The sequence below is a fragment of the Capsicum annuum genome, chromosome 9 (assembly GCF_002878395.1).
Source record: "Capsicum annuum cultivar UCD-10X-F1 chromosome 9, UCD10Xv1.1, whole genome shotgun sequence".
NCBI classification, from domain to species: Eukaryota; Viridiplantae; Streptophyta; class Magnoliopsida; order Solanales; family Solanaceae; genus Capsicum; species Capsicum annuum.
Window position 1 is genome coordinate 124,553,509 of NC_061119.1, and position 72,089 is coordinate 124,625,597.

The 72,089-nt window shown below is 35.9% G+C and overlaps 1 protein-coding gene across 3 annotated transcripts; it reads right to left on the reverse strand.

Moving 5' to 3' along the window:
• Positions 1-12,976: 12,976 nt before the first annotated feature.
• LOC107842466 lies at positions 12,977-30,813 on the reverse strand. 3 transcript variants are annotated; one of them, XM_016686322.2, is made up of 7 exons: positions 30,604-30,813; positions 30,427-30,514; positions 30,119-30,177; positions 29,892-30,031; positions 28,839-29,049; positions 17,399-17,570; positions 12,977-13,212 (listed from the first exon to the last, which is right to left on the reverse strand). In XM_016686322.2, the coding sequence occupies exons 1-6, from the start codon at positions 30,619-30,621 to the stop codon at positions 17,400-17,402; spliced, it is 687 nt and encodes a 228-aa protein (XP_016541808.1). In that variant the 5' UTR covers positions 30,622-30,813; the 3' UTR covers positions 12,977-13,212; position 17,399. The 3 variants fall into 3 exon arrangements, with proteins under 3 accessions (XP_016541808.1, XP_016541811.1, XP_016541809.1); XM_016686325.2 differs by having other exon boundaries at positions 12,977-13,028; positions 30,604-30,769; XM_016686323.2 differs by having other exon boundaries at positions 12,977-17,195; positions 30,604-30,769.
• Positions 30,814-72,089: the final 41,276 nt, after the last annotated feature.

Below are 72,089 nucleotides of genomic sequence, written 5' to 3' on the forward strand. Positions count from 1 at the left end.
ATCAAAAATTATAAACAGGGATCATTGATCGATCTAGGAAAGAATGTTTTGTATTTCTATATTTTAATAATCACCCAAAGAAGGGACAACCAAACAAGTTATGCATTTTGTATCATCCACACCATTCGTGGTATGATCACCTTGAGAACTTATTAACAAATATTATAATTATGCCAAGAACTCCTGACGGTTGATTATAAATTTTAATGATTCAAATCAATACTTAGTAGAATTTGATTAGAAAAAAAAAAAAGAACCTATATATCCTACACAAATGGATAATCAACTAAAATCTATCTATATTTATTATAAAGCAGAGGACGAAGCACAAGAAGAAGCCACGTGGTAAGTTATGGTTAAGCCACGTGGCAATTCTTAGGAAAAAACTATTAAGTTTGTAATCTATATATATTATAAAACAGAGGACGAAGCACAAGAAACCGCGTGGCAAGTTATGGTTAAGCCACGTGGAAATTCTTAGGATAAAACTATTAAGTTTGTAATAAAAATTTTGCATTAAATAATATTAAAAAAATTGAATTTGAAAATAAAAGAGGGAAAAACAAGACTCCTAACTAAGCTCTAAAAATTAATTGATGAATCTTTTGGACGTAAAAAGAGGCGTAACTTTCAGCAAGTTATAAAAAAAATTAATTCAAATAACCCTAACTTTAAGCAACTACAAAGATATTGTAACAAGATAATACTTTTAAATTTTACTGATTATAAATAATTCCGTAACTTTAGAGTTTTAACTTTATTTAAACTTTTAGTGTTTATCATGAATTAATTTGAATTTGAATTTTGAATAATATTATATCAACTAATTTGAAACTAATTTTCTACCTGGGGAACTTTCTCTCTTTTCTCTCTCTCTACACCCTCCTTCCTCTTTTCCCTTTAACATCTATTTAAACGATCTTGACAAACAATTCAACGCAGGTAATGGCAATAGGTAAGGCCACTCTCTCTCCCTCGACCTCTCTCTCTCTCACCAAGTCCTTCTCTCTTCCCAGATTCATTTGCCCTTTCGTTATTGTGGTCGCCGATGGATTTGAAGCGTCCTTCAGCTCGACTCCGGCGATGGTGGTAGAAGGAAGAACAGGTCAGAACTGGTTTAAAATAGTTAAATCAGTTGGTCAGACGCCCATCGGTGTTCAGATTCCGGCAACACCAAGAAGAAGCTTCGGCGACTTTTCGGCGACGCAAAGCTAACTTTTTTTCGGTGACTGTACTTCTGGCAACCAATTTCTACTTCAAAATTGTCGTGACCATCACGCGTAGAACACTGGTGACATCTGAACTTTACTTTGTACATACTCTTTACAGTCTAGTTCTTAGTAATTGTTATTTCAGCTACTTGTGTTTTTAGTTGCGCCCGATTTACTTAGAGGTAGACATTACTGTATTTTTTGTGCGTGCCCGCGATGGAATTTCTATATATCCCAGTGAATTCTAACCTTGAATTTTATTTCTTAAATTTTATTTTATTTTTTTATTTTTTTATATTTTTAGTATCTGTTATGCTTGAATTTTGGTTGCATTTTGTGCTTTGTGTGTGCCTTTTATTGTTACTGTTATTTTAGCATTTGCTGTATTTTGTGTTGAGTGGTGGCTTAGGTGGCTCATGGTAGAACAGGGTCATGTCCTGGGGGTCTTGGTGGGCTGGGGGTGGGTTCGGGGCCTGGTGTTGGGTTAGGTTCAAGATGTGGAGTGTGAGGTATTAAGGGAAGTGATAAGAGAGTTGATATTTTGAGGGTAGGATCGTGGAACATTGGGACCCTGCAGGGTAAGTCGATAGAATTAGTTAAGATTCTTAGGAAGAGAAAGATTAATATTCCGTGTGTCCAGGAGACCAAGTAGGTAGGCTCTAAGGCTAGGGATGTAGATGGATATAAGTTGTGGTATTCAGGTAGTGATAGGCGTAGAAATGTCGTAGGCATCTTAGTGGATGAGGAGCTTAGGGGGCAGGTAGTGGAGGTGAAAAGGGTTAGTAATAGGGTTATGACTATCAAGTTGGTTTTGGGGGGGTTTACTTTGAACATTTGTAGTGCGTATACGCCACAGGTGGGCTAGGACGAGGAAGAGAAGAAGATTTTTTGGGAGGTTTTAGAGGAGGTGGTTAGAGTTGTGCCTAGTTCGGAGAAGATTTTCATAGGAGGGGATTTCAATGGGCATATCGGGTCTTTGCAGTTAGGGTATGATGATGTGCATGGGGGCTTTGGGTTCGGGGTTAGGAATGACGAGGGAGCTGCTCTCTTAGAGTTTGCGAGGGCCTTTGGATTGGTGATAGTGAATTCCAGCTTTCCGAAGAAGGAAGAGCATTTGGTACTTTCCGTAGTAGGGTATCCAAGATTAGATTGACTTTCTGCTGCTTTGGAAGAAAGATAGAGCTTTGTGCAAGGATTGTAAGGTAATCCCGAGTGAGAATCTTGCGACCCTGCATAGACTCCTAGAGATGGACTTGGCTATCAAGAAGGGCAAGTTGAGGCAAGGTGGGAAAGGCCGACCTAGAGTTAGATGGGGCAGTCTGACTCCGAGTAGTGCTTTAGAGATAGAGAAAAGTTGGAGGGGAAGGGGGTGTGGGAGTACAGGGGGGATATGGATCGTATGTGGGATAGGGTTGCTGGTTGCATCAGGGAGTCTGCTAGGGAGGTGTTGGGTGTTTCAAGGGATTGGTCTGGCCGGTTTCAGGGGGATTGGTGGTGGAATGAAGATGTTAAGAAGAAGGTGGAGTCGAAGAAGGTGGCTTACAATAAGTTGGTTGAGAACAAGGAAGAAGAAGAGAAGCATGTGGGCAGGGAAGAGTATAAGTTATCTAAAAAGGAGGCTAAGCTAGCAATTACGGCTGCTAAGACAGAAGCTTTTGAGAGTTTATATAAGGGGTTAGAGGAGAAAGGCCGGGAGAAGAGGTTGTTTATGCTGGCCAAGGTTAGGGAGAGGAAAGGTCGTGATCTGGACCAGGTGAAGTGTATTAAGGGGGGGGATAGTAGAGTTTTGGTGGAAGATGCCCTCATTAAGAAAAGATGGCAGTCGTATTTCCATAGGCTCTTGAATGATGAAGGGGACAGAGGTGTTGTGTTAGGGGAGATGGAGATTTTCGAAGAGTGTCGCGACTTTGTCTTTTGTCGGCGTTTTAAGGAAGAGGAGGTCAGTGAGGCTATTTGCAAGATGCGAAGGGGCAGGGCGACCAGGCCCGATGAGATTCCGATGGATTTTTAAAATTTCTCTAGCGGGGCAAGGTTAAGGTGGCTGACCAACTTATTTAACAATATTTTCAAGTCAGCAAAGATGCTTGAGGCATGGAGATAGAGCGCGATGATTCCCTTATCTAAGAACAAGGGTGACATTCAGAGTTGCAATAACTATCGGGGTATTAAGTTGTTATGTCACACGATGAAGATTTGGGAGAGGGTAGTGGAGCGGAGGTTAAGAAAGATTGTGCCTGTTTCGGAGAATCAATTTGGTTTTATGCATGGTCGCTCCGCGACTGAGGCAATTCACCTTGTACGGAGACTGGTAGAGCAGTATAGAGAGAGGAAAAGGGATCTTCACATGGTGTTTATTAACTTAGAAAAAGCGTATGGCAAGGTCCCTAGGGAGGTTCTTTGGAGATGCTTGGAGGCCAGAGGGTTCCCGGTGGAATACATCAGAGCGATTAAGGACATGTATGAGGGGGCGAAGACTCGAGTAAGGACTGTGGGAGAAGATTCTGAACATTTCTCGGTCTTAACAAGGTTGCACCAGGGATCAACTCTTAGTCCGTTTTTATTCGCTTTGGTGATGGATGTGTTGACGCGGAATATACAAGGTGTGGTACCTTGGTGTATGCTTTTCGCAGATGATATAGTTTTGATTGATGAGTCGCAATAAAGGGTTAATGATAAGCTGGAGGTTAGGAGACAAACCTTAGAGTCTAAAGGTTTCCGGTTGAACAGGAGCAAGAAGGAGTACTTCGAATGCAAGTTTAGTGACTCGAGGCACGAGGAGGAGGTAGTAGTGAAGTTGGATTCTCAGGTGGTTTGCAAGAGGGATAGTTTTAAGTAACTCGGGTTTATGATTCAAGGAAATGGAGAGATAGATAAGGATGTCTCCCATCGTATTGGGGCTGGTTGGATGAAATAGAGGCTCTCTTTAGGTATTTTATGCGATAAGAAGATACCCCACAAGCTAAAAGGCAAATTTTATAGAATCGCAATCCGACCTTCTATGTTGTATGGAGCGAAGTGTTGGCCGGTTAAGAATTCTCATATTCAGAAGTTGAAAGTGGAGGAAATGAGGATGTTGCGTTGGATGTGTGGTTTCACAAGGGCTGACAGGGTTAGGAATGATATTATTCGGGAGAAGGTGGGAGTGGTATCTGTGGAGGAAAAAATATGGGAAGTGAGGTTGAGATGGTTTGGTCATGTGATGAGGAGAGGTACAGATGCCCCAGTTCGTAGGTGTGAGAGGTTGGCCTTGAAAGGTTTCAAGTGGGGTAGGGGCAGACCGAAGAAATGCTGGAGAGAAGTGATTAAGCGTGACATGGAGCAGTTACAGTTGACTAAGGACATGCCCCTGGATAAGAAGGTATGGAGGAAAAACATTAGGATAGAGGGCTAAGGGTGTGGATGAGTCGTAACCAGTAATTAGGTGGACTTTGGTGTTCTTTGTTTGGCAATGTATAATCTTCTGTGGATGTCGTACCTATGTTGTTTTATCATGTTCCTTGGATTTGATGCTTTTGTATACTGTCTTTAATCTTGAGTCGGGGGTCTATCGGAAACAGCCTCTCTACCTCTTTAGAGGTAGTGGTATGGACTGTGTACACTCTACCCTCCCCAGACCCCACTTTGTGGGAATATACTGGGTTTGTTGTTGTTGTTGTGTATTATCTCAACTAATTTAGATTTAGGATAAAGTCAATAATATTGTGATAAAAATTTTGAATTGAAAGACTAAAAGTATTTAAATTTGAAAATGTATTATCCTTTAAAAAAAATTATTAGCTAATAAATAGAAACATAAAAATTCTAAATCAATTGTTACTATTTTATAAACTTATTTCTTTCATAGTATAAAATATATTTAAATTCATTTGATTTATATATTAATGGAACATAAAAATATAATAAGAATAAATAAAAAATAATATAGGGGTTGTAGCAGGAGTAATAATATGCAGTATTATTTGATAACAATTGATGTCAAAAAATTCTCTTAAAGTATATAATAATAAAATATCTAATAGGATAAATTTAAAACTGTTAGATGAGACTTAAGGGTAGTTATTAGTTTCAATTTTTTTAAAAAAAAATGTACGTTGTTGTATGTTAGGAGTCTTTGAGTTATTAATTTTAAAATTCAAAAAAAATAAAATGTATTTAGTTAAGATTGTGGAAAATTTTTAGGAGTGGTTTAATTCCCTTTTTTCGGATAACTGTGATGTCTCTGACTTATAAATTTACAGTTTTCATTTTTATTTGATTGTCTTCTCCACTTGTTGATCTTCAGGTTATTTATCTTAAAAATATAAACTAATAATTGAAGAGTTCTAAAAGATATTTGTTATTTCAAACTTATCTTTTTAAAATTTAAATTCTATAAAACATATTTAAATCTACATATATTATAAAGCAGAGGACGAAGCACTACAATTAATCATGTGGCAAGCCATTGGAAAGCCACGTGACAGTTTTTAGGACAAAATTAATAATAATGTAATAAAGAAATTTAATTATTTGAATATTAAAATGCATTATTCTTTATTTTAAAAAAACTAATTAGTTAAATATAAAAATTAGTTCTAAATAGACTTCTACTATTTCATAAACTTATCTTTTTTAAAATTTAAGTTATTTAATATATCTAAATATAATTTATTTAATATTAAATTAAATATGAAACTATAATAATAATAATAATAATAATAATAATAATAAATTTATAGTTTTAAGGAAACGTGCAAAAAAATTGGGCCATTATAGTTTTGTATTAATGATAACTTTACCATTGAATCTTAAAGAAAAAATGTGCAAAAAAGATTAGCCTATCAAAAGAAAATTAAACCAATAAATTATTAATTAAAAATAATTATAAAATAAAATTACATATTAGAAATAGCTAGTTGTCACATTAGAGAGTTCTAATCGGACTCTTATCAAGTTTTGAATTAAAAGATTAAGTATTTGAATTTGAAATACATTATCCTTTTAATAAAAAGATTTTCATTATCTTAAAAATAGAAACCTATAATTGAAGAGTTCTAATAGAAACTTATTCCTTTAAAATTTAAATGCTAAAATATATATTTAAATACAATCTTATATTTTATAAACTTATCTATAAAAGATTCTAAGTTGTCAATTTATTTTTATAAAAATAAATTAATAAACAAACAAACAAAAGAAAGAAAGAAAAGTAAATTTTAAAAATGTGCAAAAAAAAAAAAAGATAAACTATCAAAAGATAATTAAGACTAACAAATTATTAATTTTAAATTAAAAATAATTATAAAATTAAATCACTTATTAAAAATGGTTAGTTGTCACATTAGAGAGTTCTACTTGGACTCTTATCAAGTTTTGAATTGAAAAAATATATATTTTAATTTGAAGTCATTATCCTTTAAATAAAAGTCGTGTATACTATATAACAAGTGGCAGGTTTTCATTCATTTTTGAGTAGTTCCATGTAGTATTGAATACTTTTTTAATCCTAGAGATAAAAGTAATAATTTTTTTAAAAAATCTAAACTAAAATAAATTAAAAGTGAACATAAAGATAAACTTATCTCCAAGAGACGTGAATTGTTTAGCTTAAATAAGGATTTAGTGTAAATTTTAAACAATAAATACTCCTTAAATTAGATTAGATTATATTAGAATCTTCTTCTATTATATATTTCTTTTTGGTAAAATATACTCTATATTTTATTTTATTATTTATGTTACGCATAAAATAAAAACCATACAATTCTAATTTCACTTAATACAAAACTTATTAATCATAGAAATTTAAATAGATAAACAGTCAATCAATATTTTTATTTATATATAATAATAACATAAAATTATAATTTAGAAGAAATACTCAAATTATATCTCTATTTATATTTTGTAGTAACATAAAGTTATAATTTAAAATAAAGTATGATAGATAAATTCAAACCGTGGAAAAATTGTGAACCATACAAGTTAAGAAATAAATTAAATTTCCAGAATTATAAAAATACATATTTATTTATACCTTAAAAATAAATAATAAGTAAAGATATTAAGCAAATTGGTAATTTATTTACAAGTATAAATAACACATAACTATAAGTATGGACAAAATTAGAAAACAAGTTACAATTATAGTATAAAAAATTTGTGACTTTATGTTTAGATAAAAAAGTATTTTTAATTATAATAAGTCGAGTCTTAAATAATACATACAATGTAACTAAAATTTTGATAAACAATAACTAAAATTTTGATAAATAATGAATTAAAGGAATATTAAAATATAAAAAATTAACTTAAATTTTAAACTAGCATTGTTTGTTCTGAAATAAGCAAGAGCATAAATGTCAAAATACAAGAGAAAAAGAGTATTTTCAGTAGAAAAAATGTAAAGATGGGAGAGTGGGGGTGGGGGGTATATTTTGAACTAATTTTGAGAATATAATATAGTAATTAGATAATACATATTTTACTGTCGATAAATTTTAAATTGAAAATATGTGAATAATAGAAAAAAAAATTAAAAATAAAAAAATCTCAAGTAAACAAAATTAATATATCTATTTCATATTAATCAAAAATCTACTAAATAACTACATTAAATCAAGTGATAAGCTATTTAAAAATTAATATTAACAAGTTAATAAATTTAAATAGAAAACAACATAATAAATAAATTATGAAATATAATAATTTACAATATTTTATGATCATTATCACTATTGTGCAGTTTTGGCTATGAAATGATGGGGAAAGACGGAAGGGGTGATTTGAAGGGGGGGGGTATGAGAAACAATATTATAATTAAATTTTGTTTGTTTATTTTATTAAGAAACAATATGATTGAACATCGCAATTCAAAAAGATTAAAAATAATATTTTTATCCACGCATCGCGCGAATTCGTATACTAGTTAGTATATAAATTCAAAATAAAACATAAATGGGATCAGCTCACAACCACATCTAATATTTACAACAACAATAAATAACATACATGTACACAGAACTTGATTATTTCTACCCTATAATTACAATTATTTCTACCCTATAATTACTATTATGTGGGATAAGAGGTTATTTTTGATAGATGTCATCTATTTAAAATAGACATGAGATACCTATCTTTTTAATGTTGGTGAGATGGACGTCCAAGCAAAAACTTAGCCACTATAGTAAGCACATCTAATGTATGCAACAACAACAAATAATATACGTGTTTATAGAATTTAATTATTCTTACCCTATAATTATTATTTATGTGCAATAAAAGGTTGTTTATGATAGATCCTCAACTCAAGAATTAATAATAATTCTAATAATGAAATCAAATATAATCTAACAAAAATTTACCCGAAGTCATACTTATTTGAGATGGCAAAAAATAATCAGATATTAAACGAACTAAAAAAGTAAGAATTAAAACCGATAAATAATAAAGTTTATAAAATATATCAACTAATTGCATGAGAGGTTGAGAGAGTGAGATTCTTTTACTTAAAACTAATATTTTCGTGCCGGGGGAATGACTAAAGAGTCATAAGCTAGAAACTTGAGAAAATTAGGTAGGAGGTGACAAAAAAAGTCTTTAAATTAAAAAGAGTTAATACATAAAAATAATCCTAAACTTGACACCAAATTATAACTTTGATCTTAAACTTTGATAGTGCACACATATGATATTTAACTATTCAAAACCTGAACAAATATGACCTCCGATTTTGCAATCCCATGCGTGAGTCTCACTCGCGCCTACCTGGAAAGGTAATCCAATCACACGATGCCACGTCGTTAAAAGGACTGACTTGGAGAGAGGTCATATTTGTGTAGTTTTGAATAGTTAAAGATCATATTTGTGCACTGTCAAAATTTTTCTTTTTGTGTTAAAACGGCGTCGTTTTTATTATTATTATTATTATTATTATTATTATTATTATTATTATTATTGTTATTATTATTATTATTTTATTTATTTCTATAGTAGCAGTACCTAACTTTTTTTTTATTTTAAAAAATTATTATTATTATTATTATTTATTTCTATAGTAGCAGAACCTAGCTTTATTTTAATTAAAAAAAAAACAGTCACTAGCAGGGACCGAACCTACACAGTAAGCTGAAGGAAGCGCCAAGAAGAGCAAATAGCACCACTGAGCTATCTAAGTGTCTTGTTTCATGTGGTTCAACATTAATATACGTACATAAATATACATTTTCTATCTTATATATATACAACATAATTTTTTTATCGAGGGGGTTTTGGTGAACCTCATGGCAACCACGTAGGTTCGCTCCTCGTTAATTTAATAACGTTAATTTAATAACATTTTAATTACGTTGATTTGATAATGTTAATTTAATATACTACTACTACTATCCTTAATAACATTAATTTAATAACGTTTTATTAAAACTATAATTTTTTTATTAGTATAGTTTCATCTTTAATTTAATATTTAGATATATTATATAACTTAAATTCATCCTCTGTTTTATAATATATATATATATACCCCGCTTAATTTTTTCATATGAGGTTGACCCGCCTAATTAATAAATCTTCAATACTGCTCTTTTTCCGCAATGACAAAAGAAATTAGATGTCATTTTCATCTTTGAGCCGAAAATAATGAAAAATAATAGTGAAAAGTCATTTAAATGTCATATTTGTGCAGTATTGAATAGTTAAAGGTCATATCTGTGCACTGTCAAAGTTTAAGGTCATATTTATGTATTATGCCCTTAGATTTTAAGCTGGACGCGCCCAGTTTTGCGTGTTGAACACGCATTTTGCCACGTAGGATTGAAGGTCATATTTGTACAGTTTTGAATAGTTAAATGTCATATTTGTGCACTGTCAAAGTTTAAGATCAAATTTATAATTTGGTGTCAAGTTTAGGGTCATTTTTATGTATTAACTCAATTAAAACTGGTGACAACTTTGACCAGGTAAGGTCAAAATTTTATTTAAATTGTGATTAAGTTAATTGGGGTGTAAAGTGTAATTTTTAAAAAATTTTAAATTTTTTAAAAGTCCTCAAACTCCAAATTTCAATCTTTCTTTTTTTTTTCTTTCTCTCTCCAAATTGGTTTTTCCCATCTTTTTCTTCTTTTTCTTCTTCTTCTTCTTCTTCTTCTTATCCTTCTTCTTCTTCTTTTTATTTTTTTCTCTCTCGAGATTTTCCTCTTCTTCCATCTTTCCTTCTTCTTTTTTTTTTTCTCTTTTCATTTCGTTCTTTTTTTTTTTAATTTTCATGGACTATTTTTTAAAAAAAAAGATTGAAAAGAAAATTTTTGATTTCTTTTAAAAATGAATGAAGAAATAATTCAGCAAATTCAGCAACTAAGGGAGTTGCTTCAGCAACTACAGTAATTGCTACAACAACTACTATTAGTTGTTGTGTTACAACAGTTATCGAAGTTGCTGCAACAACTATCGAAGTTGCTGCAACAACTATTGAAATTGCTGCAGCAACTTCGATTATTGCTAAAGCAACTTCGATAGTTACTTAATCTCTGAAAAAAGTTTGATTGGAGGAGGAGCCCACAAAAAATTGATATTTATGGTAAAAATGGAGGTGGTGGTGTTGGTGGTGACATCGAATGAGAAGATGACATTTGTTGTAGTGTTGATAACGACGGTGGAGGAGAAAAAAGAAGAAAAATAGGCGATAGTTATGTAGAGGGAGGGAATAATGGTGAATCTAGAATAGTGATAGTGATAATAGAGGAAGAGGAGGTGGCGGCGGCGGCAACAAAAGGGGTGTGGGGGAGGAGTGGTGGTGATGGTGTAGGAATCTTTGTGTAAATAATAAAACTTGAGGGTTTTAAAATTAGTGTCATTAACACTAATCTTAAAATTGTCACCTCTACTCAATATTTAAAACTTGTGTCAGTCTTTTTTAGTTTTGAAACATTTTTATTATCCTTAATTAATTTGCCCACGAAACTTATTTATAATTGAACTTACTTTTTTTTTTTCACCATATCTTTATTTTATTAATGCAAAGTCGAACTTAAAGAGTTAAAAGATGCAGAAGCATCTTTGACAATCCAAGAAGGAAAAGAAGAGGTCCATACTAATTTATCTCACAATGTAAGAGAAAATTTTGCCATGTTGTGCGCTACCATATTTCAAGATCTAGGAATATATATAATTGAAACTTCTTTAAACATCTTTATTAGCTTCCATATATCTTCGCACGTGGTATCTCTCTCCCATAAAGCTACACTTTTTTTCATAACCATATCCACTACATTCTTTGCGTCTGAGACATAAATAAAGGCATTGAGAAAGCAATCAACTCAGAGTGCATGTTGGAGGGTATTTTATTACTTTCCTCTTCTCTAAAGCAGGGGTCTATTGGAAACAGTCTCTCTATCTCATATTTGTGGTAAAGCAGGAGTCTATTGGAAACAGTCTCTCTATCTCATATTTGTGGTAGTAGTATGGACTGTGTACATTTACCCTTCCCAAACTCCACTTGGTGGAAACATACTCAGTATGTTATTGTTGTTGTTGCCTCTTCTTAAAAAAAAAAAAAAAAAAAAAAAGATTTTTTCACCTATTTTATTTGACAAATAATGTTTTTGCTATTTTTTTTTTTTAACCAAGCCTATTTTAATTGAAAAAGGTTGTTTTGCCAACAAGATGTTTTGGATTCTTTATTTTTTTGCCTATATTTTTTTGAATCAAGCTAATTTTAGTTGGAAAAGATTTTTAGAAAGATTTTTTGAACGTAATTTAGAAATTTAACCATTATAAGAAAACTTTCTTCATTTAATTTTTAATATGTTTATTGTAGTCAATATTTTTTTAAAAAATATTAAAGAGATAATTTTATCTAAAATAAAATTTTTTAAAGAAAGGCAAAAAATTCAAACATCTCTAACACCCTTCACAATTTTAATATAGTATAGATACAGATATAAATATTTTACGTAGCAGTTACATGACAGTGATGTGACATGTAGGGGTGGACACGGTATGGTATATACCAAATACCATACCGAAATCAAAAATTTTTATGCTGCGATATGAATGTTATGGTATTTGGTATGGAGTTTTAAATTATTAAGGTATTTGATACGATATTTGATATTTGTGCAATAAATACCGATATACTGTATACCATACCGAATTTTTTTAATAATAGCAATAAATATCGATATACCGTATACTACACCGAAGTTTTTTAATAATATATAAAATCCAAATATATTGTATTTAAGATTGTAAAATATATTTATGTCATCCATTAGACAATTGAACATAAAAGTAACCTTCATTCAAAAATAAATTTTTTGGGAAACTTATTATTTCGAAGTACTATGCTTAAATTTAGATAATGTTGTTCAGAGTTTGCATCTTAAATTACTCAATCGTAATTGAAATGTTTTTTTTGTGTAGATGATTAACAAAGATAGTCGCTAGTTTGATATGATTGAAACATTTTTAAAGTTTTAAAGTTATAGTTTTTGTTATATGAATATATGTAAATCGAAATCAAATAAAGTATGGCTACCAAATCAACATACCATAAAATACCGAAATCAAATTTACAAATACCGAACCATACTGAACTAATTTGGTATGGTAATGGAATTGTTCTTTTAGATACCAAAAATCGAAGTTACCGTACCGAAGTTTAAAATACCGTACCATATCATACCCTGCCCACTCCTAGTGACGTGTGCAATGCACCTCTCTTTATGAGGATGGTATTATATTCTTGGGGTGGTATATAATACACCAAATAATTGCCCATAGAGTTAAAAGGTCTAAAGTAAGGACCCGTTTGACCATAGATTTCTCAAGTAGTATCTGAAAAAAAAAAAAATTGTCAAATAATGTTTGATCATATAATTAGAAGAGCTACTATACAGTTGCAGCCAGCAGGACAAAAGTCTGATCAAGTGGACCAAAAGCATAGCAAAACAGAAAAAAAAAGTCTGCAACGTCAACTTCACCGATTGAGAAGCACCTTCAGCTGGAGGATGAATCCAACCTGAAACAGATCAGCAAAAACTAAGAAGGCTAACGAAATCTAAGGTGAAGATGTGGTAAAATTAGAAAAATATCTTCCAGCCACAGAACAAATAAAGAAAGGGATATACAGCAGCTTAGAGTGCAAAAGAAAGAGTTTTAGAGCAGAGTACAGATAAAGGGCATATTGACATTGCCCTGAGAAAGCATGGAATTGGAATTATAAAATTCAAAGGATAACCTACTGGAAAATCTAGCAGATTGAGGCTGCTGTTTGAGCAGCTGGCGCACCTTTCACAGCATAGATCTATTAAATAGATAAGAAAAACAAAGTCCAGACTTGGTGTTATTGTTAAACTTTCGTCATAAGAAGCTTCTGTTTTCTTCATTTCATTTCTTTAGGGTTAAAAAACTATTCAGCAACCCAGAGGTTGTTATTATTTTTTCATTGTTTATAATTTTAGTTAAAATATTATATTATCTCCCAACATGTTTGTCACTTTCTGCTTACCAAGCTTCGAACTACGTGAACTTTGAATATCTTTTTTTATGTTTATTATTTGATAACAGAAATCTGCGAGGGTTATTGGTGTGCAATAAGAGATAACTGACGAAAGACGTGAAGGAAGTATATCAAAACTCAAAAGTACAAACTCTAGCATCCCCATATATTTCATGTTGTTGCAGACACCTGGTGAAGTGACAGAAAGGTTAAAATGACCAGGTAAATTTTCTATGCAATACATCAGATGAAATTAGAAAGTTTCACTTAGTGAATTGGAGAATTGTCACCATCTTCGAAGGAATGGGGACGATTCGGTGTGAAAGCTCTGCTCTTCAATAAGCATAGTTCAGGAAGTGGTTATGGAGGATTGGGGTGGAGGTGAAAATATGTTGTGGAGGGGTGCGATGGCGAAAAATTATGACATTATGGAAGGTAGGTGGAGGCTAGAAACATCACAACACCATCTGGGTGCAGCATATGAAGTATTATGAAGGGTTGGGGAACCTTTACCAGGGTTGAAAGGTGTGTTTCTTACCATGGTTGAAAACAAGGGGTGTGATATTGACAGTGAAAACCTCAGAAAGAAAATCACCTATGTTAGTTGGTGCTTCATTTGCAAGAGCTCGAGTGAAGATGTGGATCATCTCTTATTGCATTGACAAGTGGCTAACCGACTGTGGAAAATGGTTCTTCATTAGTTTGGGAGTGCAATGAGTGATGTCAAGCACAGTAAAGGAGGCATTGCATAGCTGGGCTTACAGGAGGGGGAAGAGAAGTCCTAGGGCATTGAATGTTTGCCCCGATAGCAATTGTGTGGGTTATCTGGAAAGAGAAATACGAGAGCGACTGAAGGTGCTGAACAAAATATTGTAAAGTTGCAAATAGTCTTCTGTTCTAATTTCCTTTTGGTGTCTCCATGAGACCCCAATTTGTATAAAAGTTTAGGTCTCTTTTTCTTTAGAATCATATTTTGATGTAGGTTCTCTCTTTTGATACGACCTTGTATACAGGGTTTTTCCACAATTTTTAATTAAATTATTTACCTTATCAAGAAAAATGGTTCGCAATTCAAAACATAGGAGAATAGCGGGCCCACCCCTCTACCCTTTTCCACTTAAATACCAGGCATATATCAAATCCACACATCAAAAGTTGCACTCTTAGCCCGGGGACTGGTTGTCTTTTGCAGCTCTTGATAAGCAAAAGTGCTGACCAAATGCATAAACATATTTTATTTCTAGGAAATGATATCCTTGGGTTTCATGCCCAATCCAGTAAAGTAAAACGCCTCACATTAGGTTTTGCCTCATACAAGCACACACTATATTAAGCACTATCTTGTCAACTTATCTTGAATTGATATCATCACTTTTTCACCATTCTCATGCCTAGTGTGATCCTACAAGTCATAAAGAAAATGTTTAAAAAATGGGAATTGTGACACTGCCCTTGCACACTATGGCTGGATTGAGAATAATTTGAGCTTGGCAACCTTCAGACCCTATTCAATACTATGTGCCTTCAGAACACAGGACGGGTAAATTAATCTAAGTTTAAGCCTCAAAATTCCTGACTCATAGGCTTGACGCCTTACCTATCTTCAGGCCCTAGTCAATAGGTACACCCATTTAGAGGACAGGACGAGTAACTTTATCTTCAAACCTGGCTAGCAAGCTTCTTGAGCTTCCAAGGTGTTTCATACACGTATTCTAAATTTACTCACGACTCTCTACTTGTGAGTAAATAGATTGTCTCAAGGATATAAAGGATTCAAACTGTATTTGAGAAGCCTTCCCCACTCTGGTATTAGTCTAACCATGTGAACTTGATAACCCATTCTTAATTGACCTTGGTAAAGCTATAACTTCAAATACTTGGCCAAGCTCTAGTTCGGGATTATCCAGTTGAGCCAAAGAAAGCAGCCCCAGGGTTGACTCAGATGGAATAAATACTTGTTTCAGACGGATGTTAAACCTCCCTTATTCAAAAATCTTCGTCTTTTTTCCCATATCTGTCATCTGTCTTCAGAATGGTAAATTCTCCCTTTTATTGAAAAAATTAACCAATAACACTAAAAATTATGTTATTCATCAAATAGGGAGTTGCTTATAAAGAGGACGCATCTCCCTTCCGTCCTTCCTTGTTCTTTTTTAACCATCTCTAGAACCCTTTAATCCTGAGTAAAGTTCAATCCAACAATGAGAAACTTCCCAAGAAGAATGACATGCATTTATAATGGATGATATGAGCAATATGTGCATGAGTTAAATATCACATGGAAATAAAGAACACATGAAAGTCACAGAAAGCAATGATTATACGATGAATTCAATTATATGGTCATGGGTTCCTCAGAAATAAGTCTCATCAAAACCTGCATTGATTCTTATAATTTACATCAAGACAGTGGAGATGGAAAAAAGTATCAAGAAAAAGGGATCAAGAACTGATTAATCCTAGCAATCCGTCACCACATCCCAAGGGATGTTCAGAATTTTTGGCAGGAGTACAAGATTCATTTATTATGGAAGAGAGAAACAAGCGAAAAGGAAGAGGTGTATCTGGATAATGTCTGTTTGTACTTAATTCTAATCATTTAAAGGAGTCCATCAACTGAAGCAAGTAAAATGACAAAAATACAACTCAGATGTCATAGCTGTGTTCAGGAATGCGCTCGCATCATCACTTAATGCGGTGAAGTGACGCGATGCGAGGGTTTGTCACTGCGAGACATCGAGGCGATCCAACCCTGCTGAAGTGAGCTTCCAGTGGTGTTGCGGTGAGGCAGCATGCTGCAAGATGCGGCGTGAAGCGCTTGCTTCATGTTGCTGTCCTTTTAAGGGTCAATTTTAAATTAAAAAAGAATAGAGTCCACTTTTATTAAACTTCAAATTTTCTAGGGTTTTTTACTCCCACTGCTACGACTAAACCAAGGTAATTTTCTTCTTCTTCTTCTTCTTTCTTCTTTTATTCTTTCTCTTAAGAGTCGACTTCACCAGTGCTGTGGTTTTCTTTGCTTCTTTCTCTTAAGATTTTCTTTTCTTCTTTCTTCTTCTTTTATTTTTTTCAGCAGTACTCTGTTTTTCAGCAGCAGTGGTGCTCTGTTCTTCTTCTTTCTTATATTCTTTCACTATTTTTGAAACATTATTAATTCAGATTTGGTTTTTCTTTTTCTTTTTTTTCTGTTTTATTTTGCTATTTTGCTGCACTGTTTTGCTATAGTGGTCTGTGTTGTTTTGCTGGTCTGTTTCACAGCAGGTGTTTTCAGTGATTTAACCTCTGATTTTGGTGTTTAATTTGAACTTTTGCTTATATATCAATTTGACTTTATTGTTGATTATATAGTTGTTGTGTTCTGTTCAGTTCTGTCTTACCGTTTGGCTGCTCTGTTTAGTCTTTTTTTTCTTTTGAATTGCGATTCACTTCAATGATTCGAGCGCTTCGCTGAATGCGTGAAGCGGAGCCTTGTCGCTTTTTTCCGCTTCGCGCTTCCCTAAACACTGTCATAGAATAAAGAGGTAAGACTCTAAAATGTTATTCATTCATGGGAAAATGCAGCTCTCGATTCTTTTATAGATAGCTCTTCTAAGATGTAGAGAAAATAAAAAGAAGATCTATCCAACGAAGGAAGAGGTTCCTTGGGGGATTGCACAAGAGGGAGCAGAAGCAGAAGAAAATTCCAATAGTTTAAAGGTAACTTTACCTCAACAACTTGGTTTTACATGCACTTCAATGATGTCATCATCCTCCATCCCAAGACTACTGGGAGCTGCATTCGGATTAATTTTATCCCCGTCAAAGCAGAAAACCAAATTTTGCCGCTCAAGCTTGACTTTATCAGCATACAATTTGAACAGCCTCTCAAATTTATCATCCTACGTGAATATAGAATGGGAATGTGAGTCATAATAACATTACATTCCTGGCTATGAAGTATGACTTAAGCATATCCTTTCCATGAACTAGACAAACAACAGAGAGCAAAATAAGAGGCACACAACAACAACAATAACAATAACAAACTCAGTATATTCCAACATAGTGGGGTCTGGGGAGGGTGAAATGTACGCAGTCCATACCACTACCTCCAAAGAAGTAGAGAGGCTCTTTCCGATAGACCTCGGCTCAGGACAAAATGACAGTAAACTAAGTCATCATAAAACATGAAACAAGATAAAATATCAGAGATACAACACCCACAAAGAAATACTATACACTATCAAACCAAAGGCACACACCTCCCCCCAACCTTCCTAACTAGAAGCTCCAACCTATGTACAAAGCCCTAAGACTACTAGCCAAGCTACACCAAAGCACTCCTAACTACTGACTACGACTCATCCACACGCACTAGCCCTTTATCCTAGTATACGACCTTCATATCTTCCTATCTAGGGTCATATCCACAATAAGTTGTAACTGCTTCATGTCACGTCTAATCACTTCTCTCCCGTATTTCTTCGACCTACCCCTACCCCCGCTTGAAACCATTCAAAGCCAACCTCTCACACCTACAAACTGGGGCATCAGTGCCCCTCCTCATCACATGCCCAAACCATCTCAACCTCACTTCCCGCATTTTGTCCTCCACTGACGCCACTCCCACCTTCTCCCGAATAGTCTCATTCCTAACTCTGTCACTCCTAGTAAGTCAAAACATCCACCGCAACATCCTCATTTCCGCCACCTTCAACTTTTGGATGTTAGAGTTCTTGACTAGCCAACACTCCGCACCATATAGCATGGCCGGACGGACTGCAAATCTATTGAATTTGCCTTTAGGCTCGGGAGACACCTTCTTATCACACAAAACTCCCGAAGCGAGCCTCCATTTCATCCCTCCTGCCCCAATACGATGAGAGACATTCTCATCAATCTCTCTATTTCCCTAAATCAAAGATCCAAGATACTTAAAACTATCCCTCTTACTAACCACCCGGGAATCTAAGTTCATTACCACCTCGTCCTCCTGCCTCAAGTCATTTAACTTGATTTCCAAGTACTTCGTCTTGGTCCTACTCAACCTAAACCCTTTGGACTTTATGGTTTGTCTCCAAACCTCCAATTATTATTAACACCTCCCCGCATCTCATCAATCAAAACTACATCATCCGCAAATAGCACACACCAAGGCACTTCTCCTTCAATACGTCGCGTCAACATATCCATCACCAAGGCGAAAAAAAAAAGGGCTAAGAGTTGATCCCTGGTGCAGCCATGTCAAGACAAGGAAATGCTCTGAATCTCCTCCCACTGTCCTCCCCTGAGTCTTTGCTCCATCCTACATATCCTTAATGGATCTAATGTACGACACCGGGACCCTCTCGCCTCCAAGCATCTCCAAAGAACCTCCCTAGGGACTTTGTCGTACGTCTTTTCTAGATCGATGAACACCATGTGCAAGTACTTCCTCTCCCTAAATTGCTCCACCAGTCTCCGCACCAAGTGAATTGCCTCTGTCGTCAAGCGACCAGGCATCAATCCAAATTGATTCTAAGAAATACACACGATCCTCCTCAACCTCCGCATAACCATCCTCTCTCAAATCTTCAGCATGTGACTCAACAACTTAATACCTCGGTAGTTGTTGCAACTCTAAATGTCACCCTTATTCTTATACAAAGTAATCACCGTACTACATCTCTACGCCTTTGGCATCTTTGCCATCTTGAAAATGTCGTTAAACAATTTGGTCAGCCACCTTAAACCTGCCCCGTCAGTATACTTCCAAAAATCCACCGAAATCTCTTTGGGCCCCATCGCCCTACCACTTCGCACCTTGCAAATAGCCTCTCCGTCACGAGAGTAATCTACAAAAACGAGAAACGAACACAAACACTAAAGAAACAACGAAATTGACAAACGAAAAGTAAAACGGTAAAAGGATAAATAATAGAAAGATAGGAAGATTGACACAATGAAAGGAATTGAAAGCAAACAAAGGGTATATTAAACCTTTAATCCTCAATCAATTAACCGGTAAAGTTGTTGTCATGTGACCAGGAGGTCACGAGTTCAAGCCTTGGAAACAGCCTATGGCAAAAATGCAAGGTAAGGTTGCGTACAATACACCCTTGTGGTGGGACCCTTCCTCGGACACCGCACATAGCGGTAGCTTTAGTGCACCGGGCTGCCCTTTTTTTTTTAATCCTTAATTAATTAACCAAGCAAAGCACTTAAATCTTACGTTGACCTCAAGGGAATCGAAACGCCCTTACAACCACCGTTTCTAAACAATCGTCAACAAACGCTTTTTCAAGCACTCAACACTCCCAATGGAGTTTTCATAAATTCATCATAATAATAAAAAACAAGCTAAGGAAGAAAGACCTAAAGCTATCTAGTTATAGTCTAAGACTAAACTTATTACATTAAGGCCCAAGAGTGACCCAAAATGCAAGAAAAAGCCCACTAGGGACTATTTTGACCCGCTCTTGAAATGCTAGAGCGGATCAAAGCCGGATCCAAAGCGCCTTGGGAGCATATCCCTTCCAAGGTCTTTCGAGCCCCGTTGTTGCACTCCTTCGACCTCGTCAAAGTCCTTTTAACCCTCCTTAATGATAATCTTCATCCATGTGGCATCTTTTAATAGCACTAAGGAGTCATCAAGCACCTCAAACATCATACGTATCCCATCCAAAGGTCCTAAGGCAATTTGGCTTGTATCATCTTCCTCTTCTTGAAAAGAATTCAACCTCGAATCCAAACCTTACAAAACCAAAGGAAGGACAAACAAATACAACATCCCCATGACATGAGGGTTAAGGTTAGCACAAATAATCATAGCATCATGCCAAGGTTGCATATACTTAAGTTATAACCAAGGATCCTTCATGTTAAACAATAGAAACTCATTGAAAAATGCACAAAGGATTTGGTTGGGGAAATCATCAAGAGATAAGGAAACTACAAAGGTCCTAATGGTATCAAATAATCTAAAAGGTAGAACTACCTTCACCATATAAGTCATAAGACACAATTGCTTCATTATCTCTTTAAGAGACCACACCAATGGTGGTGCGTCAATTGGTTCTAAAGTCCACAAGATCCATAAAGCATTGTCACTCAAACAAATGGACAAACCAACAATTTTCCTACCTCTACATAAAACACATCCAAGACTAGCATGAATCTCATCATAGGCAAAGAGGAAGTATAGAAAGGAATCAAGTGTAAAAACATCATCCAAGGTGCTATTATCTATGAGAATGCCATTTGGCTCAAAATACTTAGCACGTGATGCATACAAGGATGGAGTCAAGACACTTAAGCCCATAAGACTTATTCCTTTCAAGCAAATAATCAACTTCGCATCCACAAGTTGGGAGTTACACAATTTAAGCACAAGTGTGTCAAGCAAGGATGCAAGTTTATAAGCAATACCCAAAGGAGACAATGACACATTTGCCCTTGGTTCTCAAGAATGATACCACCTTTGAGAAGGAGGTCATCAATTCCACATAAGTATTGAAGAAGGGTATCATATGAATGGAATTCATCCAAAGTAATTTGACCGGAAGACTCTCTTCTTGACTTACAAGTAGTCGAACCTTGGCCAAGAGTGGAAACACACAATGGCGAACTCTCTTGGAGCTTTTCACTACTCCCCTTCTTTAAAAATCTCACATCTTTGTTTGAGATCTTTCCCTTACACAATGTTGGTCCATCAAGTGAATCATAAATCCCCAAGAAAGACTTTCCATCATAGGGAAGGATACCAACATCCTCCCTCAAATTTTGCTTGTTACAGACACCAAGCAACAAGTTGGGTGTGCCAAAATCACCATATACAAATTTGGCACCAGGGTTAAATAGGTAGAGTGGTCATAGACACGAGTCTAGACAACACTCTTTTTCCAGAGGCTTCACCCAAACTAAAAGATATACTCTCCACATTAGCATAAGCATCATCAAAAACAAAGGGATAGTAGAAAAAGGTATCACTCAAGTCAACTTCAACTAAGATGTCCTCATGTATGTACTCACTATTAGATTCAGGATCATTGCCATGAGTATTCTCAACAATAGGAGCACACAAAGTAGAAGAAGAAGCGATTTCTAAACAATTGATACTTTCTCCTTCAATTGAAGAATCCTCAGGTAGACATATACCACCACTAACTTCAAAGGAATTATTGCTTAAGTCTCCACAAGAAGCAAGCAATTCATCCTCATAATTATCAAACAAAGGTGGGGAGTCGTACAAAGGATCACAACCACGAGCATTTTCATAGGAACAATCATTAATCGGGTTTCTCAAATATTCAAGCAAATCAAAGTTATCATCACCCAATTGATTATTCCTTTCCCTTAAGAGTACTCTCATCTTCCAAGAAGAGATTTCCATCTTTAGGAGGAATATTGTCACACCATAGTGGGTTGTCATATAAGATATAGCCCTCAAGATGAGCTACATCATCAATGTTATCCACGCCACTAGGTAATTCATTAGGAGTGATTTCGTCATCTTCAAACAAGATATTATTCTTAAAGAGAGAAGGGTTTATCCATGAAGCGGATGTAGAACATGCAAGTTCACTCTCTAAAAGACAATTATCAAGCATCATACATATTTTAAACACATGATTATCCCCAGGAGCCAAACTAACATTAAGATCTTAACTAGAGGAAATGCTCACTTGATCAATACTTTCAACATCATCACTCACTTGAGGTTTATTAATCACATCACATACATCCTTAAGTGGTGGGCAAGTTTCACACACAAGTTCATCAACATTATTTTCAAAAGATGATGTACTATCATTCAACACAATGTCTTCAACACTAGGTGGACACAAATTGATCTTAAGAAGAGTCAATTCGGTCATCAATAGGATCAACTAGGATCAACCAATGTATCCACACTCACAACATGTACATCATCATCAAAAGGAAAAAAATCATTAGACTCACATGTAGGTAAGCTACTATTCACACTCAATGTGCTACTAGCCACTCAATCATTATTCTTATACACAAAAGTGTAAGAGTTAGCTATTTTACCTTGAAGTTCTTGAGCATATTATTCTTCACCTTCGTGTGAAGGTCCTTCACAAGCTTTGGAAGCATCTAAGATCGCCAAAAACATATTTTTCTAGTGCCACGATCAAAATCATCCTCTTAATACACTAACACAACCAAAATCATCCTCTTGCTAACCCAAGAGATAGAGAGTCCCTTTATTTTTGAATAAATTCATGGGTGGTCATCCTACTTTATGTTCATTATCCAAAAGCCACTATTCTTCATTTTGTTAAACAAAAGTCATTTAACTTTTTCTTATTTTTACAAAAGTAACTTTAGATTACCCTCGTCAAATCTTCAAAGGGAATCTTTTCATTTGACACTTGTTCTCCTCCACTTGCCATGTTGGTACCTACACAGATGTCCTTATTAAAAGAAGGACAAACAATGTTAGCTCCGATTGGTGGCAACCCCCTCACTTCACTCCTCACAACCTCTCTTTTTTCCTCTCTTGGATTGCCACCTTGCACTCCCTTACTCCTCTCAATCTTTTGTGTCTCAATCTCTTTAGGCTTGGAGTAAATGATCACTATCTTTTTGAGATTTAGGAAGAATGGATGGAAAGAGATGATTTCCCCATTGGTCCTTTACAATCTTAGGCCAATTTTGTACATTTGGAACCTTATGTTGTGCAAACCAATTATTGGCATCCAAGCATAAATGTCCATGTTCCAAGGGAAAGATGTCACACCACACCCCCTCATAGTACCCACATCGGGTGAAGGAAGTCTTCATTCTCTCAAAAACCCTATAACCCTCCAAGAAGTATGGAACAAGTAGAGGCTCTCGAGGTATCCCTAGATAGTCAATCATGGGTGGGATGATGTAGTTTCTATAGCACCAATCATCTAGCCCAAAGAGGCATCCCGAAATCCCACAAATGTTTACCCTTCCAGAGCAAATGTTTCTTCTTGGAACAACATTGTAAAGCTTCGTATACCCCACTGGTACATAAGCATCCCTCATGAGTTCCTTCAAGGCACTCCATGTTTGGCTGGACTTTCTTTTAATATCCCACCATAACGATGTCGGACCTTGAATATGTTTAAGGGCACACGTAGCTCTTTTGACTTCACTCATATCATACTCCATGAACATCCTTTCACAGTCCCATTCCCAATCAAGATATTCTTCGGGACCGGACTCTCTTATAAAGATGGGGAGAGTAAAAAGATCTTGACTCCTACTATACCCTCCATTTCTACCTTGTTCCCATTTCTATACATTTGGGCACTAGGATAAGAAGAGTAAGATGTACTACCCCTAGGCTTTGGAGATGCATGCTCTTTCATTCCCATGGAGCAACCTCTACTATAGTTAGCATAACCATTCATATCGATTCAACCTTGATAAGTAGTACTACAGGACGAGGACTACAAAACTTCACCATACTCACGTACATTCTCACCATGATCCTCATAAGATTTGTAAACGAATACCTTACATCACCTCTAGGCTCGGAGTGGGAAGTGTAATACTCCTCACATGCCTCATCTTCCTCATAAGAACCATCACAAGGCTCTTCATCATCTCCACTCACTATAATAATTAGGATTATTCTTCATCTCACATTCTTTTTCAAAATAGTAGCCTTCATTTCCATCCATCTCTTGATCATGACTACATTCAGAGCCCCAATAATCTCCATCTTTTTCATAGCCATAACTATCTTCACCACAATCAGTCTCCTATGTCGTAGTCATAATTATTCGAGGCTATCAAAGACATGCTTCCTTATATCACCTTATACCTACAAAATGAACAAACAAGATTAGTAGTAAAGCTCCTCACCAACATATATGAGTCTAACCTTTGTGATCCTCACAATTAGAGCGACGAATGTTGAAAGTAGCTTGTACTCTGGTGGACAATAAGGTGTCAATCTATACTTGCGGCCGGAGTGGATTCTTGTTTGAATGACTCGAAGAAATAAAAACTATTTACGTACTTAAATCAAAAGGTTACAATGAAATAAAAACTAGAAAAGCTCAAAAGAAATAGGACGAAGAAAGAAAATGGACTCAAGCACTAATCAATCAACTTGGTAGACGAATTACTAGTTGATGATTAGTTTAAGAATCAAAAGAAGAGATTAGAAATCAAGAAAATGAAACTATGGAATCAAACCTTGAGCAATGGAGTAATTAAAGTGTTAAAATACACTTTGGAAGTTTGAATTTTGTGTTTTCGGACTTGATTTGCGTTGGGAGGGGCTAATCTGCATTTGGTAACCTGCTCTAGCAAGTGGGGCGCATGTCCAAGGCAGCCTGGATGCTACACTGGTTTGAAGTGCCTTTGGGCTGCTGCAACAGCTCCTACACAGGTCCAAGGCAGCTTGGGCGCAGGCCAGCCGCCAGCATACACAAGGGGCCAAAAATGAACTTGTTGTGGTCCCTTTTTTGCTCTTTTCTCTTGGGATATTCTTGGAACCTTTGAAAATGCCAAATACTAACAACTTTACACTCTTTCTCCTTCTCCTTTGAGGATCAAACACCAACTTTTGATGAAGATTCAACTTGAAGATTTGAATGTCTTCAAGAACACCAAGAATACCAATCTTTCTAACTTTTTCTCCGAAGCTTGGAATGAGTTGAAATTTTGAACGTAGGCACTTCTTAGCCTTCTAAACTTATTTCAAACATTATTTTGCTCAAATTCTTCACCAAAAATCTTCAGATTTTGCAACCAACCTCAAAATCATCCAAGCTTCCAACAAGGATAGAACACTCAAATAAGCTCCGATTTGGCTCAAATTTTATTTATAAACTCATGTAGTGTTAGGGAACACAAATCTAACACTAGAAACACAAAAAAAAACACAAAATTAGAAACTCAAAATTTGACCTAAGAGCAAAAACGTGAATAGTGATTTTGTGATTTTAGATTTTGACACTTCTTTTTTTTGTTGATTTTCAAGTTAACAAACCCAAGATTGACTTCGTTGGCACGAAATCAAGCTCTGCTCTGATACCAAATGGTACGAGAGTAATCTACGAAGACGAGAAACGAGCACAAACACTAAAGTAACAACAAAATTGACAAATGAAAAGTAAAAGGGTAAAAGGATAGATGATAGAAAGATAGGTAGAGAAAACAAAGGGTATATTAAACTCTTAATCCTCAATCAATTAACCAAGCAAAGCACCTAAATCTCTTATGTTGACCGCAAAGGAATCGAAACGCCCTTACACGTTTCTAAACAATGCCCTTACACGTTTCTAAACAATCATCAACAAACGCTTTCCCAAGCACTCAACACTCCCAACGGAGTTTTCAAGAATTCATCATCATAGTAAAAAACAAGCAAAAGGAAGAAAGACCTAAAGCTATCTATTTATAGTCTAAGACTAAGCTTATTACATTAAGGCCCAAAAGTGACCCAAAATCAAGAAAAGACCCACTAGGGGCTGCTTTGATCCGCTCTTGAAATGCTAGAGCGGATCAAAGGCGGGTCCAAAGCGCCTTGGGAGCATGTCCCTTCCAAGGTCTTTCGAGCCCCATTTTTGCATTCCTTCGACCTCATCAAAGCCCTTTGACCCTTCTTAATAAAAACCTCCATCCATGTGGCGTCTTTTAATAGCACTATGGAGTCATCAAACACCTCAAGCATCATATGTATCCCATCCAAAGGTCCAAAGGCAATTTGACTTGTATCACTCTCTGACCTCCTCCACCTCAACACACTGACAATAACTGAAATCACAACACTTCTCCGAGTGCTCCAGCTTCCCTAACACAATGTCTTTGTCCCCCTCATCATTCAAGAGTCTATGGAAATACGATTGCCATCTTCTGTTAATGTGAACATCCTCCACTAATACTTTTTCATCCTCCCCCTTAATGCACTTCACTTGCTAAAGATCACGACCCTTACGCTCCCTAGACTTGGCAAGCCCATACAACTTCTTTTCCCCGCCTCTCCTCTAATCCCGCATACAAGATCTCAAACACTGTTGTCTTAGTAGCCATAACTGCTAACTTAGAAATAGTTCAAGGACAAAAATATAAACCATGACAATTTTAACTTGATGTAGAAACAGCTTGAGAGTGAAATAGTTCAAGGACAAAAAAGAGAAATCAAGCAATATCTTGAAGACTAATGGCATGTTAATGTTAATAAGAGCTCATTACTTCAAGAAATCACTGCTAAATGTGTGATGAACCTGGTTGACTGTCATCTCTTTTTTTTTTCTTTTTTGATGACCATGAAAGAAACTATGGATGACTGTCATCTTGACTAATGGTTAGTTGTCAAATAAGATTCTTGATATATGATGTATTGATTATTATTTTTTTGTGGAAATTGGTACCATATATGATGTATCGATTTTCCAGATGGTAATTAAAGCAACTAAAGCAACTATTATTATAAAAGAAAAGAGGTCAGAGTTATCAAGTTTATTTACAGAAATAACCAATTTAATTGTAAAGGAGAAAAAGTAGGAAACTAAATCCTGCAGCTTTTGGAACATATTTGTTCCATCATGAAAGTCAAGCTACAATAAGATCCTAAAGTCACATCTGCGTTTTTAAATAGGACACTCGACCAATTGGTGATGTTCAGTGTTGATACATAATTAAAAATATGTTGTACCACCAGCTATTAGCTCTCAAGTCTTGACGTTCCATAAGAGATGATGAAACCATCCTAACTAATTTCTTTCCCTGCATGCTCAAAACATAAACTTATCTCCCTCATAGAAGTAATTATCTTATCCTATGCTAATCTCAACTCATTTATTTCTGAATGTGTTACGTGAACTCAAAAACTAGTACAAGTAGATGTATGTACACTTACATGGGTACGTAGGTTTTTTACTGTATTTTGCAATGTTATTAAAATAACACTTACACTGCAGTCATATATGTAGGGCAATGCTTTAACACAAATGAAGATCAAAGTAACCTAGAGTTTTATCCATATTGCATTTAAAGATGACAAGAGAAATACTTGAATGAATTTTCTATACAATTAGAGGTTGTTGGGTAGGGTGTATAAGAATAGTGCTGAAATTAATTATGTGTAATGTTGATATTATTTATGCTGAGATTATTTCTTATGCACTATTTGGTTTGGTGTATTAAAATAGCATGCATTGCATAGTTAATTATGTTGAGATTATTGCTTATGCACTATTTGGTTTTGTGTACTAAAAATAACATGCATTGCATAATTTGCAAGAAAAAAATAATTTTTTTATGAAAATACCCTCTACAAATACGGCGGAATAGATGTGGAAAAGTTTTTGGGGGGCAATTGTATCTTTAATCATGCTATTGCATGCATTAGGAACGCTTGCATTGTTAATGCCATGGATTGTCATGTATTGTCATACACACTACATAAAATAATACCAAATAGAGAGTATAACTAAAGCAGGTTGAAGAAGTGTACCAAACAAGCATTAAGAATACAAAAGGCTAATACATGCATTAGTTTAGAATTAAAGCCTTGATTTTGGCTTCCAAAGAAAATCAAATGAGCCTACAACATCACACAATACAACACTAGGCAGACTACACATTTTGAAACTTATTTTAGAAGGACGTATATTTTTTTAACTTTGCCTCACTTAGGCTCAGTTATTTGTAATATAAATGTGTGTGTTGGGGGGGGGGGGGGGGGGGGGGGGGAGGGGAAGGGGGATTAAAGTAGAGACTAGAGAGAAGTCAACTTCAAGAAGTAGTATATTATAAGCATCATTGAGCATTTGAGCTACATATATGTAACAGAATATGGATGATAATTGTAAGCTACTTATGCACTAATTAAAACAAATGTAAACTAGTTTTTCCTATATAAACGAACTTATTAATACCTCGAAATCAATAAAAATAAAGTACTTTTAAGGAAAGCACTATACATTTATCCCTTTGTTATCAGGAGCACTATACATTTATTCTTTAGGATAACTTCATTGTGAATATTATCCGTTGTTTAGGATAATATACAAGTACAAACTCCATTCTAGATTGAAAAACACATAATAAGTATATTAAGATGAAGGAAAGATTACAGAACACCTCTTTTAAACATTATGATGCAGACAACATAACTACACAACATATATGCAAACTTTTATATATGTAACATGAACTGCAACTCCAGGAAATACCTTGTAAATCCGAAATTGTTTTGCTCCATCCTTGTCTTGGATAGAAATGACAATTTTTGCTCTTTCAGTTGAGGGTTTTGACGGCAGCTCAGCAACACTATCTTGAAGTGAATGGAGTGAAGCACTAAGATCTCTTTTTACAGATTCTTCAACATCTCGCAGCTCATCTTTAGCTGATTGGGCAAATGATGCCAACTCTTTCTTTTTCAATCTACAAACAGCCACTCATAATAGTAAAGAGAAAAAGAGAAGAACAAGAGAAAGTGCAAGTTAATTAATAATACAAATCTTGTCAAAGACTACAGAAGCCTCATGTTTATAAAAAATAAAAGATAAAAAAAAGGAGAGAGACCCTTCTCATTCAGTAAACCTTAAACAGAAAATTAAGCATGAGTGGGAGGTAAGCTGTCATGGAACCAGAATGGATTTAATTGATGAATAACAATATTAATGCTATTCAAATTTTAAAAAGAGAATGGATGCTCAATTCTATGCTGTCCTATTTAACATAATCTACAACAACAACATCATACCCAGTGCTCTGGAGGTGGACTGTAGGCAGGCCTTACCCCTGCCTTGGTAAGCTGGAAAGGTTGTTTACGATAGACCCCCGGCTTTTAGACCTTTTGCTACGTGACAGTCTATTTATTTGAATTCAATATCTCATTTAGGAACTTAACTCATTAAAGATTAGCTATATCGAAACAAAAAGAATTATCTAATCAGTTTCCACCTAAAGAAAACAGACGTCAAATTAGATTAACCAAAAGGGCATTAATATTTACATCAACTTTATTAAATGATACTTGGAGAATCCAACTCGAAAAGTGAAAATTCACAAGCTCACAGAACTCATATTTCATTCAAAATAAAGGAGCAGGAAAATCACCATACTCAAATCAGACACCAAATTAAACTAATTCAATTCAGCTGAAAACATTTCAGCAGGCGAACTCACGCCATAAAGCTCTTGTAACTAAACGTGTAATGCAAATCTTAAATCAATGGATACAAAAAAATATATATAAATTGTCTAAGGTACTATGAATTTACCTAATTTCCTTTATAGTTGAATCTTCAACAAGGTTACTAGTATGAGCAGAAATCTTTGGGGAGGGTGGCAGCCAATCCTCTTCTTTTTCGTTGCAGTCAATTACTAGAACTGCTTCATTTTTGTCTTCTTTCTTTGAGACCTATTTCCAGTCCAATTAAAATATTAAATTAAGAAATTGAGGAAAAAGACAATTTACAGAACATCAAAAAAGAGAGGTGAAGATTACAGCAGAATCGATCATTCTTCGTTTCTTTGAGAGAACTGGAGACGGGTCTGCACTATCATCTGTGAGTTTCAGAGGAAAAAATCTTAAGAAGGAAGAATGATACATAATGCTCTGTCACCCGACTTTGATAAATCAATAGTATTTCATATCCACCACAGCATGTTATAACAAAGTTGCTTAGTATAAGAGAAAGATTTCTTCACCTGACACGGACGCCGTAAGCCAAAGTTTATACTATATAACATACAACAGCAATTACACCTGACAAACATATATGTGTTTGTGTTATATGAGAAAACAGAGCTGACCGTCAAGGCAGATAGGATTGAAGGGAGTACAGAAGGGCTGAACACGTCTGTAATCAAAAAGAGATTCCAGTTCTTCATTGGATTTATCCTGCCAAATTTGAAAGAAAAATATCAAATTCGTAAACCCTAAGATGAACCCTGTTGAAGACATTAGAACACCACAGAGCGAAATAGCACCATTTCTGAATTCCTCATACTTCGATTATCCCACAAACGAAGTTCGAAACCAAGTGCCGGATGGAGCAATCCTTGTGTTCCTTCTTCTAAAACAAGAATAAAATAGTCGAGTGAACTTGTATGTAAAAAAAAAAAATGTTTTACTTGTACCCTTTTATTCTAGTTTGAGATAAATAATTTCTAACCAAACTAATAACTCACATCCAATATAAGATAAATTAGCCCTTTATTTTATAGTTGACTATTTATTTCTTATATGTCCCGCCAAATGATTCCTCAATTCATATATGAAAAAAGCCAAAAATATCCTACACTATCTAAGTAGCCGTTTAGCCGTTTGGCCATGAAAAGTTTTTACTTTTTTCTGAAAATTATATCACTTTAGTAAAAAAAAATAAAAAATATATATGTTTGGCCATGAGAATTTCAAATATAATTTTGGAATTATATTTAGAAAAGTGAAAATAAGTAATTTTCACTCATACTTCTCTCAAACAATTTCAAAAACAACTTTAATTTATATTCATGGTCAAACACAACTCCAATTTCAACTCCAAAAAATTATGATTTTCATGGCCAAACGGGGCCTAAAATAAAGTGAAAATACTATCTGCTAGTTTTTTTTTACTCGAAATTACATTTTATTAAATTTTTTTGCTCAAAAAATACTTCTCTTTCTAATAGAACGACATCAATCATGCCACGAGGATAAAAAATGTGACATGATAATCCGCATCAACGTCCACATAAAAAATCAACCCATTTTTTTTCATTTAAAATCGAATCATCAAGCTCGATTTCGTGTCGGATTCAACCATAACAAAATTCCTAGGATTCTTCTGTTCGGCCTCCTTGGTATAACATATTTCTTCCTTGTTCCCCTGATTCTGACATTCCTTTTGGTTTACTACTGAATTTAGGTTAGCTGCACATTTTTTTTCTGTTTTTTTGGGATACATAAAAATGAGAATTCTATATTTTGGACTTTGCTAATGCGAAATGCTTTGTGCACTAGATTAACCATTTTTTTTGGTCATTTTATATTTTGAAATCAGGAAAGTATTTTAATGAGAAAATGAAATATTAAAATCTTCAGACTACTCCTCTTGCAATATGCCATGTTATTTTAATTTTCAAAGTTTCTTTACGTTCTTTTGAATAACCTTACACCCCATTTTGTGCTTTATTGAGTTCATTGCTAATTATTTCCTTCCTTTCAATCGATATGATGGTCGAATCGGATATGAAAATCGAGTTTGATGATCGGGTTTTAAACAAACAAAAGATAGGCTAATAAATGTGGTAATTTTTCACGTGGACTAGCATTTTAGTGTGTTTTGTCTACATGGCGTGCTTGGTATCATTTCATTAGAAAGAGGGATACTTTTCAGCCAAAAATATAATCAGAGAGGTATTTTTTAGCTAAAAAATTAATGAAAGGTATTTTTTTTCTCTATTTCAGATAGTTCAGAGATATTTTTGACCTTTTTTCGATTCATAAATGGACTAAGAGTTTTTTTTTTAAAAAAAAGTCAATTTATCCCTCTACTTTGAAAAATTGGCTACATACCCTTTGTCAAAATTTGAGGTCAAATTTACCTTTGTTGTTAAGAAATTATTCACATGCATCCTTCGTATAACAAAAAAGCCAAAATCAACATTAAATGCCCCCTTTTTTTAAGAAAACACACAAATGCTAATCTAATTCGCTTGATCTGACCCGTCTTAGAATAACACCCACCCAAATAAAAATTCTTCATACACCTTTACTGCAACATGGACGGAATTTCATTACTTGAGAAGTAACCATCAGAGCTAATATGCACTATAAGCTCTGCCGGAGAACTATTATGTCCAAATTGTTACTACCATCCGATTCAAACAGACCTGGATCCATTTTAAGCTCCCAATAACTGCAGAGTAGTTGTTTATGGGTGAAGTGATGGTTTATTAGGTGTATGTAAAATGGGAGAATAAGGGTTAAGTACCACTTCATTTTTTAGTATCGTCGGATTCAAGAAGTGTTTCTAACCATGTCGCCAAAGTTGAACGTAAAAGAGAAAGTCCTCCACTGCCTCCGGTAATGGTAGTTTCATGTTGCATTAGTGAAATTCTTTTCTTGGAAAAGTTATTTTTCAACATCACCAAGTTAATCTTTTCATTCTTCATTTCACTCTCCGCTAGATCAAAAAATCCTCTATATGGGGCATATTTGTCTGGGTAGGTTTTATTTTAAGACTGATCGAATTGGTTTAGACAGATTAGATTAGGATATGTGTTTTATTTTTTTTAAAAATGGAGAATTTAATGTTAATTTTGACTTTTCTGTTAAAGGAAGGATACAAGTAAAAAGTTTCTTAACGGAGGGAGGGGTGAGGGGGAGTAAAATTGACCTCAAAGTATGAAAAAGGATATATGTAGTCAATTTTTTTAAAGTAGACGGGTAAATTTGATCCTTTTTCTAAAAAAATATAAGTTTTTGCACAGATTGGTCTTCTTTTAGGTGAATTATAATTATAGCCTATCTAGATAGTGATAACATCTGTCTGCACTCTACACTTCCCAAATCATACGAGTGGAATTTTACTATATTTTCGTTATTGTCTTTTCTTTTTATTTTAGCCCATCAAATCAGTGGTGCTTAATTTTTACATTAAATGCTCATTTAATAAAATTATTATTCAAAGTATTCTTAACTAGGACTTAATTTTACCAGGAAACTTTTTAAAAGAATGTCTGTCATGGAGTATAAGTTTAGTTTATCTAATTTGCAAGAAAATTTTTTACTTTTAATATTAAAAAAATTACTAGGAACAAGTTATGCCTTATAAAGCACAAGTTCATACTATTAAACTTATGTCTTAAGGCACAAAGTCATACTTAATGTATGACCCAAGGCACAAAGTTCATCGTATGAACTTCTTAAGACACTATGTTCCAAAACTAAACTTATGTCTTAGGAGGCATAGATTCAATTTTAAAATTTTATGCCTTTAAAAGTTTATGCTACCGAACTTATGTGACACCCCAAGTTCTTGAGCTCTGGACCCTTCAAGAGATAGTAATTGAGTTAATCAAGTTACGGAAAATGATATCGAAACTATCAGTGACAATGGCCTGATAATGACTCGTTATCAAACATAACGGGTTATGACTATAACTCATTATAACGACAGTGAGGAAGCCCAGATATTGGTCCCTTAACAACGAGTCCAGGATGACCCATTGTGAGACACAACGAGTCACTATGAGTAACTTCATAATAGTGTTGGACCAGATTTTTTATCCTTAGGAAACAACTCCAAGCCATGACTCGTGGTTAGGCCTCACGAGTCGTTACCCAAGTTGTGATGACTGTTCCCTGATTTTTTCTGCATGTTTTAATAAGGATATTTTTGTTTTTTTCCCCTTCACACTCTTTCTCACGACTTAAAAACACCTAAAGGACCTCTTTGCCTTTAGTCATCAAGATTAAACTTACTCTTTCTCTCTTTAACTCCCAAGGCAAAAGATACTAGGGTTTTATAAGGAAATTTAACATTCAAGCTCTAAACTTTGAATTCCCTTCAATTTCTTATGTATTTCAGACATGTCTCTCATCCCTAAACTTGTATTTTCACTATGGTATAAATTGATTCTATATTCATATGATTGTGGGTTTGAAATTAGGTTGAGGGATTTTGATGGTGATTACTTGAATTACTTTTTTCATGTTTTAAATATGTTATTCATGCTTTAATTGATTCTTTTAGGATTGAATAGGCGCATTGCTATGAATGTTGGAATGGGGAACATGGGTTTCCCTAAGTTGATGGATTTTTTTACTTGAAATTGGCATTAACTTCAACCTACATGTCAACTTGAAATTAAATATGGAAACTTGCATTATTTAACTTGCCTTTGGAATATTGCATTGCATTAAAGGATAATGGAAGATGAAAATTATTTTGGAATGCCCTTGGTGTCCATGGTTTTGGAATTTAAATAGAACTTAAGAGACTAATGGTTACATGGATCGGTTTGACATAATTATATAATCTTGCAAGCATACTAGTATAGAGATACCAAGTCGATAAATGCCTTATGAATGACTCTTGGGCAAATGATTGGATTTATGTGCAAACCATTTTAATTTGGACTTAAAGGGAATTGTGTAGCTCACCGTGAAGGTGTAGGTCCTGAGGGGACCAACACTGGAAACCATGTTTGCCGGTGTGGGAGTCTATATGACCATGTGCTTGGTGCACATATTATATCTTGGATAGTTATCACCTTGGTGTCTTTAGCCTTTCATCAGTTTCCTCGGTTCATGCGACTAACACGTACTAAGGCCCTTTTAGCAAGGGGAGCTAAACCCGTATAACTTGTGGTTCCGCTAGGACGAAGCGAGCTACATCATTTAGGCTAATAGTTTAAACTCACATGTTCATGACCCCTGTCCTAATCCTGGCATCCTATATATGTATATAAATGTTGTGCTTGTGGTTTTGACTAATTTTTTTTGCAATGAAATTTTTTTATCCCTTTCTCCTGAGTTACATGACAGTGTTCAACCCACTGACCATCCCTGGATGATGCCTCATTTCATGATGTAAGGGTCCGAGGGCTTTCCTGTTACTCATGTGTAGCGTTAGGTGGTGTGGTTCGTCGGTTGAATTGTTGTGAAGTGGTGAGTCTTCATCTTTCAAAAAGCCCTGCCATTTCATTATGTTTATTTTCATATTTTGGGAATTATGAATTCCGATTTGTCATAGTTGATAGCTTAAAGTAAGGCTAAATACGAAATGGACACTTAAAAGGCAAAAATCAGCAAGTATACAAAAAAAAAAACAATACACTAGAAAGGGGATGAAGAAGAAGATTGCATAAAAAGTAAAGATAGGTAGAAAGACCCTTACTTCTATCAAATGAATAGCACAAGAAGGTGTCTCAAACCTTCAAACACACCTTACCAATATAATCTCAAACCTTTCTCTTAGGTGGACCAAAGGAATCACACTTCCTCAATCACATCTTTATTGCCAAATAACCCAATACAAGTGAAAACCAATTTCAATTGCATTCAAGGTTCAAATTTTGGTTTTCCTCTCTTAAGGAGAAGGAGAAGACTACAATCTAACACTAAGATTACAATATAAAAATTCACTCAATTTATTATGTTAAAACTAATGAAAATAGAAGGTTACTTGTCTATTTATACTATTACATAACAAATGTCAAAAATGCCCTTAATGGGGGCTAGGCAAAAGACGTCTCTTGAGTGTTGAAATGTAGGGTATAAAGTCAACTTTTACCTTTACTTGACGTGCCTCTTGAGTGTAACAACCCCTCCCCCTTTCTCCTCTTGACCAAGGCTTCAAAATGCTCTAAAAGGGTCTTCAATTGCTTGCCAATTCCGAAGCTTAAACCAAGGGAAAAGAAGCACAAGACAAAACAATCCCTTCCCCACCCCATTAGTATACCGGGATCAAATGGGTGAAGTGGCCAAGGGAATAATCCAAAGGTACTTATTCCATTTATCAGGGTATCACACTCACCCAAAGCATTTGTTATTAAGTGAAGACTAGTACACAAGGATAAGGACCTACGGCTTAGTAGGTCTCCCTTAACAACATACATTTCATCATTTGTAATCTCACCATACACATGATCACCAAGAACACAATTAATAGCAAGGTTCTCACGACACAAGAAGTTCAAGGGACCATATTCATTATCATGATCAACATTATAAATATCAACACTAACTTGAGGTTTTTCAATTCCATAATTCCCATATTCAAGTAGTAAACTAGTTTTAAGAGCAAGTTGATCACTATTCACAACAAAAAAGTTACTAAGGAAAGAGGTATGCACTTGCAAACCCAAAACCACTTCACTAGACACTAAATCACAATATTTTAAGTTCAAAAAGTGTTGAGAGTAGCAAAGTCACCTTGGGTAAGGCTTGGGCAGTCCACTTTTTTTTAGCTCTCGGTCAAGGGAATCTCTAGTTCAATTCTTATGCTTTCATGTGGAACTTCTTTTGGATCCTTCTTGGTTATCATATCATCTTGTACCTGCACATAAGAAGAATTAATGCTAGGCAAAGTGCTAGCATTCGAGTTAGTGGGTAACAAGGGTCCTTTGTGAACAAGATCCACAATCAAGTGTTCTTTTTCCCCTTTCAATTTCACTACCCGTGGATTTTCTTTCTTTTCATCTCCTTTTTCACACCCTCCTTGTACCTCACCATTCATTTTCTCTCCATCTTAAGGCTTAGCCTCACTCTCCTTGGGATTTAAATTTCCCTCATTTTCTACTTGGATGGAAGGGTCCTGGTTTAGTGTAATTTGGAGAGGAGGTATCAATTTTAGTTGAGGATGGATTTGGGTTGGTGGCTTTGTATTTAGGAAAGTGTAGAATCTTTAGTTTTGAGGGATTTGAACTTGTAGAGGTTTTGGTGGACATAGTCTATTAATCCCCGCTTTTATTTTAATCATGTCACCCTTCATAGAATCTATATCACCCTTCATAGCATCATGATTATCCTCCATTTTTCGAGCAAAGGCCTCAAACCGAGCCATTAAGGCTCCAATAGCATCATTTCCCAAAGGTTGGGATGAAGAACCCTCGGATTCCATGGTCAAAAGTACCTAATAAGAAGCAAAAACAGCAAAGAGAAAACCTACAAAACAAATAAACAAGTTAGTTCAAGAAGGCCTCACCACACTCTCACTCAACCTCACCTCACACTTGGCTTCACAAGTGTTGGATAATTGGTAATACTTGGAAAGTTACTTAAGTGGTGAGAAGCTTTGGTCAGGAATCGATCTTTGTTTGAAATGACTCAAATAAAGTGATGCACGAACTTGAACCAACAAAATACTGCGACTTTAAAATGAGAAAAGCACACAAAAAACGTAGACACGAAACAAAGAACTCTAGACTAATTATCAACCTAGTAGGTAATTACTAGTTTGGTAATTAGTGGTATAATCAACATAAAAGAAACTAGAAACAACAAATAAAAACTTAGAAATCTAATTTAGAACTTAATTTGGTCGTTTGTATAAGTGATGATGTAGCAGCTTGTAATTCGACGTCACTTTTCAAAATTTTCAAATTCCAAATTCTTGTTTCGGCCAAACACACTTATGAGAAGAAGAAATTTCATTTGGGAGGGAAAAATTAAAGGTTTGGAGCCCTTTTGAAGCTTTAAATTAATTCAAAATGGATTGGTCCCCCCCTTGTACTTTCAATTGTATTTGATTATTCCTTTTGTTTCTTCTTTCTTTTGGATGACAATGAATATGCCAAGGAATATTCTTTCACAAAAACCAAGTACACTCTCTTTCTTCTCCTTTTTTGGATTAAATACACTCTTTGAATATTCTTCTTCAACAAGATTTGAAGATGGTGGATGAACAACATGAATATTCAAGAGTTGACCACGGTTTGACCACTAGGCAAATGAACCCCAAATTTAAATTATATTTTAGATCTAGGTTCCCTTTGCCAAACTAGGCACAAACAACAATAAATCAGCCACAAAAATGTCCAACTATCACAACCAACACATTTTCACCTTCAAAAAAAGCTTCAAACAAGGCACAACAATGGTGGATCTAGCTCAAAAACAACCAAATCTCATTTTGAACTTAGATCTAGATACTTTAAGTGTTAGAGAACAAGAATCTAACACTAAAAACTATTAAAACAAGCTAAAAATTAGTATATCTAACTTCTATCACACAGATCAACTACAAACACAAGACAACACATAATTTTTTTGAGATTTTCAGATTTTTTGACTCTTTTTTGTTTAGATTTCTTAATAAGGACACTAAAACCAAGAATTAAAGTTGTGGGAACAACCCTAAGCAAGGCTTTGATACCAAATGATAGCCTAAATGAAGGCTAAATACGAAATGGACACTTAAAAGGCAAAAATCAGCAAGCCTACAAAGAGAAAACAACACACTAGAACGAGAATAAAGAAGAAGATTGCATAAAAAGTAAAGATAGGTAGAAAGACCCTTACTTCTATAAAATGAATAGCACAAGAAGGTGTCTCAAAAATTCAAACACACCTCACCAATAAAATCTTAAACCTTCCTCTTAGGTGGACCAAAGGACTCATACTTCCTCAATCACACCTGTCTTGCCAAATAACCTAATACAAGTGAAAACCAATTTCAATTGCATTCAAGGTTCAAATTTCAGTTTTCCTATCTTAAGGAGAAGGAGAAGACTACAATCTAACACTAAGATTATAATATTAAAAGTCACTTAATTCATTATGTCAAAGATAATGAAAATAGAAGGCTACTTGTCTATTTATACTATTACATAACAAATGTCAAAAATGCCCCTAATGAGGGCTAGGCAAAGAGCGCCTCTTGAGTATTGAAATGTAGGGTATAAATTCAAATTTTACCTTTACTTGAGGCTCCTCTTGAGTGTAACAACTTCTTCTCCTTTCTCCTCTTGACCAAGGCTTCAAAATGCTCCAAAAGGGTCTTCAATTGCTTGCCAATTCCGAAGCTTGAACCTTGGACAATATCTTATGCTCTTGTAGCAACTTGTTCTTATATCAATAGTCGAGGTCATTTACCGACTTAGTTTGGTATTCCTGGTTTAGAGGTTTTGTGGATAAGTACTGGGTTGTTTATTAATTTATTATTAAGATTATCAATTAGTTTATTTATCCTTCTTATTTCTATCCTAGTTAAATTTTACTATTTATTATCTTATTCTCTAGAGGTTAGGCTAAGGGGGTCATCTCCATCCCACGGTGGGCTTGAGATACCCATCACGACTAGGACCTGGTTTGAGTCATGACAAGCTTGGTATTAGAGCATAGTTCAGGGTCACTAGATGTCTACAACACCATGTTGAGTAGAGTCTCTTTTATGGGTGTGTAGTGCGGTACACTTATTAGGGGAGGCTACGAGGCATTTAGGAATGTTTTCCTATTTTTGTGTTCTATTTTGGACTATAGAGTCTAGTTATCTTGAAACTTCTCTAAATATATTCTTCCTCGTATTTTAGATCATGCCTTCCCAGGATCTGACAGTCATAGAAACTCTACTGGAACCTCTATCCCACCTGGGGAAGATCTGGAGAGAACTCATCCTGTTTATAAAGTCCACACTCGATCTAGGGTCTCTAATCCTGATTGTACCGCTCTACATGAGGTTTCACTAGTCCTTACTAGTCCTTCTCAGGATTTTTGGGCTGGTGATACTCATGCTCAGTTACCTCAAGAAGATATCTCTAATGCGAAGTTTGTTAGTCTATTCATATACTTGCCCAACTGGTGGCATCACAGTCTTGTTGATCTGATCATCTTGGACCTACTATTTGTTCATCTGTGTTCAATTAGGTTGGCCAGTTTATGAGGTTGAATCCCCCAACCTTTATAGGCTCTAAGGTTAAGAAAGGTTTATTGATAAGATAAAGATGATTTTTAGGGTGATACATGATATTGATTTGGAGGGTGTGAAGTTTGCTGCCTATCAACTGAAAGATGTGGCTTACTAGTGGTATAAGGAATGGGAAGCAATGAGGAGTGATAATTCTAAACATGTAGTGTGGGATGACTTTTCAAGTACTTTTCTTGATCACTTTTTCCTCAGGAGTTAAGGGAGGCTAAGGCTGAAGAGTTTGTGAACTTGAAGTTGGGTAAGATGAGTGTTAAGAAGTATGCCTTAAAGTTCCAACAGCTATCCCATTATGCTTCGAAGTTAGTATCTAATATAAGGCCCAAAATAAGAAATTTTGCTTCTGGCTTGTCCCGTGATTTGGTGTTGGAGTTTAAGAATGCTATGTTGAATAATGATATGGACATCTCTAGGCTGGTGGTTTATAGCAGGTTGAGAATGAGAAAAAAATAGGTAGAGATAGGAGAGAGGTAGGGCAAGAAGTTTACATATTCAGAGCAGGGTGCAAGTCAACAGAACAGTGGAAGAGTTGGTAGACAGTGGACTTAGAAGAAAAATTACAGAGGTTCTTATTTGTCGGCTAGTGCTCCTTATCCTAAGCCTTCAGGTGATCGTCGTTTTTAGACTAGTAGTGGTCCTAAGACACAGGGTGCCCCATCTTAGGCCAGTGGAGCCTAGTCAGCTGCACCTTACCTTCCTTGCCATTTTTGTGGGTAGCTTTACTGTGGTTATTATTGGAGGAACTTGTGTTTTAATTGTGTTCAACCTGGTCATAAGGAAAAAATTATCCTATATCTAACATTTCTACCAGAGCTAATAAGGTCTTGGTCACCACTTCTTTGATTCTAGAACCTAAGGGTGCCATTTTAAGTACTGGAACTGGACGGAATCCTCTCTATACACTTGCTAATTGTTAGGAATTTGAGGCATCCCCTGACGTTGTAACGAGTATGTTACAACTTTTCTTTTGTGATATTTACTATTTGCTTGATTTGAGTTCTACCCTATCTTATGTGACCCCTTACGTAGATGTACACTTTGATTTTGATCCTGAAAATATCTCCAACTCTTTTTCTGTGTATACTCTAGTGGGTGATTCTATTGTCACTAGAAAAATCTATAGGGGTTGTGTGGTGTCTATTTATCATAGGGAGGCATTAGTGGAGTTGATAGAACTTGATATGATGGATTTTGATGTTATCTTGGGAATGGATTGACTTTATTTGTGATATACTTCTCTGGATTGTAGGACCCAAAAGGTTAGCTTCTATTTTCCTAATGAATTGGTGATCGAGTGGAAAGGGAGTTCCTTAGTACCCAAAGGGAGGTTTATTTCCTATCTTAGAGCTCAGAAACTGATTTCTAAAGGGTGTCTGTATCACCTAGTCCGGGTTAAGGATTCCAACTTTCAGGGTCCCTCTTTGCAATTTGTCCCCGTGGTAAATGATTTTTCTTAAGTCTTTCTCGATGATCTTTCTGGAATTCCTCCTAATAGGAAAATAAACTTTGGGATTGATCTTTTATCGAGTACCCATCCCATTTTCATTCCTTCTTATAGGATGACTCCGGCTGAACTAAAGGAGCTAAAGGAGCTCCTTGATTAGAGGTTTCATCCCTCTTGGTATTTCTCTGTAGGATGTTCCTATACTTTTCGTGCTAAAAAAATATGGGTCTCTTCGGATGTGTATAGACTATTATCAATAGAATAAGGTTATAGTGAAAAATAAGTATCCTCTTCCTAGAATTAATGACCTATTCGATCAGCTTTAGAGTGGTAGGTGTTTCTCTAAGATTAATCTTCATTCGGGTTATCATTAGTTACAAATATGGGAGGTTGATATTCCCAAGATTGCTTCCAAACCCGTTACGACCATTATGAGTTTTTGGTTATGTCAATTGGATTAACTAATGCTTTGGCTGCTTTCATGGATCTTATGAACTAGGTGTTTAGACAGTTTCTAGATTTATTTCTTATAGTCTTTATTGATGACATCTTGGTGTACTCTAGGATTGAGGAGGATCATGCTAATCACATTTGAATTGTGTTGGAGACTCTTAAGGACCATAAATTGTATGCGAAATTTTCTAAGTGTGAATTTTGGTTGAGTGTTGTGACCTTTATGGTGCATGTGGTTTTTAATGAAGGGATCAAGGTAGATCCGTAGAAAGTTGTGGTAGTTAAAAAATTACCTAGACCCATGACTCCAACTGACATTAGGAGCTTCTTGGGGTTGGCCAAGTATTATAGAAGGTTTGTAGAGAGTTTCTTGTCTATTGCTGCTCTACTGATGAACCTAACTTAGAAAAAGGTTAAGTTTTTGTGGTTCAATTCTTGTGAGGATAGTTTTGAGAAGTTGATGGATAAGTTGAATTCTGCACCAGTTTTGACCCTGTCTGAGGGTACTGATGGGTTTGTTGCGTATTGTGATGCGTCCCGTATAGGACTGGGTTATATCTTGATGTAGCATGGTAAGGTTGTGTTCTATGCTTCCAGGCATCTTAAAGTTCATGAAAGGAATTATCCAACTCACAATTCAGAGTTGATGACTATCATTTTTGCTTTGAAGATCTGGTGCCATTATCTGTATGGGGTACATATAGACATCTATTTAGATTATAAGAGCTTGCAGTATGTGTTTATGCAGAAAGAATTGAGTCTCAGGTAGAGGCAATGGCTCAAGCTACTTAAGGATTATGCCATTAGCCTTCACTACCATCCAGGTTAAATTGATACTGTTGCTAATCCTATTAGTAGGTTGTTTATAGGGAGCTCATCCTATGTTGATGAAGAGAAAAATAGGTTGGTGAAGGATATTCATAGGTTGGTGAATTTTGGATTTTGTCTTTTCGACTCTAAGGATGGAGGAGTAATTGTTCAAAAAGTGGTTAAATCATATCTTGGTGCTGAGGTGAAGGAGAAGTAGGCCTTAGATCTCATACTCATATAAATTAAGGATGATGTAATTCAGAAAAAGGTTATAGTATTCGAGATTGGGGAAGATAGCCTTTTGAGGTATCAAGGAAGGTTGTGTGTTCTTGATGTAGATAGGCTGCAGGAAAGGATTTTGACTGACGCTCATGAGTTCGGATATACAGTTCATCCGAGTTAAACTAAAATGTACCATGATTTAAAGAGAATTTACTAGTGAAATAATATGAAGAGAGATGTGGTAAGCTTTGTGACTAAGAGTATGGTTTGTCAGCAAATCAAGGTTAAGCATTTGAGGCCTGGTGGCATGTCCCAAAAGCTAAAGCTGCCCCTGTGGAAGTGGGAGATGATCAATATGGATTTCATTATGGGTCTTCTGCGGTCTCGCAATCAATATGATTATATTTGGGTCATTATGGATAGAATGACTAAACTTGCTCACTATTAGCCCGTGGGGACTAATTTCTTAGGAGAAGATTATGCTAAGTTGCTCATTCAAGAGATTGTTAGGTTGCATGGAGTGCCAATCTCTATCATTTCAGACCGAAGTACGTAGTTTTCTTTTAATTTCTGGCGTTCGTTTTAGAAAGTTTTGGGTACTCGGGTGAACCTTAACATTGCTTTCCACCCTCAAAAGGATAGGCAAGAAGAGCGTACTAGTCAAACCTTAGAGGATATGCTAAGGTCCTGTGTGATTGATTTTAAGGGTAGTTGGGTTTATCATTTGCCTCTTATCAAGTTTACTTACAATAACAGTTATCATTCTGGCATTCAGATGGCTCATTTTGAGGATTTTTTTGATAGGAGGTGCAGGTCTCCTATTGGGTGGCTTGAGGTTGGTGATACTAGGTTGTTTGACCCTGACTTGGTTTACCAAGACATGGATAAGGTAAAGGTGACTAGAAAAAGTCTTAAGATCACTCAAAGTTTCCAAAAGTCTTACGGGGATGCGAGATAGGGGGAGTTAGAGTTTGAGGTTAGCGATTAGGTGTTCTTGAACGTTTCTCCTATGAAAAAACTTATGAGATTTGGGAAGAATGGAAAGATCAAACCCCGTTACATTGGTCCATACCAGGTTGTGAGGAGAATTGGGAATATCGCTTATGAGTTAGATTTGCCAGTGAGCTTGTCTTCGATTCATCCTGTTTTTCACGTGTCTATGTTGAAAAAGTGTGTGGGTGATCCTTCTTTGATAGTGTCTGTGGAAGATGTTGGTGTTGCGGATTCGTTGTCTGATGAGGAGGTCCCAATTGAGATGTTTGATAGGAAAGTTCATAGATTAAGAACTAAGGATGTAGCTTCGGTCAAGGTGCTTTGGAGAAATCAAAAGATAGAGGAAGCTACATGGGAATTTTAAGAAGGTATAAAAGCCAAGTACCCATTCTTCTTTCCAGTGACGGATGAAAATGCTTAAGGTATAAGCTTCATTTCCCTCCTATCACATTTCAAATTTTCCTTGAATTCTGTGTGTATTCCTTATTTTATCATACTAAGGGTGCCTTAACTCCTCATTCAGAGACGAATCATCCTAAGAGGGGCGTGACATGACACCCTAAGTTCTTGAGCTCTGGATCCTCCAAGAGATAATAATTAAGTTAACCAAGTTAGAGAAAATGATGTCGAAACTGCTAGTGATAATGGCTCTGATAATGACTCATTATCAAACATAATAAGTCATGACGAGGACTCGTTGTCACGATAGCAAGGAAGCCCAAGTATTAGTCCTTTGACAACAAGTCCATGGTACAACCCGTTATGAGACACAACGAGTCGTTATGAGTGACTCATTGTCATAATAGCGAGGGACTAGATTTTTGATCCTCAGGTAACGACTCCAAGCCAAGACTCGTGGTCAGGCCTCATGAGTCATTATCCAAGTCATGGCGGTTGTTCCTAATTTTTCTTATCATTTAAATTAGGGTCTTTTTGGTCTTTTCCTCTCTCCAAACTCTTTCCTATGACTTAAAAACACACAAAGGACCTCTTTGCCTTTAGTCATCAAGATTAAAGTTACTCTTTCCCTCTTTAACGCCTAAGGCAAAAAATATTAGGGTATTATAAGGAAATTTAGCATTCAAGCTCTAAATTTTGAATTTCTTTCTATTTCATGTGTATTTCAAGCATGTCTCTCATCTATAAACTTGTATTTTTTTGTTATGGCATAAATTTATTCAATATTCATATGATTTAATTGTGGGTTTGAAATTGGGTTGAGGGATTTTGAGGGTGATTACTAGAATTAGTTTCCCCATATTTTAAATATGTTAGTCAAGCTTTAATTGATTATTTTGGGACTGAATGGGCGCACTGCCATGGAGGTTGGAATGGGGAACATGGGTTTCCTCAAGTTGATGGATTTTTGGCTTGAAGGTTGCATCAACCTCAACCTACCTTGTAAACTTTAAATTAAATATAGAAACTTGTATTATTTAACTTGCCTTTGGAATATTGCATTGCATTAAAGCATAATGGATAGTAAAAATGGTTTTGGAATGCCCTTGGTGGCTGTGGTTTTAGAGTTAAATGGAACTTTGGAGTCTAATAGTTACATGGATTGGTTTGGCATAATTATATAAGCTTGTAAGCATATTGGTATGACGATACCAAGGCAGTAAATGCCTTAATGAATGAATCCTGGGTCAATGGTTCAGTTTATGTGCAAACTATTTTAGTTTGGGCTTAATGGAATTGTGTAGCTCACCGTGAAGGTATAGGTCCTGAGGGGATTAACATTGGAAACATCATTTGCCGGCATGGGGGTCTATTTGGTCGTGTGCTTGGTGCACACAATATATTTTTGATTGATATCGCCTTGGTGTTTTTAGCCTTTCCTCGATTTTGTCAATTCATGTAGCTAACATGCACTGGGCCTTTTCATCTTGGGGATCTTAACCCATATAGCCCATAGGTACCTTTTGGGCGGAGTGAGCTACACAGTTCAGGTTAATGGTTTAAACTCTCATGTTCATGATCTTTGCCCCTTTCTCGATATCTGATATATGTATATAAATATTGTGTTTATAGTTTTGACTATTTTTTTTTGGCAATGGCATTATTTTATCCCTTCCCCTAAGTTACATGCTAGTAATCACTCCACTAACCGTCTTTAGACGCTGCATCATTTTATGATGTATGGTCCGAGGGCTTTTCTGTTACTCCTGTGCAACGTTAGGTGGTGTGGTTCATCGGTTCAGTTATTGTGAAGTGGTGAGCCTCTATCTTTCGGAAACCCCTTCCATTTCATTAGTTTTTTCCATATTTTAGGAATTGTTAATTCCTGTTTGTCATAGTCGGAGGCATCTCTCAACTTAGTTAAGTATTCATGGTTTAGAGGTTTTGTGGACAAGTATTAGGTTTGTTATTTTTTTGATTCTTATGATTCACTTAGTTTATTTACCCTTCTTATTGGTATCTTGGTTGAATTCTACTGTTTATTATCTTATGCTCTGGAGGTTAGGCTAAGAGGGTGGTCTCCGACCCACTGTGGGCTTGAGATACTCTTCATGACTAGGCTCTAGTTCGGGTTGTGACAACTTATGTCCCGAGGCACAAGTTATGTCTAAGGAAAAAAAAATTACATGACACACATTATTGATGTTCTTTGAATATAGGGCACATCCTATATCTTTTACTTGAAGTTTTATGAGTTATTATGCTTGTTTATATATTTTAATGTTAAAAATGTTATTTTGTCAGTATTAGAAGTCAAAATGCCCAAAAGGGAAAAAATTGTCACGACCTGATTTCTCAAGTCATATGGCACTTACCTTATTACACTAGTAGGCAAGCCAAGTTATAGCCCGAAATAATAGGCAACGGGTTAACAGGTAGAAATAAAAAAAGATCACGTACAATGATAGCTATAATAATAACAAGTGATAAACAAAAAGGAAACATATATAATATATCAAAATGAGAGAAGGAAGAAGGGCCACATATAGATGGATCCCTCCCAAGACTTGGAAAGGTAGGTACTACAGCCACTACTAAAAGATTCCCAGAGTGATAGACAGAATTCAAAATGTACACTATATACAAGCAGTCTCGAGTACAAAAGACTAAACCGGAATAGATGGAGGAGGATCAGCCTTGGATGATAGTAAGCTCACTCTACTCCGAATTAGTGTTGAAAGGTAGAAATTATATCAACGTCGATTGCTCGGATCTACATCAGGGAAAGGATGCAGAAGTGTAGTATGAGTACCAAACAATGGGTACTTAGCAAGCATCATCGGCCGACTGAGCTCAATACAGGAAAAGTATAACTAAAATGCGAGGGTGTAATCTAAGTTAGCGATAAATAGGGATAGAAAGGTAAAACTACTACAAAGCTATAAAAATGCGATAAAGGATTAAGTATAAGTGATATAGAAAATAAATAAAGCAGTAATAAAGGCAAATCAAGCATAACCTAACTGGGCCCCCACAGGCCCCCTAGGCACATTAAAGAAGATAATTAACCCAACAATTCCCTCATAAGCTGGTGGGGCACAAAAGAAATAATTAATGAAAATAAACATAAATAATCAGTAACTGAATCCATCCCACGAAATCATAGTATCTATCCAAATGTGCACCAGGTTTAAACCGACACCAATGGGTAGTAACGAGAGGCTAGACATTGGCTTGAACTGATAGTGATAAATAATAACAAAGGGCCACATGTCGGATTCGAACCGGAGATAGTGGGTAATAACGAGAGGCCACATACATGATATATAACAAAACTCATAATCAGTTGCTGAACTCGAACTAAAACTCAGCAGAACCAGAGTTACCAGATTAGTAATCAGTATTAGAACTCCCAAATTACCATGCCCAGATACTAGACTCTAACCGAAACTCATAGTAACCATACCAAACTATAAAAAATAAATCCAAACCATACCATAATCAATGCCAAAATGGTACCAAAATTCACAATCAATGACAGAAATAACGTATATGTTAAACCTAAATCGAAACTAAAATACGTTTAATTACATATTTCCATATCTTAGTTAAAAAGAGATGAATCCAAGGTTCTGCAACTTAATTTCACGTCCTAAAATGATAGATGTTATATCATATTAAAAGATAAGATACCAAAATTTACTAAAACGGGGTCCTAACTGGATAAATAAGGTATGCTATACATACATACATATATATATATATATATATCAAATGGTGCGCAAACTACAAGTACTTGTCCAAAACTAGCATAGTAGTATACAATTACTATAAATAGGATCAATCTAAAGGTCGGGTAAGCCTAGCCTACGTGGAGGCCAAAGCTAAAAACCTCTCCAAGAAACCTCCAAATAGTGTCCCGCTAGAACCTGAGTTGAATAAATGTAGTAGTATGTTAAAATTTAATTCGTGATGCAATCAAGCATGAATGAAAATTTATTGATAGCATTTTTGAAAAAAAAAAATCAACAAACAAAATGTTTTTAAAACTTATTATTGAATGAAATTTGCGTTTATATAGGAATGCTTTTATTTCTTAATGCTTATCTTTGGCATGACTTGTAATTTATAATACTAACCTGATGACACCACTTAATGTGGTGTCTTTTGCATAGATTCCATGTGGAGGGTGTGTGGCAACACCATCCTCTGCTCTCCGTTATATTCGCACTCGGTATTGCATAGATTCGTGGTAAAAAAAATATAATATTTTGAATATACTATTATTAATAGAAAATTATTTCTAATAAAACTTCTATTATATAATAATGATAATTTAACATTTCTAGATTAACTATCTCCACTTAAAATATTAATAATCTATAAAAGCTATTATAAAGTAATATAAATATAATATAACTTAAAGAATTTTATCAATATAACTTTTTTTAGAAGGGTAATAAATTGTATTTCTCCTAAATGCCCATTTAAATTAATTATTATACAATATATTTGGTATAACAAGAATTCTCAAACGAATAGCCTAGAAATGAACTATCAGTGTCAAAAACTCATAAATAACTTGGGGAAGTTATAGAAAAGCTCTAGACATCAAATGACACAACCCGAACCAGGGCTTGGCCGTGTCAGGTATCTCAAGTCCCGCGTGGACCGGAGATCACCCACTTCACCTAACCAACCCAAACACAACACACCCCAAAGTCGGATGAATTCCGAACATATAACAAGATAGCGTGCAATAGCTTATGAAAATTTCAATGCTTGTCCATGAACAACCATCAACGACTGGCCAAACGATCGATCGACACCGCCAAATAACCACAGTAGTCCAAAAAAAGCCTTCTAAATAATGATCCAAAATTGAATATCAATAAAGTGTTGGGACATGCCCCTTACAATAGCCAAAAATAAGTCTAAGACATAAGAGAAAAAAATACGAAATGTAGACTTCTGATGTATGGAAGCTCACCACTTCAATGCCAACTAATGAGCTGATCCCAAATCTTAATCACTGAGTAGGAGGAGTAGAAGTGTGACCAATACCTGCATCGCATGTGGATATAGCGTCCAAAGACGGTTAGCGGGGTGAACTCTAGCATGTAACTCAGAAATAAGGATAACATAATAACATGATCAATAGTTTTACATCATTCAAACAAATGCACACAATCAGATGCATATACATATATAGCACATGCCGTGATAGGGCACAAGACTTAATATGCATTTTTAAAACTTTATCCTAAATTGTGTGGCTCAACCATCATAAAATGTACCCATGGGCTGTATCTCACACCCCCTGGTTGGGCCCTAGTGCATGTTGCCACATGAATCGAAGAATAATGTCATATATATGCATACGGGGGACTCGAACCTCCCAACATATACTAAGGTGACTTAAGCACTCGATCATGTAATGATTTACTGGGGACTCAAACATCCCTAATCAAGAAATAATAATAATGAGAAGGATTCAAGCCTCCCTAGTCATTTTGACCCCTACATCGGCAAACGCAATTTCCAGTGTCGATCACCAGACCTCTATTTAATGACTCAACTACACAACCCTTATTAGAGCCCAATTAAAACATTCATCATACAATCCTAATCATGAACCACATTTCACATTAACGTATACAATATTGGTATCATTATGCCAACTACACTTGCAAGGTAACACATCATGAAAGAAAATTTCCATTAACTTGGAGAAAATAAGTCCCTTTGTTTATTAATACAATGTGGGGGAACATCGACTCTCATTGTTCATTAAATCATACTATTGTGTTTTGAAATACCTCATTATATCATGTAATAGTTCAAGACTAGTTCAATTTAAAAATTCCTACCTTTCTCATAACTTAAAACCAATTTTACACTACGGGTTGGGGTCATAACCACTTCAAAAGTCACAAGTTTGGAAAAATTATAATTCCCTAGTTCATTTACTATACCTATGCACCCACAAGTTCAAAAACATATTTAAAGTATGAATAATCACAATTAAATAATGGGAAAACATTGTTCAACAATAAGCATTCAAAACCCACAACCCTTGATTTCAAAATTAAAACAATTCCATGTTAACAACACCTTAATACATATGCTTTTAAAAAATTAACAATGAGGGAAGGGTCATATGCCTTTAATCATAAGATGTATGGAGAGAAATCACCCTTGAAAGCCCTAATTGATCAACCTCTTGACAACCCTAAGTGTTCTTGACCTTGAGGAATTTGAGAGTGTTGATAGGTAACTTTGATGTGTTTATGAGGCTAATGTGGGTTTCAATTTGGGCAAGAGGGGAAATGTCTAGAATGCCCTTAACTTAAAAGATGAAAAAGGGTCGCCTTTGACTACGAGTCAAGGTTGACTCGTACCCACTCCTTATGTCTCGTCACCATGAGTTGTAACCAAGACAGTACCACTAAGTCACCCTACATTGTTATCCTTAAGACTCAATGGCACCACTCATAATTGGACCCTATGACTCGTAGGGTCCAATCGTAGTCAACATAGAACCCAAATTGGGACTTACATTGGACACCCTACGATTACACTTAATGACTCATAATATATCCTTACGGCTCTTAGTGAGCCCCTATACTCAAAGTAGAATCTAGCATCAAACTTACTAGTTTAGTTATGACTCATCCCAAAGACTTATCAGGACATCCTACTACTTATAGGGTGAGTCATTATGAAGATAGTGAGCTCAAAGCTTAAGAAATTTCCAAGGGCCGAAAATCTGGGGTGTTTCAATTCTCCCCTACTTAGATCATTCGTCATCGAATGATGGGACAAGGCATTTATTAGCATAAATTGACTCCACATACCTCTACTCTTACTTTTAATGAAGATAGAAAATAAAGATGCTAAGGAAGTCACTCTTTCCTTAACAAATTCAGAAAACAAAGATGTTAAGGCATACATATACCTTAAGCACGATTATCCGGAGCGGAAATCAAGAATGGATACTTGGACTTTATGTCCTCTTCGGCTTCCCAAGTAGCCTTTTCAACCTTGTGGTTCCTCTATAGAACTTTACCAAAGCTACGTTCTTCATCAACAATCGATGAACTTGTCAATCCAAAATTTCAATCGGGACTTCCTCATAAGATAAGGTATCCAAAATACCTACCTCCTCTAAAGGAACAACAGTCAAAGGATCACCCACGTACCTTCTCAACATAGAAACATAAAACAATGAATAAATGAAGCTCAATTAGAGGGCAACTCCAATTCATACGCAATATTACCAACCCACTTCACCCCATGTATGGACTAACATATCAGGAACTTAGCTTTCCCTTCTTACCAAACTACATCACTCTTTTCATGGAGGATACCTTTAAGAACACCCAATCACCAACACTAAACTCTAACTCCGTTCGCCTTACATCCAAGTAGGACTATTGGCAACTTTAACCTATCTCAAATCATCTTCACCTTCTCCATCACCTGGTGAACCAAATTCGGGCCAAACATCTCAGGCTTACCAATTTCAAACCTCCCGATGAGAGACCTAAACCTTTTACCATACAAGGCCTCAAAAGGAACCATACCAATATTTGAATGGTAGCTTTTATTATACACAAACTCTATAAGAGGCAAATAATCAACCCGCCTACCACTATAGTCAATCAAACAAGCTCTAAGCATGTTTTCCAATGTCTGATTAGTCCTTTCTGCTTGCCCATCCCGCTTGCCCATCCAATTACGGGTGAAAGCAGTAGTAAGTCTTTCCTTAGTTCCCAAGCCTCTCTGGAAAGAATTCCAAAACTATGATAAGAACTGAGTACCATGATATGATATGATAGAATAGGGGCCCCATGCAACTTTATATTCTCTTGGAGGAATAATTTTGCATAATCTTCTACCGAAAAATTTATTCTCACTAGCAAGAAGTGAGTAGACTTAGTCATCCTATCCATGATGACCTAAATCAAATCAAAGTGATTTCGAGATCGAGGAAGACCGATAATGAAATCCATGTTAATCACTTCCCACTTCCACACAGGAACTCAATTTCTTGATACAACCCTTCAAGCCGAAAGTGCTCAACCTTTACTTGTTGATACACCATGTATTTAGCCATAAAACTAGCCATATCTCGCTTCATATTGTTCTACTAATAAATCTCCTTAAGATCATGATACATCTTCGTTGTACCAGGATGAATCGCATAAAGTGATTTATGTGCCTCAGCCAAGATCTTTTCTCGCAACCCATCTACATTAGGAACACATAATCTACCTTGGTACCTAAAGATACCATCGCCACAAATCTCAAAAGCTATAACCTTTTGTTGTCCTATATCTCTATTAATTTTCATTAAGATAGGATCCAATACCTGCTTCTTCTTTATTTCAATACCAAGAGTTGCATGTGCCACTTTTTGTACAAACATACCCCCTTCCCTAGAGTCCAAGAGATGAACTCCAAGGTTCTTCAAATGGTGAATATTTTTCACCAATTCTCACTTATCCTCATCCACATGAGATATACTTCCCATTTATAACTTGCTAAGAGCATTAACAACCATATTAAGTTTACCTGGGTGGTAATGGAGACTCATGTCGTAGTCCTTTAGCAACTTGACACCTCTTCTTCCTGAGATTCAACTCCTTCTGGGTGAACACATATTACAGGCTCTTATGATTAGAAAAGATATCTACATGGAATCCATACAAATAATAACACTAGATCTTTAATGCGAACACCACGACAAACAACTCCAAGTCATGAGTTAGATAGTCCTCTCATGAACTTTCAACTGCCTAGAAACATAGGCCGTTACCATACCATACTACATCAACAAATAACCAAGTCCTACACGGGACGTATTGTAATAAACCATAAATCCACCATTACCCTCGGGTAGGGTCAAAATTAGAGTTGAAGTCAACTTATCTTTCAGCTTTTCAAAAGTACCCTCACTAGCATCAGACCACAAGAACTTCACCTTCTTCTGGGTCAACTTAGTCAGTGGGATAGCTACAGTCAAGAAACTCTTCATAAACCTTCTATAGTAATCGGCTAAACCTAAGAAACTCTGAATATCGATTGGAGTTGTGGGTGTAGGACACTTCTTAAAAACCACAACTTTCTATAGATCCACCATGATCCCTTCACTAGAAATGAAATGACCCAAAAAAGTAATAATTCTCAACCAAAACTCACACTTAGAAAACTTAGCATACAAATGTTGATTTTTTAAGGTTTGCAAAACACTGATAGTCGGCATGACCTGCCTCACTCCTAAAGTACACCAGATTATCATCAATGAAAACTATGATGAACAAATTAAAGAACTAATAGAACACCCGATTCACGAGATCCAAAAATACCGCTAGGTCATTAGTCAGACCAAAAAACATGACTAGGAACTCATAATAACCATATCGAGTTTTGAAGGAAGTCTTAGGGATATCCACCTCCCTAATCTTTAGCTGATAATAACTCGATTGAAGAAAATTTTTAGAGAAACATCTAGCACCATGAAATTGGTCGAACAAATCATCAATTCGAAGAAAAGGATACTTATTCTTCACCGTAACCTTATTCAACTAACGATAATCAATGCACATCTGAAGGGAACCATCCTTCTTACGCACGAATAAAATAAGAGCACACCATGGAGACACACTATGATGGATAAAACCTTTGTTGAGAAGGTCTTTCAACTACTCTTTAAGCTCTTTCAACTCAGTCGAAGCTATTCTATACGGGCGGATAGAGATAGAAAAAGTGTTCGGAACAAGGTCAGTCCCAATATCAATCTCCCTACCATAAGGGATACCAGGAAGATCATGAGAAAAACCCCTCGGGAATTCATTAACCATAGGAACAAATTACAAGAAAGGACCTTCAATTATAGAATTTTTAACTTGGACTAAATGATAAAGATATCCCTTGGAAATCAACTTTTGGGCTATAAGATATGATATGAACCTTCCCTTACGCACTGGAGAACCCCCTTCCCACTCAATGACCGGCTCATTAGGGAATTTAAACATGACCTTATGGGTTCAATAATCTAAGGAGGCATAGTACGAGTGCAACCAGTCCATCCCTAATATAACATCAAAATCAACCATGCCTAATTCTATCAGATCTATTAGAGTTTCTCTGCCATCAACATATACAACTCAACCCCTATAGACTCTTCTAGCAACTACAAAGTCACCCACCGAGGTAGGAATAAAAAAAGGATCAGGATACACTTGAGACTAAAACCAAAATACGCAATCACAAATGGGCAGATCAAGTAAGCAATACACATCATGAGATAAGAGTCATAACATACCTGTATCGACATAAGAAGATGCCTAAGAGTCCTAGCGGGTAGCAAGAGCATACAAGCAATTCCGGCCAGTGTCGGTACTAGAAGCACAAATAGCACCCTTTGGAGCGGGAGCTTATAAAGTGACAACTAGAATCTTATCTGCCCCTGAAGCAGCTATAGAAGGACAACCCCTCTGTAAATGAGTATCTTATCCCTTAATTATTTCAAACTAAAGGAACATAGTATTAATTCAACTATAATCTCACATAGGTTAATCCAGTTAAGACATCTACCCTCTATCCAAAGGTTAAAAAGCCTTTAGATTTATGTAAACCCTTTCTTTTCCCAACAAGCACTTTTCTATTTGAACAAGTGTTGTTCTCGGGTTCACTTTTCAAGTTTACAAACAAGAAAAGTCATTAAAGTGAAGAAGAGTTTATGCAATATCAATTACTCATAAGAATCTACTAGATTCACAACCCAAAATCAGCTTTTCATATGAAGGCTCCTATAACCCTAGTTATGGGAGCTTGGCCACACATTTCCACCCAAGAAAGAGAAGAAACCATTGTATTATTCATAAATTCATTCAAAGTTTACTTACAAAAGAAACAATTGTTGTTCAATCTTCAATAGAAAATATGATAAAGGAATCTAGATCCACAAAATCGCTAATGAATCTTAGAAAAAAAAGCTAAGTAACAATGTATTTTCAGTATGGAAAAGCCCTAATGAAAGATAAAAGATACCTAATAAAACCTAAATCTAGGTATTTATATGTTCCCAGTGAAAAAGGATTTAAAATTTGAAATTATAAAACCCGTATCCAAAGTGACGGCCAAAATGGTGGTCCATCGCAAGGTTGACTGTCCACTAATTGGGTCATCATTGCTGATCCTGGAAAGTTACATTTTGGATAACAATGACGGCCAAAGTGGTGGTCCATTGCAGGACTGACGGTCCACTATTTTAATCATCGCTGATGATCCTTGAGAGTCAAGTTTTGGGTAGTCCTGACGGCCGAAGTGGTGGTCCGTTGCAAAATTGACAGTCCACCAAGTTGGCCATCGCTGAGTATTTCAGGATGCCTGGTTCTATTTTGCACTGACGGCCAAAGTGGTGGTCCGTCGCATTTCTGATAGACCATCGTAGCAGCCGTCCCTGTTACCCTAGCACTGGATCTGGTTGGGTTAAAATTGTTCTTTATTTAAGTGACCTATATTTGGCCCAATTGGTTTTAAAGAGGTAAAAGAGCGGTTTCATACGTTGTACCCTTTTCAACTTCTTCAATAGACCAAATTCCTTTAGATTCAAAGCATCTGAAGGGATTTACTCTTCCTAGGACTCTCTATCTACTCCTCTTTTCCCTATTTAAGTGACCACCTAATTTCGTTATTTTCATCACAAACAAACTTGAGAGAAAATATAGGGTTTTAAGTGAAGCTTGATTGTGTAATTTGCAAGCAAGTGAAAGAAGAAGCTACTGCAAAACCAAGGTATGAGCACTACCCTATTCTTCTCTTTTTGAATTTGCAGAAACATAAAATAACTGAGTGGTTTGTTGATTAAAATTCCATCTTGTGTTATTCTCTTGCTTTGAGTTGCTGTAAGCTCGGGAACTTGAATATGCACTGTCAAGTGAAGTCTGGGTAACTAACACATTTTAAAGCGAGAAATTATGTTCATAAGTGTGAAATTGGGGTCAATTGTTGCTAAACAAGCGATGCTTCTCCAAAAATGCTCGAATAAATGCCGAATTGAAAATTGAATTTGAAGAAGGGGGTGCAACGGTTAAAATGGTAGACCGTCACTTTTGTGATAGACCACTAAATTATCTGTCGTAATGACCCCATAGATTACACACAATGGTTAAGATGCGATGGCCAAAGTGGTGGACCATTAACTTTGCGATGGACCACCATATGGACCGTCGCAACTCTCTAAACTTTCAGGTCTTCTGGATAGGACCTAACAGCCCACCTGGTGGACCACCAATTACCCAACAGACCACCAATGTGGTCGTCAAGTCTAAGTTTTCACTGTTAGTTTGTTTTTTTCTGTGAACTAATTCTTTAATTCTTTTTAGGCGTTATGGCTTGCAAACTCCCACAAAACAAAGGAGGAAGATCTCAAAGGGGTAGAGGCAAATCTATACTTGCTTACAACACCAGTCAACATGAATGGGAAACTCCCACGCTCTCCCAGTCTGAAGAGGAGAGCGACACTAGCACAAGAAATACCAGCTCAAGCCTAGACGAGAGAACGATTGCGACAAATCAACCGGATCCTGTTAAGGGTGAAACTGAGGCTGTTAATTTGGGAGAACAAATGGAAGCGACAGTTATAGATACTGAACCTGAGGATACTAACGTTATCAAACGAAGGGATCCTCAAGTTTGAGAGATGATTAGATGGTAGATAGAGGGAGCATGAGAGAATTTCTATGATAGATTGACACCTACAGCAAGAGGGATAAAAAGGCCACTCCCAGAGAAACATCAAATTATGACAACGGAGCTACATAAATATCCTGAGTTGGAATTCCATTTCAATGAGTATGAAATAGCATGGATGAGCAGGACACCAGGAACATATCAATCAAATTGGGTAAGAGAATTCTTTGCCAATTATCTTGCACTAGTAGAAAAGAACTGTCCAAAGGAGGAATCAGTTGCAAGCTTGCAGAATAGAGAGTCTGTACCTGTCTGAGGAGTCACTATCGATATTTTATCCCGACAAATCAATAAGATGTTGTTCGGGCTAGAGTATGAGGCTCCACCTGCTATACCTGATCTTGAATATAGGTTAAGAACTACTTCCACTCAGAGGCCGTGGGTGGCTTCATTATTGAATGATGATGGTAACCCCTCTTGGTTGACTAATTCATAGGAGCGTATTGAAAAATATTCCATTAGCTTCAAGGCTAAGTTCTGGTGGGCTGTTGTTCGCTTAAGGCTGATGCAAACAAAAGGTGACAAAAACTTGGATAAACACTGAGCCATATTGGTGGAAATCTTTATTTCAGGGATGCAAGTTGACTTCGGCCAGATTATTATGGATGAGATGTTCGTGAGGGCACATAAAACAACCAGTGCATTGCCGTTCCCATGCTTACTCACTGAGTTATGTAAACCGACCGGCGTGCCCCTATTTTATTGAGTTGATAATGAAATCTCGATTACACATAGATATGACTTTGAGAAGTCAAAAGAATGAATTGAAGTTTGAGATACATGTCACCAAGCCTTCATCTTACCAGACTCAATTTGCACCAGCTCCCGATGCTAGAGGAATTACCGCAGGTATGCCTTTGCCCATCACTACTTATATACCACCTGAGTATGTGCCCCTAAGTTCATCTATAGGTTAAGGTTCTGGACAGTGTATGGGTGGAGCAGGTTTGCCGAATACAGGTTAACGCAGGAAAATTTTGCAAAATTGGTGAAGCTGCAAAAGAGGTTTCAGAAATAGTAAGATAAATGGGCGTCAGAATTCAAGACTTTTGTTGATGGAATTATAGCTGAGGCAATCCATCCATTCCAAACTATTCAGGCTTGGATGGACAACATGGAACACTACATCAATAAAAGGCTAGATGCACTATCTCTCCCTAATCTTGCCAAGCTTATGGTTGAATTTGAGCAGGTGAAGGCTGCTATAACAGAGTTAATGAAAAGACAGCCAACAATAGACTATTTTTGACCCAGCCTTAGTGGTAAGTGATGATGATGAAGGCATTGTGGACCTAATGGTAAGACCTTTGAAAGATAAAATAAAGTAACACATGGATGAACGAGCTGCAAAGAAAGCTGAAAAGAGAAAAAAGAGAGAAAAAATAACACCAGAGCAATAAGAACAACATGATCTGAAGAGAGCTACAAAGAAATCAAAAAAAGATGAAGAAAAGAGAAAGAAGAAAGATGGATATGAAGCAGCAAAAGTATCTACTAGTGATTCCCTAGAAAGGGGGCAAAGTTTAGCATCAATCAAAGAGATGATTTCTCCGATCTAGGAGGGTGAGGTTTTGAGTGACCCTACCACCATAGGGGCCAAAATTGCACCAGGTAAGGGCACAAAATCCTCACCATACTTCATAGATGCCTCAGATAAATAAGAGGTAATACATGTATACCCATTCCCTTGTACTTTAATTTAATACTTTGAGGACAATGCATTTATTTTTATGTGGGAGTGGTGTACTTGTACCATGGCGGGTTGTGTTGCCGATATTTTGAACCTTACCGTGTGCTATCTAGGAGAATCGACATGTCTAGGATCATGTTAAGTTTGCATTTTTATTTTCTAGGTTTAACTTCAGATTTGTATTTTTCTTATTTTTAAGTCTTGTTATGTTGTTGATGTTGGTCCATGAAATAAAAATGTTGTTTGTGTTAGTATCTTGTTGTAAATACGGATGATGAATGATGTTGGAAAACTATGACTATTTCCATTTGATTGTTTACTTTTGTCTCCTAGGATATGTGATCAACTGTTAGTGAATTTGTAGTTTGCATTAATCTATAAATACACATAACACGTGATACAAATCTTAAGAACAGTAGAATGAGTTGACTCAGTTGCCACTGTGTGTGCGAGTATTTGTATTAGTTCTTTCATAGTATAGTACCTAGAACTTACCTGGTTTAATTGATGCTATTCTGTAGTTGATGGGATAAGAAGTGATGGCAGGCCACCTTGTGTTTTTAGTCCACTTAGCCAACCCCTCTAAAATAATTTTCCATTTTTGAACCCTTATTTGAGCCTTTGTTAATTTTTCTTCATCACCAAGAATTTTAGTTAACTCTCTTTTAGCTGTTGACTCCTAGATCTGGCCCTGGCCTAGTAATGGGAAATATGTACTTAAAATTAGGCAAAACACCTAAGTTAAGGGTGGCTATTGTATGACTGTTAACTGCCTAATGAAAAGTTGGTCTAGAATTTAAATTTGAGCATTTGGCCCTGGTATAGTTAAGACAATATGCACCTTGAATTATGGCATCAACCTAAGTTGAGGGTGGCTGATGTTTATGTATATATATAAAAATAAATAAAAAAGGGTTTATCATGTTAAAGCGTGAATGAATGAGAAATTAAGTGAACTAGCAAAGCAATGGCCTTGGTAAGAAGAATTAGAAGGCAAAGAGAGTTAAAGCCTGGTTCTTAGTCACTTTTGCCTAAAATTCCTTCCTAACCTAGCCTGGTACCTCATTACTATCCTAGAAAAAACCTGCTTGATCTTGGAACTCAGCTATAAGGGGGGCGTTGGATGATAAAGGCAAGCTTATGGGTGCATGTGCTATGTTGGTTACTTCTTTGATAAGTGAGAGGGTTTTGATTAGTATCCACAAAATATACTGAGAGGTGGATCTCCTTGTCTGTGAGGGCAACCTGAGTCATACTTAAGTTGGTTGATATAGATTCTTGTATCCATGTTGTGTAGATGAATTGAATTTGAAACAATGTCAGTTATAGACTTTGATATGTTAAACCATATGAGTTGGATGACTAATGAATGGTTGTGTGAGAATTGGTTTAGTAGTAAAGGCCCATCATTGTATTATTCATATTTGCAATTTGGTGTGGAGTTGCTTGCGGACAAAAAATTATCTTAAGTTGAGGGTGTTGATGTTCCAGCTTTTGACGAACATTTTTCATTTTTTTCTTAGGAAAATTGCATGTTTTCAAGCAACCAAGGTTGCATTTAATGATGGTTTTTAGTGTTTCAGGGTAAGGCGCTAGCTGAACGAAAAGACTCAAAAAAAAAGCAGAAACACACTTCTGATGGTTAAAATGATGGACTGCCAGTCTTACGACGGACCACCAACTCAACTGTCAGATCCAAACAGAATCCACGACTTTCGAAGAATCAATGACTTCCCACGTGGCGGACCATCAGTCTTGTGATGGACCACCACTTTGGCCATCAGTGCAAAATAGAACCAGGCATCCTGAAATACTCAGCGATAGCTAACATAATGGACCGTCGGTCTTGCGATGGACCACTACTTTAGTCGTCTAGACTATTTAGAACTTGACTCTTAAGGATCATCAACGACGGTCAAAATAGTGGACCATTAGTCTAGAGACGGACCACCACTTTGGCCGTCAGTCTTATCCAGAATGTGACTCTCCAGGATCAGCAACGACGACCTGAATGGTGGATAGTCAACCTTGTGACAGACCACCAGTTGGGCCATTAGTTTGGATGCGGGGTTTATAATTTCGAATTTTAAATCCTCTTTGACTGGGAACATATAAATACCCAGTTTTAGGTTTTATTAGGTATCTTTTATCTTTCATTAGGGTTTTTCCATACTGAAAATACATTGTTACTTAGTTTTTTTCTAAGATTCACTGGAGATTTTGTGGATCTGGATTCGTTTATCATATTTTCTATTGAAGATTGAAGAACAACAATGACTTTTGCAAGTAAAATTTGAATTAATTTATGAATAACACAATGGTTTTTTCTCTTTCTTTGGTGGAAATGTGTGGCTAAGCTCCCATAACTAGGGTTATGGAAGCCTTGATGTGAAAATCTGATTTTGGGTTATGAATCTAGTAGATTCCTATGAGTAATTGATATTTCATAAACTCTTCTTCAGTTTAATGACTTTTCTTGGTTGAAAACTTGAAAAGTGAGCCCAAAAACAACACATGTTCAAATAGAAATGTGCTTGTTGAAAAAAAAGGTTTACATAAATCTAAAGGCTTTAACCTTTGGATAGAGGGTAGATGCCTTAACTGGATCAACCCATGTGAGATTATAGTTGAATTAACACTATGTTCCTTAAATTTGAAAGAATGAAAGAATTAAGTGATAATATACTCATTTAGGTTGAGAAACTAATGGATAAACCATAGAATTCAATTACTCTTGAAATAATAATTGTTCATTGGGAATCCAAAATAGTTCATGACCCTAGCTGCTTAAGCATCTTGGTAGCCATAACTCTATTTTAACTTCTCTTATTGAATTACAATTTTCAATATAACCTATAGTTGAATTACTTTCTGTGACAAACATTTGGATATAATTGATAAATCAAACCCCCCTATATTCTAGAGTCTTTGATCAACAGTTTAGTAATAAGCACAATACTTAGTGAACATAGTATTCCCTATGGGATTTGACACCCAACCCAGTTGGGTTCTATATTTGATAGCGACTGCTTACACTAATGAGAGTTGTAATTTAGGCGTATCAACTGGCCTCATCACATAGTCTCTAAATTATGCAACGGAACAATAGATTAATCATCTCCCCAAATGCTCTATCATGGATCTCATGCTGGATGATAGATGCAAAATTAATAGCATATCTGGCCATTATATTAGCAACCAGGGCTTCTCTCTCCTAAGTTACCAAATTATCTAAAACTGTGGGAAATAGTCGATATCTAATCAACAACCACAAAAACATGGCCTTAAATGTCTACGTACCCTTCTTGATCACACCTTGAACCTCAATCCATGGGGGTAGCATCACACAAAGGTAAAATATAGTTGTCTATCCCCCTAGCTATCTCAACCCTCTCTCATCTATGCTTAGCCTCTCGCATAATATATCAATCAGTACGACTCTTAATCTATAGTCACACTTAGCTGTAGATGTGGGAGTGATCTAATATGGACCAAATATGATTGATGAATAGTCTCTATAGACAGATCAACTCTGAATCGTCTCACAAATGTGTGATCAAAATATGATGATCCAAATGCCTCATCAGGCCTTTCAATCGGTTCATGGAAAGATATACTGTAACATGATATGATGTGTAAAATACATGTACTATGGAGGGGCTGTAAGAACTAAATGGTATAGTCATCTACTCTAATTGGTAATGATCGATTGTAGCCTGTAACTATGGTACTTTAATTGGTAGTCGTTATTTTCCAAAAATAGTGAGGGATTGCAAAAGTTGAAGAAAACTCAAAATTCAAAAACTTCAAATTTTTCCTCATTTTTCACACCCCTTTAACCTATTTGAAATCCCAACAAGTCCAATGTGCACACATCTATCAAGAATCCTAATTTCCAACACAATCTAACCTGATCAACTTGTGGTATTACTCTATTCATTAAAGTTCAACTTCTGGTTGGTGTCTAATCCTAGAATTTAATTCAAAACAAGTCCCTACATTATGATTTTAGCCTAATTCAAGGCTCCAACATACAAGCATACTAGAATATATATATTTTTCATGGGAATACACATATCAACTTGTTTATACAATAAATATCAATATATAACCATTAGGATTCGAGAAAGTTACCTCTTTTATGATGAAACAAAAGTGAATGAAGAAGAATTCAAGAAAAATCAAAGTTGGAACTTGTTTTTAGTGTATTAGGACAAGTTAGTATCTTAAAAAAGTATAAATTTAGCCTTTGCTTAAGTGTGGAATTAGTTAATATTTTAAGAGAAAAGTTTGAATTCAAAAAGAAAGTGATATTTTGAGGATTTGAATAAGTTAGAGTGAGGTTAAGGATGTTTAAATATAGGCGGGGCCTATTTTATGTCATAAATATTTGCTGGCGGCCCCAAAAGTTTATTACAATTTTGGACCACTCTTGACCTAGCCGCGACATCTACTTGTGCTTGCCAATGCGGCCAGGTAGGGGCACAAGTGCCACCTGTAGCCAGCATGTGCAGGGCCCAAAATTTTATCCCTTTTTCCTTCAATCCAGACTTGGCTCTTTGATATTTTCCAGCTACGCATATTCTCATAACCTAAGTTTATGGTCCCAAAAGTACGATTAGGTTCTAGAGTCCAAAACTTTCCATTCTCATCCTCAAAATGTCAAATTTTCAATTTATTACTCAACTTACCTAGAATGTGTGGGACTCATGACCATGATGGGTTGATCACACCATCCCCTTACTTGGAAATTTATGAATGTATCAATTTTACCGTATTTCGGGAAAGTCCATAAGCTAAAAACCTACAACAGAAAAACAACAAAAATGTGAACACTAAAATAGGGGGTTGCCTCCCACTCAGTGCTTGATTTAATGTCGCAACATGATGTGGCTGTGTTCGTTACTCAAAATTCACCCACAAGCCCAAGGGTCTCCTCCCATGCAACACTTTATTTAACATTGCATCACGATGCGGGTATCTTGATTACTCAAAATACATCAAAATACCCATAAGAGTACCTTCCAGGGTCATCAATACAATTAATATCCATACCACCATCATGTCAGTAGTCTACTTCACTAACTTTTGAATGTTGAATATGGCCTCCTTACTGTTGACTCTGAATTTTAACTCTCCTTTCTCTATATCAACCATTGCTCTACCCGTGGCCGTGAATGGTCTTCCTAATATGATAGGCATCTCGGTGTCAATCTCATAGTTAGAAATGAGAAAGTCATCTATAAAGATCAATTTATCCACTCTCACAATCACATCAAACAAAATGCCAATAATTTTTCACCGTGTGGTCAGGCATCAATAGCCACATTGAAGTTGGTTCTGGAGGGTTTAAACCCAATTGCTTAAATATGGCCAACAACATCAAATTAATGCTATTTCCTAAGTCACATAAGGATCTGGTAAATCAAGATAACCCAATAGTACATGGTATAGTAAATGCTCTGGGGTCATTATTTTTTGAGCCAAAAACATCAGTGACTGCACTTCAATGGTGCAAGCCATCAACATCCTCGATCATAGATCTTTTTTTATTTGTGACCAATTTCTTTATAAACCTAGAATATCCAGGCATCTGCTCCAACACCTCAGAAAGAGTAATATACAAGCTCAACTCTTTTAATATCTTAATGAATTGCTTAAATTTTCCTTCTTTTTTATTCTGCTTTTGACATCGAGGAAAAGGTGGAGGCGGTCTCAAAATTTATCTTATTTCCTGCCCAACAACTGAACCCTTACCTCTTTCCATAGCAACTGCATCATTACCACCTATTGCCTTATCTAAATCCCTAATAAAAGTCTTATTAACAACAACTTCCTCAATAGGCAGTGGGGGATCTATAGTAGTAATACCAGTCCTCATGGTAATAGCAAGAACATGATCATTTATTTTTGGATTTTGCACAGTGTTTCTCGGAAGGATACCTGGCTTTCTCTACTTTAGAGTTACTGATATCTGCCTGAACTGGTGCTCTAACTACTTGATAGTAGTGGCATGATATTCAACCTTTTGGGTCAACCTTGAAATGTCGGCCTTAATCTTCTTAAGGTTGATCTCCTGATTTTATTGACCCTTCACCAGCTTAGTTAGTATCTTTTTTATTCTTGATTCTGCATCTCATTTACCAAAAGGAATATACTTATCTCCCTTCTTTCTATAGTTATCCTATTTCCTTCAGTCACTATCTGACTCTTTACTATAGTCTTTGTATCTATCATAGAGGTTTCGACCTTGGTTCCCTTTCCCTTGGTCTTGGAAACCCGCCGACTGATGATCGAGATAGTTTGCTTTATCCTATAATTCAAACTCGCAAGCTTTGAAAGCTGAACCCTGTGTTGCTACTGCATTCACTTTCTCAGAAGTCACTACTACAAGATGCTTTGGTAGTACCCCTAGATCAGTTCTTAGTAGCATAATTTCTTTTACTACTAAGTCATCAGCTACTTTCTGGTCACAGGAAGCACCAATCGCATATATTCCAGATCCCCTCTTATCCTCTTGAGTTTTCCATCCTCAGTTAGTGAGTGATTTTTGGTCTAGCATCTCTAAATATGCCTCTCAATGTAGTCTTATAAAAGCTCCTCTAGAGATGGTGTCTAACATAGCTCTAAATCTGATGGTCAACGATCTGTAGAATATATCCAATAAGCTCATCCCTAACAACCTATGGTTGGGCACCATACTGAACTTCTACTTGAACCTAAACCATGCCTCATACAAAGACTCTAACTGCATCTGCCTGAAATTATAATTCTTATCCTTAAGCTACAATATCATAGAAGGAGAAAAGAACTAGTTTAAGAATTTCCTCCGTAACTTATTCCATGTAGTGATAGAGACTCTTGGTAGTTACCCTAGCCATAAATATTCTTCACCTATGAGTAAGAAGGGGAACAACCTCAGTCTAAGTGCTTCCTAATTTACCCCTAGAATGGTATACAAACCGCAGATCCCAATAAAATTAGCAAGGTGCATATTTGTATCATCTATAGAAAAACCCATAAATACACCCTTCAGATTTAAGAGCTGGATCATTGCGCTCGTGATGTCAAACTTGATGCTTGGGGGTAAAATAGGAGGAATAATGGATCCAGTCTCTGTCGGATCAACGTATCCAAAATATTCTTCATCATCTATATATGGTTGCACATACTGATATGTTGAGATCACTTGAACATGGGCAACTCTAGCTCTATTCTAATTTCCACTGAGTACTACTTGGTAGTCTGCTTCTTGTCTCTACTCAACTAGCTCTGCCTCTTAAGTTATCCGCTGATCTTATTTCATTACCTTTCTCTTATTTTTTTGTTTAAGCTAAAAGATCACCAGTCTATCGATCAACTATATCCTATACTTCTTTAGGAAGAGAGGGAGGTAAAAAATCATAAACCCCTTTATGATTATCATCTCTTTTCTATTCCACCATCCTACTAGGTATTTATAAGATTCTCTATGGATTTGAATTCACTGGGAGTAAGTGATTTCATCTACTCCATGTGCTAAGCATACATCGGTGTATACCTAACTAAGAACGAAAACAAAAAAAAGAAAACCTGAAAACTACAATAGCTTCAATTTAATCAATATGGTATACCCCAGCAATGAAACCAAAATTTGGTGACGTCCAAGCTATACCTTATCTCAGAAGATGAAATGATTGCTTCTAAATATAGTAACCCATCAAAGGTTGGGGTCGAATCGCAATGGAATTTATGGAATCGTGGCTTTTAGTTGTTGTAATCAACAGGCAAAACTGGAAAAGTAAGTAAGAGGTTTTGAGTATCAAGGTCGAACAAGTGATGAGTATCAACTTTGGTTGTAATCAGTCGTGAGTGAAACTTAGGATAGTGTTCCTTTTGGATTCTTAACTCCGTAGGCTTATCGTGCTTTGCTGAACCAACTGATTCCTTTTATGTAGAATCAATAAGTTATGTACCTTCTATAGTCTTTTGGACGAGCAAAAGGATTTTACTCTTTACCTTTTGAGTCTCAGGATGTCACCTTACTAATCCTTATCTTGATCCCATTTGACTATTACCTTTTGAGTTTTTAGTTATTAGATGAAATCTAACCATCTTCTTAAGATAGAACGTAGAAGCATGGATCGATAGTTAAACTCCAGCTTATTATTGTCTTTATCTTTTCCTAGTTACTACTCCTCTTTTGGAGCAAGTCGTAATAATTTAGGTGGGATCCTAATGTGTGAACCCATTAAGAAAACTATTATATTAAAGATAAAGTAATGCATGCATAGGTATCAGTTTAGAACAATGATAGAACTTCCCCTACATCATTAATCTGCCAGGGTTTCCACAACCCTAGCTATGGGTTATTAGCCGCTCATACTTGTGAATTGATAAACAACATTCAAGATTGAAATCATAGATGAAATCAAAATAACAAGAAATAGAAAATCCAAAATTGTAATTGAATCAATCAATTCAAGTTAATACAAGAGATTTCCAAGATCAAAATCAAATCTCGAAATCAAAATATATTTGTGAGTATCAAAAGTGCATAACTTCTACTTAAAAACACATAAATGGTATTTATAGTACACGAGGAAACCCAAAAATAAAAGCTAGTTGGGTTACTTTACTTGACATCGATCGCTTTATCCTTCAGTTGGAGGTATAGTTTTGGAATTGATAAAACATTTTGGCACTATTTTCGGGGAAGATGGTATGACCGTTCATTGAGGTTTGTTGGAGTTTTTGGGTCTTTATATTTCTATTCTTAGTTGGGTATATGCCAATGTATGCCTAACACCATGAGTCAAGGCAATCCCTTACCCCCACTAAATCCTATCCTAGAGAGAATCTTACAACCTAATCATATGATGAGGGAACCAGTACGTGTAGGCCATCTTAAAGGGGTTAGAGATGATCCTAATATGGTACCTCCTCTTGATCCAAGTGATCTATATAACATTGATGATAGGTAAACAAAGCAGTTTCTATCAGATATTGTAACTGGAGAAGGGATGAAGAGGCCCAACTAGCTTAGCAGTAGAGCTAGCAAGTCCAAGACCGATAGTTGATTGTTAAGCAACACTCGATGGAAATTGAGATAGAGTTTGTGATGGTGAGGATCAAATGATCCCAATATTCTATTACTTTAAGTTGTATGATGATAAGGAAGATATAGGATATGTTGAGAGGGCAGAAATAGGAGCTATCATTGCTCCTACACTGCCCCTAATGTGAAATTTGACATATCCAGTGCCATGATCCAACTTCTGAATTTAAAAGGTGTATTTTTAGGCTCGTCTACAAATTATGTAAATATTCAACTTTCTAATTTTGTTGGGATCTACACTTCTTATACTGTTCTAGGTGTAGACCAAAAGGGACTCAAATTGAGGTTGTTCCCATTTTTGTTGACTGGAGAAGATTTTTTACGATTTGGGGAACTTCTTGGAGGATCTATTACCACTTAGAATTAGTTGCGCAAGAAATTCTTGAACCAATTATTTCCTCTATCTAGTATGTCACAGTTAAAAGATGAGATATATAATTTCAGGCAGCTACATTCAAAGTTAATATGTGAGTCTTGGTTCTAATTTAAGAAGAAGCTAAGCTTGGTACCCAATCATCATATTTCAGGGATGAGCTTTCTAGATATATTCTATAAAGTCATGAACATTAGTTCCCGATCCATGGAAGATACAATCACTGGAGAGGTATTCATAAGATTACACTAGGAAGCAACTTCTGAGGTTCTAGAACAAATCTCTCGCACTAACTGAGGGTGGCATACTCGGCAGGTCAAGAGAAGCGCTGGAACTTACACTATTAGGGCTTTAGTGACCATAGAATAGTGGATAATTCTGTAGCATAAGATATTTCACAACTGAGGACCGGTATTGGGTTGCTGACTAAGCAATTCATAGCAGTGACTTCTAAGAAGGTAAATACGGTAGGTACACATGGTTTAGCCTCTGAGCTTATGAGTCTGAATTGGGCAAAAAGGCTAAGTATGTTGATTGTGAATTGATAGGTTTTCGTGCAAAAAGGTAAGGAAACCAAGGTCAAAACTATTATAGAGATAGATACAGAGATTGCAATGGGGAATGTAATGGTGACTAGAGATAAAATGTTGACTACAAGGAGAAGAGAGATTGGTATATTTCGCTGTCCAACTGAGATTCTGAATTGAGAATGGAGGTGTTGTTGACCAAACTAGTCTAGGGTTAAGAAAATTAGGAGATATTTCTTAAGGAGTTTAAGGCTGATATCTCAAGTCTAAGACAAAAGGTTGATTCTCATTCGACTGCAATCAAGCAGTTAGAGATACAGTTTTAGCAGATGTTTGCTACTTTAAATTATAGGAAGCCGAGTATAATTTCGTGCAGCGCGGTTCAAAATACAAAGATTGATGGTCATTGTATCGCTATTACCACTCCGAGTGGTAAGTCTACTATTAATCCCCTATTGCCTACTATGGAGCTGCCTAAGATAATAACATTGTGATTGATGAGACACCTGTCATTGAGTCAGACAAGGCGATAGGTATTAATGTTAGCATTAGTAAGGATAAAGGTAAGGCAAAGGTTGATAAGCCCATAGTGAAGCAAATTCCATGACTTCCCCCACCTTTTGCTCAAAGACTAAAATAGAAGAAAAAGAATGGGAAGTTCAAAAGATTCATTGAGATACAGAAAGATCTGAGTTTGAACATCCATCTCCTTAAAGCTTTGGAGCGAATGCCTTGATATACTAGGTTTATGAAATAATTAGTGACAAAGAAAAGAGCAACTAGTTTTGACAATGTTGGTGGATTTCACCATTATAATATAGTCACTTCTAAGACTTTGTCCCAGAAAAGAGTGATCCCACTAAGTTCATGATCCCATGTACTATAGGGACATCTAGATTCTCTTGAGAATTTTGTGACTTGGGAGACAACATCAATTTTATGCCAATGGCTATATTCAAGAATATGGGCTTGAGCCCTCTAGAACCGACTACTATGCAGTTGTTGATGGTAGACCGCACAGTAAAGAAATCTATGGGTATTTTGATTGATATATTGGTGAAAGTTGATAACGTTATTTTTTTGGTTGATTTTGTCATTTTGGATTGTGAGGTTGACTTCGAGATGCCCATCATATTGAAAAGACCATTCATGGACATAGGTAGAGTAATGTTGATATGGAAAAGGGGGAGTTCAAGTTCAGGGTTAATAACAAAGAAGTCACCTTTAACGTCTGAAGAATTATGAAGTAGCCTACCGACATGAAGGAAGTTTCTGTTATCCATTGTATTGATAATCCCATAGGGTATTACTTTGGGTACCTTGATGAATTCTGAGTAATCAAGGTACCCGCATCGTGCTACGATCTTAAATCAAGCACTGAATGAGAGGAAACCCATGGACTTTTTGGTGAAGTCTGAGAAACCAACGTGCCACGTTATGCTACGATGTTAAATCAAGCACTAGGTGAGAGGCAACCAACTATTTAAGTATTCATATTTGTTTTTTCTTGTAAGTAATGGCATATGAAGTGACCTGGAATGTGGTAAAACATCTTTAATTCAGAATATTCCAGGTAAGGAGATGTTGTGACCAATTCATCAAGGTCATAAGTCCCACATAGGCCAGGTAAGTTATGCATTAATTAAAAAGATGAAATTATAAGGATTTCTTTGTGAAATTTTGGACTTTAACATATGAACTTACTTACAGGTTCATAAATACCACTAAAAAACTCGTAAGTAATAAAGTAAGTATCAAAATAGAAAGTCCAAAGAGCAGGGAATGAAGGCAAAAATTAGGCCCACCTAAGGACCGTAGGTACCACCTACGGCCCGTAGGTGGCAGCCGTAAGAGGATAGGTTTTGGTAATATTTTTTCTTTAAAATTAGGGACCCACCTTGCCCTATATTAATCAAAAAACCAACCCCCATGGTTATTTAAGCACATTTACCCTACTTTAAACATATAAATTCTTAAATTCCCTCTTCTCTCTTAAAATTCAAACTACCCCCCTTCCCCACACTTGAGAAAAGGCTAAAAGGTTACTTGTTGGTACCAAATTGTCCAAAATCACTAATTACGCATTCAAGCTTGGGTTTTACTTCACTTTTTCATAGTTTACCTTTGGTTTTTTAAATAAAAAGGTAATATTCTTAGCTCCTAATAGTAGTATCTTGTGTTAAACATGAAAAAAGTAAGTTGGTATGTCTATTCTCATGCAAAATATGTAGAAACCATTATGCTTGCATATAGGAGCCTTGACTTAGCCTAAAATCTTATCGTGGGCATTGTTTTCTAATTAAACCTTAAAATCATGCTCGAAATGGAAGTTGAATTTTAAAAGGTAGAGGAATACCAAAAGTTTTGAATGCTTGCTTGTATTCAAAAATAGATTCAAGTTGAATGTGTGCAGATTAGACTTGTTGGGACTGAGTATAAGTTACTAGGATGCCAAAATTAAGAAAAGAAGTGATGTTTTTGAACTTTGAGTTTTTATTCAAATGTTGCACTCCCCGATATCTTTCAGATGCAAATACTTAATTTTTCAGGTAGGCATAGCCTCAAAGTCCTCAAAGAAGAAGGATACACATTTGAGGTAACGGAATAACTCTTCCAAGAGTAGTAGCTCAAAGGAGGAGGAGCCGCTTGCCAAACCAGAGTTGTCCTGACCGAAGTGACACGACCAGTGACTAGAGTCTAGAAGCATGCTATAACAGAGGTTATTGTTATGGATAACTTAGGTGTACCACTTGCAGAGAAATCAAAGTGGGGTAGATGACATGTTTTTACTTAGTCTTAACCTAGACTGAGGCTATCCAGTTCATATCTAGGCCAAGGATAAAGTTATCCAGGATAGAACAGTCTGAGTTAGTAATGATGATGATGAGGAGAAGGCAGAGTTAGAGCCTACACCAGAGGTAGATGAACAGAACACTAGCCTGAGAAAGGGTCACAGGATGAGAATGATTTCAAGGCTACAGTTCAGGAGGAGTCATCAGCATTACCTCAGTTTGAGAACGGTACTATAGTTTAGGAGGAACCATCAGTTGTACTCCAGTATGAGGAGGTATAGAATAGTCTTCATACTAAGAGCCAACTCCTAATTCAGAGGCACCAACTCAGAATGATCAGATGACTGACTCCACACATATTTCGAAAGAACCTATTGATGAGGTGAACTCAAGATAGTGCATAGGTGGGCTTTTGGTAGTTTATGAGAGAAATAATTTCATCACCTAATCAGACCACCTAAGAGAGATGTCTATGAGGAGAGAGGATTGATTTATTTGG

Excerpts from the sequence above, each read along its gene's own strand:
- LOC107842466 (XM_016686322.2), bottom strand. Across the intron at positions 29,050-29,891 it reads TCAACTATAAAGGAAATTAG|ATTGAAAAAGAAAGAGTTGG; the intron begins GTAAATTCATAG and ends GGCTGTTTGTAG. Across the intron at positions 17,571-28,838 it reads AACAATTTCGGATTTACAAG|GATGATAAATTTGAGAGGCT; the intron begins GTATTTCCTGGA and ends ATATTCACGTAG.